This window comes from Ctenocephalides felis, unplaced genomic scaffold (assembly GCF_003426905.1).
Source record: "Ctenocephalides felis isolate EL2017-DRISC unplaced genomic scaffold, ASM342690v1 CF-g0.4_SCAFFOLD_03571, whole genome shotgun sequence".
NCBI lineage: Eukaryota > Metazoa > Arthropoda > Insecta > Siphonaptera > Pulicidae > Ctenocephalides > Ctenocephalides felis.
In genome coordinates this window covers 58,219,017-58,291,105 of record NW_020539725.1, presented here as the reverse complement: position 1 = coordinate 58,291,105, position 72,089 = coordinate 58,219,017, and the positions used below count along the sequence as shown (strand labels likewise).

At 30.1% G+C, this 72,089-nt stretch overlaps 1 protein-coding gene across 1 annotated transcript; it reads left to right on the top strand.

Moving 5' to 3' along the window:
• The first annotated feature begins 39,461 nt into the window (after positions 1-39,461).
• Positions 39,462-56,281, top strand: LOC113386379. Its single transcript, XM_026624162.1, has 6 exons — positions 39,462-39,602; positions 39,668-39,734; positions 55,333-55,584; positions 55,706-55,924; positions 56,025-56,070; positions 56,179-56,281. Exons 1-6 carry the CDS (start codon positions 39,462-39,464, stop codon positions 56,279-56,281), a joined length of 828 nt encoding a protein of 275 aa, XP_026479947.1.
• The last annotated feature ends 15,808 nt before the right edge of the window (positions 56,282-72,089 follow it).

Here is a 72,089-nt window from a genome sequence, read left to right as displayed (position 1 = left end):
AGTTCGATCAGTATGTAAGACGAGTGAATCAATATCTTCACCAACAATGATAGTACTATTTGTCACATTAAATTGCTCTATCGATGTTTCAATAATTACTATATCAGCGTGATTATTTGCTTGTTTAACTATATATTTTCAGCAGTAAATTAAGTTTTTATCATTGAAATGAACAGTGATTTGTTATGACTATTTGCGAGGAACTCAAACAAATTATGTATTTTCATAAACCAGGAAAAGCTTACACTTAAAGTGAAGAAGAAGAAGAATAAAAAGAAGAAGTCTATATTTATGATAACTTCAATTTATAAGTCTTAATAATATCTACAAAGTATACCGACTAGTCATTTACCCCACACTCTAAATTGTCAGTTCGAACAGATTACAACATATTTCCCCCGTCCTGAGTAATTCTCACTTTGCAAATAGCCCAGTAGCATGATCATGTGTCTCTTAGACATGGCGTAGGAAATTCACGAAGCTTTCAGCGTTTACGTCGAAGTCTTTGGTAATATGATAGCTAACTAATGCACTTTGAGGCTTCTACTCGCCTCGAACGGCGAACGGCGAACGGCGAACGGCGAACGCATCCTTCAACGATGCATTTGGCGATCACCGGTGCATCCCACTTCTGCGAATGCATCCAATAGTTTCGGCATCATCTTACGATGAAATTTTTCTATCAGAATGTAGGATGGAAAATGGAGAATTATGTTTGAAAATATTAAAAGAAATGCTCGTTTATAATAATAGATTTGGCGACTGACGCACATTAATTCAAAATATCAGGTGTAGACTCACATGGATGCTGTGGATTTTTTTTGTAAATTTCCATAAATTTGTTCCCAAATTCATTAACAAAAAATTATATTACTTACTTCTCGCGATCGACATAGAAAAATGATGACAAAGATCCAAATTGAATTAGAAAGTCGATAGAATTCAATAAAAAATATGTTTTGTGAATCCACAACGAGAAGTGTGACGTACCCTTACGTAGAAATGAAAATGCACTGACCTTTGTTTGAAATCACCGATTACCAATTTGTTATCTGAAACATAAAGAAAAAAATGATAATTTTTAATTATAATATGGAATAATAACTTGTGCTTAAATAAAATATGAATTACTTCAAATATTTCATAAAGATTTTATGATGAGTATATTTTTAAGACACGGCGCTTATGCTTTTCGTTATTTTCTTCTCTGAAACAGACACAGGGCACGATTGCTTTGAAAAAAGTTCAAAATTTTCAGAAAAAATCAAAGTATGAAAAATATTTCAAAACATAAAAAAAACAATTTTTTCAGAAAAGTCAATTTTTTCAAAAATTCTCAAAAATCTTTTTTTTTTTCGAAGTTTTTAAAAAATTTTGAAGATTTTTTCAAAATTCTAATGTTTGGTACGGAAAGTTCCAGCATTTGCCTTAAGGCAAGATGTCGTGCGCACTACTAGTTTTACCCAATTTTCTAACATTAACTTTCAATTTATATCATTTCACAACCTGAATAAGTCCTTCTCCTGCATCCATATGGGAATAGAGAAGACTCGACAAAGCTTCTACTTATCCTAGAGTAGTGGTGAACGATGAGAGGTTCCCGTTACCTTTCTCGACGACTATCTACGTCATCCTACCCTCCTATAACACGATGCACTAATGACTGGGAATTATTTACACCTGCGTACGTATGCGACGTAGTGTCGTGTCGGCAGCGCTGCATTTCGGTTAAGAGCTAATTACTTATCGAGGCGCACACAAGGGACTAGACCAGGTTCATTATGGAGAAACTGCTCCTGGATGAATCTGATTCATCAAGATTTTGCCATGGGGTTGATTTTATTTGAAAAAGTAGCGGGGCACATGGCATCGTGCTTTAAGGCAAATTGCTGGAACTTCCCGTACCGTAATTGAAAACCTCGGTACGGAATCCAAAAAAAATTACACAAAATGTGTACACATTATTAAAGTCTCTATAAAATATCTGATAATTTGATGTTCAAATGTCCAATAAACATTTTTGACCGCCAAATAGATTTTTTTAACTTATTTTCATTGAGAGTCTAAAATCGCTTCCCAAAATTTAATCAGTTCTTCATCTTGTCAATACAAGTAAAATGTTTTTTGAATTATTAAAATCGCTCCGTTCTCTTAAAAACTGAGTCACCGTTTTTGGCACCTTTGTCCCGTATCTTCAGAATGGCTATCCTGGCTTCTCCAGAAACTAATCAGCACATCTCCATATCAATAGGAATCGATTGCTTTTAGAATATTTCAAATCATCCATAGGCCCAAAATCGTCGACAATAAATTCCTCCACACATACACATACACATTCATTTTTTCTAAAGTGTGCCAAAGTTTCTATAATTTACTCTACGAGAAAAAATAACAATTGTTTCTATAATTGTAAAATGATTTTTTTAAATGCTGTATTTTTAGGTATTTGTTTTTATAGACAAATATAAAGGTTAATAAATAAGACGACTTTTGCAAGAAAAGAAAAACCCAATCAAGCCTAGTTAGAATGAAAAGCCTTATTTCATATTTCATTATGCATTAAAAAGCCTTATCTAATATTTCTAAGAATTATAAAAACTGAATTAAAATCTAAATTTTTTTCGATGTTAAAAAGAGATTGGCAAATTCTAAATTAACAAAAAAATTGACTTGAAAATTTTGCAATCACTGGGTCTGCCTCACCTAAAATCTAATCATTTCTTCACATAGTCAACACAAGTAAAATGTTTATATATATATATATATATATATATATATATATATATATAACAAATAACATGTGTAACTTTTCACAACCGACATATAATACGTTGCTTTTAAAAATGAGGCTATGAAGCCATTACTTTTAGCGCCATTTCATCTTGATTGATTTCAATTACACTTGTATTTAATTACATATGGTATCATTTTCCGATATCAATTCAGCATCAGAAACTGATATATTTTGTAATTGCGTGCTTTTACTTTTAGCAAATGTTTTATGTTCCCAAGACTGAGAAAATATAAAGCATTCAATTGATGTGAGAAATTCTACTAGAGTAAATGAGATATAAATGTGAGAACTAAGAACAAGAGGTCTATACTGTTGTATATAAAATTAACAAAGTATTATTTGCAATAAATATGTCACAAAAGGACAAAGAGACATATCCACAATGCAAATTATTATTTTACTCAATTTATGTTTTTACGATTAAACAATTTGCATATTCACTTTTACAAATGATTTATTACCATATAAAATAAATAAAATGAATACGAACGACAATAGTTTTCATATTAAACCAACTCTAGTCCAGCTCAAAACGTGCACATACGAGTGCATATGTCAAAACTAAATTAATAATTACATAAATGTTTTCTCTGCGACATTTGTTGCGAAAACGTGATTGTAGCAAATAATTTCACATTTTCATTTTCAGTTGCACAGTAATTAAATTCAGTTCATTTGCGTTTGCTCTTTATTTTACATGTAATTGCCGGAATGGCCTGGCATCTGCATGCTAATAAATAACATTTTCCAATGACTTTGGCAATTACATTTTGTATTATTAGTTATAATGGGTTTTGTTTGTTGTAATTGCTCAAAAGTGAAAAATGTGATTTTGAAACGTGACTTTTGATAGATAGATTGGGAATAAAAAATCATTTTTGTTGCATTCAAATAATTGTTCATGCAGACAATAATGGGTAATTTTTGTTTCATTCAAATAATATTTCACAATAATTGGATATATAAACCACACTCCTACTTTTATTTTTGACTATTTTTATGAAACTTTTTTTGACGATAGAAATCATGATCTTATAAATCATACTAATATTTTGCAACTCCACGCCAAGTAGTTAAATTTAAAAAAAATCAACGTTTGAAAAAATATGCTGAGTCAAAATTTGAGCAAGGATTCGATTTTGTGATGTGACTAGTCAAAATTTTAATTTCGTTAACGTTTTCTCAAAAACGGTTGAACCGATTTCCCAAATTTAAAAATCATTGGATTAAACACAGAGATAAACTAAATAAATGTAGCTAAGTCATTTTTTGAAATTAGAAAAGGGCAAATAATGTTAAGTCGATTTTGAAAATTCGATTTCAACACGAATCAAACTTGATTCTACCTTAAAACTATCTCGGTATGATTTGATTGCGATTTGAAACTGACTTGATCCTGTCTTCATTCTAACTAGATTCTTACTAATAGATTTTGAGTCGATTCTACTTACTGGATTCCCACTAAATTCTTACTAGAAAAATATTTTTAAAATCAAACTCCGCTAAAAGGAAAAATTCGCAATGATTTCATAAATAGCTATTTGTAAACGCTAATATTAATATTATTATTATTATTATATTATTATTATTATCTTATTATTTCTAATAATTTTGTTATATTTATTATTATCTGTAACTTATTGTTTTTGATCCACTTTATTATTATTCTAATATTATTTTTGTTATTTACAAATTTTATTTATTCTATTCATTAAGTTTATTATTATTATTAGCATTTATTTTATATTAAGTCATAATACTAAGGATATTATTTTAATAAAAATACTATCCTACATTTTGTATTCCTTTTTTATTTAAATTTATGTTATTGTTCATTATTGTTACTAGATGCGAAAATATTTAGAAGTTCCTACAAATATTGTAATTAAAAAAAAATAGGAAAAAAATCTAACTCCTATAGTAACTAGATTATAACTAACTTCCAACTTAATTCCAATTAAATTATAATTTACTAAAATAATACTTACAGCTTTTTTACTAACAAAAAAAAAGTTATTTGGTGGAGTTATTAGATTTGCTCAGCCTGATAATTTTACAATGATTTAATTTTTTTCAGAATCTAATTTTATCAAAAGATATTATTATATATTTCCTTAAATTATATTTTTCATGCCCCTTATCAAGTGCTACTATATCCAACTATTATAATCAAAGTTTCGAATAATTAATTCACACCTCGTATATTACAACAAAATATTTGAAATGCTTTCAACTTTATTTGCACTCGGCTTTAACTCGGAACGTGTTTGTTATGTCCTAGTTTTTCGTGTGTTATTTTCATTTATGTTTGCTCGTATGCGAGTGAACGTGTGTACAATTAAAATACGCCCTCGTTTAATTGCTCGATTGATTAGCAATTAAATTAATCATAAACGAACTTCAAAGGGCGACCGAATAAACCGAATAAACCAACTGTTCGATGTTCATTCCCTAATGCCTTGTGGAGCAACTCGCTGTTAGGCTTGTACTTCGTAAATGAAATATGAAAATTTATAAAAAAGTTAATTTAATTGAATTTTTTTTCTAAGTACTGAGTGTGCAAAACTAATCGATGCAAAACCCTATCGATTTTCGTCAAAAGTTTTTTTTACACCACTTTGCATAGGGTGATTCTTAGTAATCGCAAAAAAATCGAACGTAATTTTTTTGACTATCTTTACGTTTCAACACATTCTGAACATTTTGGTATACCTTAGAAAAAGCTGATTTATGGTATATGTATGTGTGTATATGTGTATGATGGATGTGTTTATGTGTGGATATAATTTTTAGTCTACGGTTTCAGGTGCTCAGACTAACCGATTTAAATTATTCAAAAAACATTCGATTACTATTGATGCGAAGACGTGATTATTAATTTTAGGCAAAGACAGGTCCACCCATTTCGTAGATATAGAGCAAAAAGTACTTAAAATGACACTTTTTGAGAATGCGAAGCATCCGATTTGAATGATTCGAAAAATCAGTTTACTTATATGTTGACAAAAGAGTGATTTACATTTTTGTGAAGGCAGGTCCAGCGGTTCTGGTGATGTAAAAAATATGTAAAAATTGACTTTTGCTGATCAAATATGTTTTTTATAAATCTTTATTATTGAAACATTGAATAAAACATTCATATAGATATACATTTATGCAGGTACACAGGTGAACAGGTAAAGAGGTAAATAGTAGAAAGGAAGAAAGGATGAAAAGAAGAAAAGAAGAAAAGAGGAAAAGAAGAAAAGAAAAGAAGTAAAGAAGAAAAGAAGAAAAGAGGAAAAGAGAAAAAGAGGAAAAGAGAAAAAGAAGAAAAGAGAAAAAGAAGAAAAGAGGAAAAGAGGACAAGAAGAAAAGAAGAAAAGAGGAAAAGAAAAAAAGAGGAAAAGAAGAAGAGAAAAAGGAGAAAAGAAGAAAAGAAGAAAAAAAGAAAAGAAGAAAAATGAAAAAAAAAGAAAGAAGAAAGTAACAAAAAGAAGAAAAAAACTAACAAAAGAAGAAAAGAGGATAAGTAGGTATGTTGGCAGTTACAACTGGTAGACATATAGGCAGGTAGACAGCTAGACAGTTATACAGGTGAAACAGGTAAACTGGTAAACATGCAAACAGGTTTATAGGTAGACAGGTAAATAGGCACTCCAGTAAACAAATACATTTAAATACAGAAAAAAAGTTTACATGCAATCAGGTAGACGGGAACAAATGTGGAAAGGTAGATAAGTGGACAGATCATATATAAATTTAAAACAATGTTGAAGATGTTGAAGTGCAACTTGCCACAAAGCTAAATGCCACTTAAAACTAGTCTAATTGAGTTTTATGTAATAATCTAATTTCTTAAACAATTTAATCTGCAATTAACTCAGAACGAATTTTCAGATTCCCAAAATTTAATCACAATTTTTCTATTATCAGCTAAGAACCTTAATAAAATTTCCAACGATTCCAATGTGCACTACCCCTAATTGTGTTGTTATTTAGTGTAGTTATTTTGTTTGCGTGTTCGTTGTAGCGGGTAAAACTCATAGAATTGGTGTTCATGTCGACCCATTCGGAATATATAGGTCGTAATCGCGAACCGATGCGAACGTATGTACCTACGAGAGGAAACATGCGTTTTGCAAATATGAAATTACCGATATTCATTCGGCGGCGGTTATGATTGATTTGCCGCAAATATTTCACCCCGCGCCGTAAAACGATTCCGACGATCAGATAGTAATATTTCAACGCGATGGATGAGAACAAATGTGGAGCACGGGGATTATTTTCAATATCGATTCGTTCGAGTTCGAATCCCATATTGGGTATTTTGCAATACAAACATATTACACGATTGCATGTACGCGCAAAGATGAGCAAACATCGTAGTTATCTTAATATCCGCACTATGATGATCTCTCGTGATCTTACTATTGAAATTCTCTTGCAAAAGGTACTCAATGACAATCAAAATCAATGGAATTGATAAATAATTAGAAAATTTATAGAGAACTAGGAAAAAGTGGTACTTAATTTTAAGTCAAATTGCAAGAACATATCCAATAAAAATTAGATAAGAATTAAATTAAGCAAATTTCAAAATTGTGACCGTAAAATAAACTTTTTATTAACTTACAGCAGGGTAAGTTATAGTAATCGTAAAAAAATTAAAATGAAAATTTTATATATCTATGTTTCAAAACCTTCTGAACATTTTGGCATATTTTAGATAATATTGGATGTATGTGTGTGTGCACCGATTTAAATTATTTGTATGACCAATAACTTTCCAAAAGGAAGCTGAATCGATGTACATATTTCATAATTGGCTCCGTGAATACGTAGCACTTGAAACCATAGTATATTAGTCCATAATGAGCATTAATATGGTAATCGTGTGATCCACAGTAACTTTATCAAATAAATTAGTTTATAATTATACACCTAGTCATTGCAATTTTTCATTCATTATGGATCTGCCCTATTTAATTATAATAATAATACAGTATTCCAGTCCAGCTTCAACTAATGACCATAATTCGTTATACATTGAATCGGTGTCACAATACATTTCCAGTGTAAAATTATGCATTTTGTAATAATGATTCAAATTACGGAATTATGAAACCGCATTTATGGGTGCTCCGTGAGTGCGTTTGACATCTGTAATGAATGAAAATTGTATAGCCGAAACGTAATTTCACTGCCTCATTTCATTGGAATAATAAAATATTACAATTTGGAGAAAGGGACTTGACCATAGTATTCGTGACGTGAGCTTTGTGTCATTGCCAATATGAATTTTATTGCAATCGTTGATATAATTGAATATTTAATTAACTGCTCAATTCGTTCGCGCGCAAAATGAGGTGTGACAAATTTACAGTTCTAGCTAAATGATAAAAAATAATATAATAAAATAATAGATGATATATTAAAAATTTTATAGTTCTACAATTTTAGGTGCAACCTTGCATATGTTTATATAACGTACTCAAAGATATAATGAACTTCTCGTTTTTACCTGAAAATCCAATTTGCTAATTCAATGTATTCTCGACAATAAAAGTTATTTTGTATTGCGTTAAACCAAAATTTCAAATAGTGGTGTATGGCATCGTGTCTTAAAGGGCGTCTTTTAAGCATGTGATTGCTTCTCAATGATTTTTTGACCCCTACCCCTACCCCCCCAAACATCACGTGCATTTTTAGTACCTGGAAAAGATCGTATCTTTTTTAATATTTTTATTTTTTTTTATAGATTTTTTCAAGTACAGTTAAAAATAAATACACGTGATATCTTACTAGACCCTCCCTTCTATTTTAAGCCTCACGTAATAAATGGACGCCTCCTAAGAGAAATTGCTGGAACTTTCCGTACCGATTAGATTCTAATTTTATTCTTCTTATCAGATACTACTTAATTCAGACTGAAATATTACAAAACACTCCTAATTTGAACTAGATTCCAAACAGATCCTAATTTGCAGCTTACTGGATTCCAATCAGATAATGACTAGATTCTTATTAGGTCCTCACTAGATTCTTGTATAATTCTGACAGATTATTACTAACATCTTATTGGATTACTATCAAATTCTGGCTAGGTTATTGTTTATATTTTAACTTAGCTTTAACCTGATTATAACTGAAATCTAAAATATTAAAAAATAATACTAGAATCTTCTAATTCCGAGTTAAATTACAACTAAAATTACTTTATTCTAAATCGATTCTAATAAAATATTACCCTCAAATTTAGCTAATCAAATATTGCTAAAGTTTTCTTAAAGTAAAACCGAGTGCTAGAAATTATATAAATTCATTAACATTTATAACAATGGGCTGAGTTTTTGAGAAATACAAGCACTATAATCAATGTGATTACAGAAATAAATATTTATTAGAGCTATCAATTGGAAATTGCGTTGATTAGTTTTTAGACAGAGCAAAAACTTTATTTTTAAAACAAACAGGTAAAAATTGATCAAAATATTTAAATGTCAATCTTGGTTGAACAAGTCAAATATCACACATATCGGTAACGCCATGCTACTTGCTTTAAGGCAAAATGCCACTTACACTTAGTTGTAGATAATGATTTGTCCAATATGAAAAGCACAACTATTGGTAAAAATGCGTAATATTATAAAGCTACTGCCTTAACTGTCCTATGACAAAACGTTTGACTAAAATATTCACATACCATTACTTCCACCTGAAACCAAGGCAAACTTGGTCACTTCTTTATTCAATATACCCCATATCAACAATATGAATATTCATGCTAAAATCTATTAGGAACGACATGTGTACCGCACTTATTATTCCGCCAAATTCATACAAATCATTTCCGTCACTTTAAGAAAACAATTTATTGCTCAAACACCGGAAAACGCCTGAAACTGGTCGTTACAAATACGAACGTATCGGAAATATTATAAATAATGCTTCCTAGACATATACACGTGGATTGGACAGAAAGTCCGAGATGGATATACAATAGAACAAGTCTGCCCCATACCAAAGTCTTCGTCCAGTCTTATAGATACAAATCGTTGATAAATAATTCAGTGCAAGTCACTGTGTTTGCGAATACGGGGAGGGCCAGTGACCGCCAAAAGGAAATGATCGATAAAAAAGGTTTTAGTAGGAAAGAAATATGTAGATGCAGATATTTTAATAACTTATAACATTGGTCAGTGGTACAATACTGCATTACTAAACTACTTCGTACAATACGACATCTAATAATACAAGAATTGGAAATTAAGCAAAAACTAGTGGGGTGCATAGTATCGTGCCTCAAGGCAAATTGCTACACACACATACATATACACACACAAACTTCCTTTTTTTCCATGGTATGCCAAAATATTCGGAAACCTTTGAAACGTAAATATATAAATAAACGATATATAATTTTTTTTTGTGATTACTATAACTTACTTTACGGTTAACTAGTGAAAGTGACATTCTGCAAATCAAGTTACATGAACTTTCAAAAATGTGAAATAGTTGACTTTGTCAACCGAATTTAGATAACATTTAGAAAAAAAGAGGAATTTTTAGACAGTAATCTTTCATATTATTTAATTTATTGAATTAATGTATTAAAGTTTGTAGAGTAGTAAGAGAGCAGCTCTTTCTTTTTTGCTAATTGTATTTTTTTTGTAAACCTAATCGTGGCTTTCCAACGAGTTTATTCCAGGGGCTTTTAAATTTTTAAAATTAAAATTTTGACTATCATATTTTATCAAACTTTGATAAATTTTGAAAATTGAACGTCGTAGGGCCGTAATATTTTAGTATGTTCTTAAGTTCTATCAACACAAAAAAATACATCAAAATTTTTTTTTCAATTACAAAGAAACAGTCTGACCGATCAAAGGTCAGTACTAATCTGCACGATTCCTAAATAACATCTTTCAATTAGATTTTGATTTTTAAAATGGATTCAGAGTTTTTAGCTAAAATATGGACGAAAGTTTTTCAATTTTCTGCAAATTAAAGAAACGTTTCAGCCGATCGTATAAAAGAACTAACCAATGCGAATGCTTATCAAGTTTTATCAAATGATAATTTTTATGATAATGACAGTTTTTCAGATAATGTCTATGGCAAGTCTAATTTTAACATCATAAGTCTCTAAATGTTGTTTCAAACTTTGAATTTTTAAAATTGAACTACTTGTCATAAGGCCGTAATATTTTAGTAAGTTCTATAAGACCATGATATATATCGCCAAAAAAAAATCCATAAAAATCGCCTTGGTAGATTTTCTCCTAAAACTGATCAGTATCATCCTCAACTAATATCTTTCGAACAGTTTTTGATTTTTTTAAATGTGAACGAAAAGTTTAACACTTTTTATCAAATTACAAAGAAATGGCTCGGCAGATCATCTCACAAAAGTGACAAACGATAGTCCTCATTGAGATACATCAAATGGCTTTAAAGTTCTGCAATCGGTTCAGGCGTTTTTCAGAAAACGTCGATCAAAGGTTTAATTTTAACAAATGCCAAAAAACGAAACTAATTTTTACAACTTTGATGAATTTTTAAAGTTAAACGAATTGTCATAAGGCCGTAATATTATAGTATGATCTATAAGACTGTGATATCTACCGTAAAATAAATCATAAAAAACGTAAAAAAAAAATTTGACACTAGGCCGATTTAATCAGGTTGATTCCCAACCAATATCTTTCGAACGGTTTTTGAATTTTTAAAATCTATTCAGAATTGCGGGCTAAATCGTAGACAAATTTTTTTTCGCTTTTCTGCTATTTATAAAGAAACATCTGGGCCGATCGTCGCACAAAACTGACTAAAGATAGTACTCATCGAGATACATCGAATGGCTTTTAAATTTTTGAAATCAGTCCAGCCATTTTTAAGAAAACGTCGATTTACTGCAAAAAATCTGTTCACATACATACACACACATACACTTTTTCCAAATCTGGTCTCATTCGATTCTGAATGGCTTGAAACTTCGAGAAAACATAAAATTAGCAAATCGGATTTTTTGATAAAAACATAAACTTGTCCTTCAGGAAGTTAATTATTTGGTGAAGTATTGAAAAATTTGAAATGTGACGCAGGCCCATAGAGGGTTAATTTCCAGTTATAGAATAAACTACCAAACAACTATTTGAATTTATTTTGTCGTTGGCTCCATAAAACCCACTACCCGGTAGTATTCGGCAATCTCCACCTCGTCCTTATTCTCTCTCAACCCATTCCAAAGTGAACGAAAAGAAAGAGCGTAGTGGCAAAACGGACATAAATACATTATGTTTATCTGGACACGGCCGGAATCCCGCTATAAGAAAACAATTGGAAGACGAATACTGGAGAGATGAGAGCCAGCAGGAGGATGAGCTGGTAGATGGTAGTTGGTACAGGACGAGGAATCGGCGAGTGGAACAGAACGTATTACCGAGACTTGAATACACAACAGACATTGGGAGAAAGAGAGCTGAGTAGAATGGAAATACTTGGAATAAAATCCTAAAAATGTAGGTATTGACTTGTTACAATTTCAACAAAATTCAAAAAGTAAAAAAAAATAGAGATGAACAAAACAAATATTGTTAATTTGCCGTACATTAAGTTATAGTAATCATCTAAAAATAGAAAATGACCATTTTGCAGAATTTCACGTTTCAAAGATTTCTAAACATTCTCGAATTAAATTCGAAGTAAGATTTGGTTAAAATCTATAGTTAGCATCAATTTAGAATATAATTAGAATGTACTCTGATTCCATATAAATTCAAATCAGATATCAGAATTCCATATAGATTCCATATAGATCTGAGATTCCATATAGATTCAAATCAGGTGTATGTTAGGATCTAGTTAGAATCTAGATATAATAGATTTAGAATCTAAGTAAAATCTACTTGGAATCTGGGTATGGGCAAACATCTTAGTTAAAATGTAAAATAGTTTGTAAAATTATAAAAATATAGATCTTTCGGTACATAAAAATTGCTGAAACTATCTGTACCATAACTTACAATTTTTAAAAACTTATAGAAGACAAATTAGATTTTTTCCAATTAACATTTTTGAAAATTTTGTAAACATTTGAAAAATTCGAGTATTGATAAAATTGAAAAAATGGCTTTTTTATAAATTGACTGTTTGAAAATTTTAAAAACATTTGAAATATTTGATATTGAGAAAATTTAAAAAAATACTTTTTTAAAAAATGACTTTTTTTAAAAAAAATTGAAATATTTTGAAAATTTGGAAATATTTTGAAATGTTGGAAATCGATTGAAAACTAAAGTTTACTGTTTTTTTTAACTTTTAATTTGTTTAAAAGTTTTTGATACCCATTTATGTCAGTTGATCCGTACTGTTAAAATATCTAAAATACCAAATTGTTTTTTTTTACTTTGATTCTAGATCTCCCAAACCTTCTGACCTATATTTGCTAAAATTTAATCAATTTTTCATTACGTCAATACAAGTTAAATGTTTTTTGAATCATTTAAATAGTTAGATTCTACTTCCATTCTATTTATATTCTTACTAGATCCCAACAAATACCTGATTTGAATCTTTCTTGAATCTAACTAGATACAGAGTGAATTCAAATTAGATTCAAAATCGATGCTAACTAAATTCTAACTAGATCATTGAATTTAACTCGAGATAATTTAAATAATCATATCTATAGAAAAAAATTAGCTTGCTCAAAATTTAAGCACCTGGTAACGTTTTGATTAGCAAAACAAATTTTCTTAGATAAATTTTTTTGAAAAACCAAACTTTGTCTAAATAAATATAAGATAAATCAATTAAGATAAATGCTTATGTATGATTTTAATTACCGAATTCTTTATAAATATTTTCATATGCTTAATGAAAATTGAAATTTTGTATTTACTACTAGCCATGTGTCTAATCTCATACATATACAGTATCGGCGATAAAGCAACACGTCGATATAACCTCCTTCTGGATAAAACGAGAATTGTTGAAATTTTTTCCAGATCGGTCCACGCCTTTTCTACTAAATTGAATTTAACCCAATGCGTGGATAGTAAACTTCATTTGAGTCGTCGCTTCGAAATAGTTACACAAATAAATATATACGATAATTTGTTAGAAAAAAACTTTACTCTTAAAAATAATTTTACAAGGAATGCTGAGAAATTTCCACGAAATATTTTCATCGACTGATTTGATATAAGAATTTGCATTACGAAAATATCTTATGAGTTATCTATAAGGAAAGAAACAATTTTCATCTAACATTAAACCCCAAAATTATATATGTCTATATCAATAGTATATCAGGAAAGTAAATAAATGACTGACTATTAGCTTCGTGCGTAGTTTTCGACTATAGTTTATATTGGAGCATAATTTATTCAAATCGATATTCGCCCCTGAAATCGATTCTCATTTCTAACACACGCATTGAACTTGTGGAAATAGAGCTGATAGGGTTAAAATTTATAAAAATATTAAAAACATTAACATTGAGATTAATAATATAATAATTAAAATTTTAACTTCCCGAAAAAAATCTGTTTTCGCCAAAAAAATATATTTGTTAATTTTAACTTTTCTCGGCGAGATAGGCCATTTTGCAAGTATGTGATTAGTTTTTGGAAAAAATTGATTATAAAAATATATGTAAAGTAGTTTTATGATCAAGTCACTGATGAGTATGATAGTACCATTTACTAGGTACACATTTTAAATATAACTCATAACACAATTTTTGAAATTCAAAAAATAATTCTATGTCAGCATCGTTGCAACAAGATTACGTAAGTAAGAACATATAGGGAACAAGTTTTCATTGATGTATAATTTGTTCCTTATTTTAATATAATTATTGTATGTATATGTATTGTATGTATATTTTTTACTGGATCTATGTCTATAAGTTTCGTTAATATTTTGGAAACGAATTGACGAACAAACTTTTGCATTATTAAATTGTAATCACTTCATTGCTTACCTCATATAATGTCGTACACGCAAATGTGAAAAGCAATCTATTCTTTTATTTCAATTTATAAAGGAAAACATGAAAATGAAAATCATGCATGTCTTTTGTATAAGATGATAAACTATACTAATATATATTTTTGTTCGACGTCGAAACAAATTCTTATATATAAATATCTTATATATCATAGTAAGTTTATTTTGACTATTAAAATTAGGAATTTAGAATTTGAGATAAAATTATCAGCAGCATTTGAATTTTCAATCATTAAATTTATAATTAAAATGTTATTAATTGTTGGCGATTTCACATTAAAATTACGTTTTCTTGATATATTATAATATCACTTCTTTAATACTATTTTTATAATTATATTTCATTAAGTTATTTAAACTTCCCGTAGTATAAGTTATTGTAATCGTCCAAAAATCGAAATTGAAAATTTTTGCATATCTTTACGTTTTAGCGGTTTCTGAACATTTTGACATACTTTATTACTTTTTTTTGTTTGACTTACTTATATAAAAATGGATGTGTGTGTGTATATGTTGTTACAATTTTTTGTCCACGTTTTCGGGCGCATGGATCAACCGATTTGAATGGTTCAAAAAACATTTGGTTCCATTTGATAGGGAGATGTCCTGATCAGTTCTTGGCAAAGGAAGGTCCAGCCGTTTCGGAGATATAGAGCTAAATGTACAAAAAATGGCAGTTTCTAAGAAAACTAAGCATCTGATTTGAATGATTCAAATAACTTTCTGCTTGTTTGGTCAAAACGATTGCTTTTGGGAAAAGATTTTTTTTGTAAATTTCCAAAAAATATTTTTTTTTACAAAATTTTTTATTTTGTTATGGTACGGAAAGTTCAAGAAATTTGCCTTAAGGCTTGATGCCATACACAACTAATTATAATTATATTTCATGAAGTTATATTTCACTATAAAATTGTAATAAGTTAGGAGAATCAAAATTATTAAAAAAATATTCATATTTATTTTACAAAAATTACAAAAATATTACTCCACCCCTATAAAGTTTTAGTATAGAATAGTTTTGAATTACTACAGCAAACATTATTCTTTGTCTTCATGAACTTCTAAATAAAAATGATTCCATAATAACAAACAAAGTAAAATCTTTATCCAATCTACACACAATGTCTTTATTAGCTGTGTCACGAAATTGAAGTAAAACGTTATTATGCATGTAAATTCGGTAATAACAACTTTTGCTTAGTGAGTACACATAATAAAGTCATAACTTTGGAACTATAATTTGTGTTCCTTTTATTTTGTTCCCCACGGTGAGATTGCGACAAGCTTTTATTGACAAATTATACACAAAACTCGTAAATATAATTGCTTCGAAGTTTTGGCCCCGCCGTCGTGTGTATTAGCCGAAAGTTTTGTTCTGTAATACGTTTTACATGCAGATGGGCTATTTAGAAAACTATATGGGAATTGTATATTAACAATACAAAGACACAAAAGATCTTCACTGTATTCGTATAAGATTCTTATTAGATCCATAACAGATTCTCAATATATTCTGGTTTAGATTAGATTTTATTAGATTTGATCTTATGTCCTTAATAAATTCGGATTAGATACCTTCTTGGTTTTGGCAAAAATCTCGAAAAAATCTAAACTTAAATCACTGAATTGCAGTTATTAAATTTTTATTCCAAAAATTAAACACCATTGCTTGAATTTAACTATCTCTATACGAAAGCCATTTATTACCACTTTATGACTAAAATTTTATAACTGCAAAAGTGTACTTAAATAAGACATAAAACGAACAATTTCTATTGTAATTATATATGGTCAAAAAATTATGTTCGTGAGAGAATTTATTGTTTATTGGATCATTTGCTATAAAAAATATCACATAAACAGAAAAGGGGATCGTAAATATTTCTTCATTTACGTTTAGCCTATATCAATAACATTCACTAATACCTAGCAGAGGAAAAACTAGCTACACAGTAGTAAGAGGGCTGAAAGTATTTTCTTTTTGTTTTTATAAATCTTATAAATTTCCCGAAAGAGAAGTTTATGTTTTTGCCAAAAAATCCGATTTGCTAATTATGTGTTTTTGAGGTTTCAAAGCATTCTATAACGATTGGGACTAGTATGTAAGTGACTGCACAGATTTTGAATATATACAATAACTAGTTGTGTATGGCATCGTGCCTTAGGGCAAATTGCTGGAATTTCCCGCACCTTAAATAGATTATTTATAAGAGTTATATAGACTGAATTACAAAGTTAAAATTATTTATATAAAGTATATAAGTGAGCTTTAGAACTTTAACCAGAATTAAAATTAAAATTTTTTCGATATACAAAAAAAAATTAAAAAAAAAAAAATATATATATATATTTTTTTCCCAAAAGCAATGATTTTGTCTAAACAAGCAAAGTTTTTTGAATTATTCAAATGCTTAGTTCCCTCAAAAACTGCTATTTTAGCACACTTAGCTCGGTATATCCGAAACGGCTGGACCTGCCGTTGCCAAAATCTAATCACCACTTCTCCCCATCATAACGAATAGAACGCTTTTTACATCATTCAAATAGGATGGTCCGTTCTCTCAAAAAGTCAAAAATTTCTATTTTCTGCACTATTTGCTTTTTATCTCCGTAACTGCTGGACCTGCATTTGCCAAAAACTAATCAGCACATCTCCCTATCAATAGTAATCGAATGTTTTTCTAACCATATAAATCGGTTAATCCGTGCGCCCGAAAACGTGGGCGAAAAAATGCGGACACACAAAACACACACACATGCATACACACATCCTTTTTTCTGAATGAGGTATGCCAAAATTTTCAGAAACCTTCAAAATGTGGAGAAACGTGTTTGAGATAGATCAATTCCATTCATTCTAATCCATCCTAATCGGTACAGTTTCTAGTGAAAGTGAACTTTATTTTTTAAATTGTGTGCTAATAGCTAAATCTCAATTTTGGTTCCAAACTATTCAGAATGACTTCAAACGTTGGAGAAAATAATATCAGATTGTTTGTGGAAAACATATACTTCCACTTCTGGATATTGATTGGATCCTCATCAGATCTTACTGGGTTCTAATTAGGTTTGTTGGACATCATCAGAATTTTATTGGTTTCATAATGTATTACTATTGCTTCTTGCTAGGTTTTAAGCAGAAACTAACTAGATTCTAAGAAGGTTCTAACTAGCTTCTTACAACAGATTCTTGAAAGCCCCTTAACAGATCCTTCGTTTTGATTCTGACTGGCTTCTTATAAAATTTTCATAAGATTCTTTACGGATTCAAACCAGATTTTTGTTATGTTCTTACTTGGTTCTAACTAGATTCGAACTTGTTGATAACTAAAATCTAAAAAATTAAAAAATAATAGAACAATATTATAAAACTTTAATTCTAAGTGAATTCCGGTGTGAGTGAGATAGATTAGTTGACAATTCATCCTAATCGGTGCAGTCTCTTCTAAAAGTGAACTTTATTTTTTAAATTGTATTCTAATAGATAATCAATCATCTAATCAATTTTGGATCCAAATGATTCAGAAAGACTTGACACGTCGTAAAAACATAATATTAGCAAATCTGATCATTTGTTGCAAACATATACTTCTGCTTCTGGAATTCACTAAATATTACCCCAAGCTCTCTTTTTTCGGTGTACATACAGAAAGTCGTTTGGACCGCATTTCGTTATTTTTTTATCTTTATAGTGCATAAAAATATATAGGTATTACCGACAGTGAATTCAGTCCCTTAGGCGAGGTACGCGGGCCCGATTCTATCATTACTGTGTATTTCATATGCATAAAAATGAACGGTTTGTTATTTTCCAGACTTTGCAAAATTGGAAACTAAAGATATTTGGGTCATATGAAATATTTAGTGACTTATTAAAATAATTAGATATGAAAATTTAAGGAAAAAATTGCAAAAATAAAATAATATACTTGTAAAACACAAGCCAAAATAAATTTAATATAGTATTACTAAGTAGTATGTATCAAATAAAGTATAGGTACTCGATCCAATCATAACAAATGTTACCAAAATATTTTTATAAAAACATGTCATGTAATTATATGGTAATAAATGCTCAGAGCTTTTCCATTATCCAAACATCTTATATTGTAAACATTGAAGTTTTCGAACACCCACCTCATAGAAAAACAACACATGAGGCTTAAACCCAAAACAGTGGTCCAGGGACCAGAGAATCATTTGAATTTTTTATAACATTGAGAAAGATAAAAATAGACTAGATAGAAAAGGATACATTATATAGTAAGAGAGTAAGTATGATATTTAAAAAAATCTCAGTTTTTTGTAAGATTTTTTAAAACATTGTCCTGCGCGCTTGTTCAAACAGCTTAATTGCATAATTAGGTTGAGGAAATTTTTTAATATCAGTCATTGATTTTGTTTCCTTCTAATAATATAGAAACCATTTATAAACAATATAAGATAAAATTTAAGTGTGAGAAATGTGAAAAATTTAAGAACCTAACTAACAAAATTTGTAATTTCAAATAAAACAAATTAATCAGATGAACATGTTCATATATTGTTTAATTAGAATATCAATATAAATGAGATTCTTTGTAGAAATTACTTTAGAAAAAACGTAAGAGTTAATTAAAATTACCCTGGAGCTCATTTGCAAATAAATTGTTAATTGATAATTCATATTGAATTACTCTATAAAAATTAATGAAAAACTTGAACAATTTATAACTGTAGGGTACAATTTACAATACACCAAATATATGTTTCTGTTCCTTTATAGAAATTTTATATACTAAGCAAAAATGTGTATTTTCTTGGTTTTCCAATATTTATTCAAAATATAAACAATATGCAAAAGTTATTCTGGCTATAGATTATTAATTATATATGCAATATGAAACTCTGTATCAACTATTTAAAATTGTTGTGCAAAAATTGAAAATTAATCTAGTTTCATGGAAAGGCTTGAGCAATCCATATATTTTAAGAAATTTTAAAGAATGTTTAGATAAGAATAATTTCACTAATTTTGAATAAACACCAAACTAGGTCTACATTTAACTCTATAACAACTCCCCATGCTGTAAAAGGTATTCGAATGGTTCTAGGATTATAGAATTTTATTCACAATTTATTGGGCAATACAAAAGCAAAATATTCGTCCAGAAAGCACTCAGAATATTTAGAATATTACGGAAATTTCCCAATACATTACGATGGGCGATATAAAGTAATATATTTTGAACAGTAACCACCGAAAATTAGTTAAGAATTTAGATAATAGATAACGAAATATGAAACAACTAAAGACTAAATAGGAAAAAATATCTCTCAAACCATTTTGTTCTTATTTACAATATTATTTGCAGATGAAAGCATCTTTTCGAATCTTCATATCTATTATTGTTTTCTTGATTTTTAAAAATGTCGATAGTAGAAAATGGATCGAGGCCATGTATATATTTCATTCCATTGAACTATAGATATATTAGACAGTTTTGATATAAAATATATTCTAAAGTAAGCTCTGTACTCCATAGTATAGAGTAGTATTGAATTATGCACAAGAGAACACTTTGATCCATCGGCCACTTTCTACCATCCAACGTGGCGAACTGAAAATGCAGATGCAAACTTTGTTAGAAATAGTTTAAATCTTTAGAATCAACTCTAAGAATTTTTAGAGTTAAGGTTTAGTCCATAATTCTTAATCGAATTTGAAAATTGAGAAAATGCTCAAAAGATATTGGATGGGAATCGCTTTGATTAGGTTTTGGTAAAGATCTGTTGGTTCGTTTCATCCTAATTAAATGTTGAATTTTTTTGGACGATTTTGATGAAGCTTTGTATAAAGAGAGATTTTGCAGTCTAAAATAATATAATAAAATATTATAAATGTATGATGAAGCAATTACAAAAAAAATATCAAAATTTGGAATTGCAATGTGCGCTTTTATGATTCTAATCAGGATCAATTCCAAATCATATGCACGTTCCATCTTTTGTAAGTATCTACTGATTACAGTTGACGTCTACACTTATTTTTAGAACACAAAATAGATTAAATAAAATGTGTTAATCGAATTAATTTAATTTATACAATTACAGATAATATAAGTATGTAGGAAAGACATAAATTGGATATCGCATTGATTATTAACTTCCCGTAGGGTAAGTTAAAGTAATAGCAAAAAAATTGAAATTGAAAATTTTTATATATCTTAACGTTTCAAAGGTTTCCAAACATTTTGGCATACCTTAGAACAAAATGGATGCATATGTATGTGTGTGTGTAGGTGCGTGTTTGTGTGCGGATACAAAATTTCGTCGCCAATTTCGTGAACACGGTTCAGTCGATTTCAATTAATCAAAAACATACGATTCCTATTGATAAGGAGACGTGCTGATTAGTTTTTGGCAAAGGCAGGTCTAGCCGTTTCGAAGACAGAGGGCAAAGTGCCAAAAACGATAACTTCGTTTTTCAGAGAACAAAGCGTCCGATTTTAATAATTCAAAAAAACGTTTTACTTGTATTGAAAGATGAAGAACTGATTAAATTTTTAGGAAGGTAGGTCTAGCGGTTTCAGAGATCTAATGAAAAAAATGTATTTTGGTGTTTTTTTTTAAAAAAGCCGTTTGGAGGTCAATAATGATTATTAGACATATGCACATCAAATTATCAGATATTTTATGGAGATTTTAATAACATGTATAAATTTTGTTTATATTTTTATGGCTTTCGTAAAGTTTAAAAAAAAATTTAATATTTTTTTAAAAAAATAATTGTTGGTACGGGTAGTTCCTTAAATTTGTATTAAAGCTTTGGAAAATTTTATTTTATTTTATTTTTGAAATACACAGTTGAACATTCTACCTAACTAGCCGATCTGCACTTCTTATTGATTAAGAATGATTATTAATACGCATCAGGACGTCAATGTAAATTGCTTTAAAGCGAAATGCTACTCACAACTAGTTTTGATTCCTAGTCCGGCACTGTATTTTAAATGCGTTGTCGTTGCAAAGTCCATGTCCATGCGCCAGTGCATAATGCACACAGTTTGCAACGTAGACGACTAACCCGCCAACCCGCCAACCCGCCAACAGTTTGACTTCGAAACCCCGAGGGCGACTCCGCAGGACTAAAGGACAAACTTATACCCCCAAACAGGATTATATGTTAAGTGAAATAGATCATTCTGTACTAAAATTCTATGGGTTAATTTGGGTTAGAAGTATTATGAAGCGAATAAAATGAGTTTCAAAACAATGTAATTTATAAACTTTTTTATGATGAGATGTGGATTTACTTTACTAAATAAAGCCAATCCACTATGACATGTGGATTTACTTTACATTTTTTGCTTAACGACAAGTAATCTTCATGGTCGTATACTTAGAAAGAATTCAACAATTTTGAGGATATATGTAAATTATTAAGATATATCTACTAAAAGCTGAGTAGATTCTGATTAGATTCTAAATGAATGCTAACACGATTCTAAATAGATTCTAACATAAATTTGATTTTCAGGATTGAAATTGCAAACAACTGTAAGGACTAGCGTTGCTAAATCGGCCAAGTCGTTTTTTGTACTTAGTATCCTAACTAGATTCTGACTAGACATGTAATAAAGTAAGTATTACTAAAATACTATTCTAATATTCTAAGTAAATTCTAACTTTAATCATACCAGGTTCTAACTAGATTTGAACTAAATCGTTACTACAGTCTCCTAATTCAAAAACCACTACATTCTAACTTGATACAGACTGAAATACTACAAATTTGAAGTGCATTCTGATTAGATCAGAACGAGATCTTTACTAGATTCTGACTAGACCCTGATTAGAATCTGACTATGCATTTTTTTTTTTTTTTTTTTTTTTTTTTTTTTATTGTTTGAACAGCAATCAGAACTCCTATATGTTCTATAAGCTGTTGGTTAACGACTTAATACTACTTTTATTTCATGAGAGGCAATCCATCGATTAACCATTCTCTTATGTGTGGGATATTTTTGATATTAGCTCTTACGTCTAATAGTTGCATATGATTGGATGTTGCAGCTATGTCCACGAAGGACGATTTCCACTTGGAATTATATTGTGATCTATAATCCCAAGTGGAAATTTGACATCAAAGCTGCCTGATGTCGGGCTACGGCGGTAGCGGGAATCGATCCAGCGAGCCTGGAACTAGTGGCTGCTAGTCCACGCTCTAACCGATATCGCCACCGCCGGCCCATGTCATTATTGCAATTAAAATATTATTAACATGTTTTCAAAATCTTGTTCAAATATTTCTGAAATCTTACTAACGTAAAATTTAGTGCTAGTGCTGGTAATTGTAGTAATTCATTAAAATTTAAAATAATTGGCTGCTCTTTTTAGGACATTCATGAATGTGTTTGCACACTGAAATTAATATAATTTTAGAAGATAAAATAAATATATTTGATAGATATCAATTGGAAATTGCTAGAAATGATTAGTTTTAAGTGCAAGTGAAAACTTATCTAAATAAGTAATTGAAAATTTTACCTAAATAGCCAGATCTCAATTGCACATATCGAGAAGATTTATGCAAGTTGCCTTGGCAAAATGCTACTTACACCAAGTTCGATTAAGAATCATTAATATTATCATTAAAAGTCAAATTAGGCGTTCAATAATCACGTGAGGTTTTTAGGGGAGGAGGGGTTTGACAAAAAATTGCGAAATATCACGTGGGGGAGCGGTGTATTAAGATATCACGTGTATTTATTTTTCACTGATTTTAAAAAAAAATTACAATTTTATCACGTAATTCAAAATACACGTGATGTGTGGGGGGAGGGGGAGGGAGGTTTATTTAGGAATATAACCATGTATCACCAAGGGGAAGAAGGGGTCCAAAAATCCTTAAAAACTTGTTCACGAGATTAATGGACGCCTCCTGATGAAAAACGCTCATGTAGGTACGTAGGTATACCAAGCAAAATTATACCATTATTATCTAATAACTTGTTGAATAATTTCTATTATAATTAAATGTGGTACTGATATTTCTAAAATAAACATCCATATCCACTATTCAAAATATAATTTTTTAGTGTTTCGAATAAAACACAATAACTTTTCACATGCCTCGTCGTATGGGGTGCATTAATGTGTATCTCCATTGGGGCTTGGCTGATATTAATCTGCGCTTGTTATTGTTTTATCAGTATTTCACCACAGAATTGTGGTATGATTTAATAACGCATTCACGACCCACATAAAATATTCAGAATGTTTCTAACTCGCCCGAAACAAAGCATCGCGAGCAACAAGTATTAATTATAACATTCTGCCAAAGGACCGACCGACAGTCCACGATTCATGAACAACGTGTGGGGAATATTAAAATTTGCAAATTTCTATGACGAAATTGCCACTGAATATTTTTGCTGGCAGACTACTTTATTAATATATAAACTAGAATTTTTTTCTTAAATCTATACATCATGGTAAGAAATTAGATTCATAGTAAACTTACCAGAGATCCAGACATTTTTTGCACATTCATTTTGTACACCGCCATGATAATTCGTGCTCCCTGTTTCTGAAAAAAAAAATAATATTTTATTATATATATATACGAGTATATATATATCTAGTTATGTATATGGATTATGAATTCGGCCAATCTTTATCCCATAACAGTAACGAGGAGCGTGGAAAAGCTCGCATAAAAAGCTCGACTCATATTCTGTAAAAAGGTGGCTTCAATCTATACATGGTCGACCTTTGGACCTTTGGACTTTTGATACAGAGCAAAGTGTGTGCCGTGACGACGATGATCATGAATTTTGCGGTCGACCTGACCGTTATTCAAGCGGCGATGACCCGTTTACCATTCTTACTCATGAAGGCTTAGGTGTCGCATATGCTTTTAATAAAATATTAGACAGGGATAGTCAATCGAATATTCAACTATGGACATATACTGTTTTATCGTTATGGTCCTAAAAGAACTGTGCAAAACTTTTTCCAAAAACTGATTTCTATATTTCTTATATTTACAGACAAATATGGACAATTGATATACTTTTATAATTATACGATTCACAATAATGACCAAATGTCAATTGGTTCAGGTAACTAAAAATAATATAAAATCTCTTGATTGTGAGATTCACAGTAATGACCAAATATTAATTTGTTCTTGTAACTAAAAATACTATAAAAACAGTTGATTAAGAGTTCTATTCAGTTATATTGCATTCACTTAGTATCTGGTCAAAGATATTACCTAGAAATTTGAGTATTGTAACTTGTGAGTGCTCGAGCAGATAGTAAAGAACAAAACATTTTGTCTTGAATATTTTTCATCGGTAAAATTTATTTTATCGATATCATCCTATTTTATACCTGTTTCTTCTCATGAAAGTGATGGACACCATAATTTAACAAATAAAAAGTTTCAAGTAAGGATAATTTTTATTTTACTACTTTTAACCAAAATAGAACTAGTGGTGGATGACATCATGCCTAGAATCAAATTGCTGGTACTTTCCGTACCGAATTAAATTTTTGAAACTCTGAATTATTTTCGATCTTCGAAAAAAATTTTTTTTTTTTTTTTTGAAATAAAAAAATGTTTTTTTCTCACAAAAACAATCGTTTCGTCAACACAAGCAAAAGTTCTTTAAATAATTCAAATAGAATGCTTATTTTTTCTAAAAACTGTAATTTTTTGTACATTTAGCTCCGTATCTCCGAAACAGCTGAACCTACCTTTGCCAAAAGCTAACCATCATTTCTCCTCATCATTACAAATTGACAGTTTTTTTCTTTTGGATTATTCAAATCGGATGCGCCGTTCTCTCAGATACTCGATTTATATTTTCTGCACTCTGCTCCGTATTTCCGTAACTGCTCGACCTGCCTTTTCCAAAAACCAATTAGCACATCTCCCTATCAATAGGAATCGAATGTTTTTTGAACCATTCAAATCGTTTGATTCGTTTGCACGAAAACCTGGACGAAAAAATGCTGACATACAAAACACACACACATGCATTTTTCTAAGGTATGCCAAAATGTTCAGAAACCTTCAAAACGTGAAGAAATGCAAAAATTTTTAATTTCGATTTTTTTGCGATTACTATAACTTACCCTACGGGAAGTTAAATATCAAAATCTTATAATACTACTGCTTGATATCAAGCAGACCTATGTAAATTTCGAACCCGTGATTTCTTGATAGCATATTTTGGATTTCAAAATAATTGTATTTAAAAGATTTCATATAACTTTTATACTCTAAAAATGAATATAAGAAACACTAATATATTCTCATTGTTTTGGATGTACAAATATTAACGAATTATTTTACTTTTTTACTTTTTGTTTATGGAACCAATTTAGATCATATTATAACACAATCTAAATAATCTTATAAACTTTTAATAAATTTTAACATATTTTTTATGAAAATAATCATCAATAAAGTATGGCGAGTGAAGAAATTCTTAATAACGAATAAAATTTCTTAAATGGAGATGGTCCTGATTTTACTACTATTAAGCAAACTAAACTAAAAGTTGATAATCAATTTTGATTATACTAATAATACTAAATATTTCTAATTCAAATAGGATTTCAACTAAATTGTTACTCGATTCTAACCAGATTCCAATTATTATTTAAATTATTACTTTATTTTAAATAATATATATATATATATATATATTTATATATATATATATATATATATATATATATATACATACATGATCCAAAATCATGTTGATGGTGATCTCCACTGCTAAAATATTTTCATGGCTTCATATTTGCATTTATTAAGGTCCAAAAGATTATATCCGTGTCGGAGCACAATATGTCTGGATCTCACATATCAAATATTATAGGAAAATGTGTCTATGAAATCTATGCCACTAACTAAATAATAACGAAAGAGGTATAACATAATCTTATACATTTGAATAATAAATTAATTAATTTATTCCCAAATAATTTTAATAAAGCATTTACCAGCCATAACTCTATCCTTTACCGAGTACCAAAAAAGAAGAAAAACGTCAGCGCAATAAGCCAAGAAGAAAATCTCTGAAAAATCCTATTATCAGAACGGGTTTTCTTATTCTGCCCGATGAAAAAAACGGAAATGTGTTTTCGTAGAAGTTTCTATGAATTTTCATGCAGATATCGTTTCCACGAATAAGCTCTACTTATATTATACGTATGATAACACGCAATTATGAATTTTCTGAGTATCTCCGAGTTTATAATCCCATCGAAATCGGAAAGAGGATTTTATCGGATAATAAAATTCTCTAAGTCGTATGAGTAGATATAGTATGTATATCGATAATATGGGAATAATAGCATGGCTTATAATAAAATATTACAAATTGGTGTACTTTCGACCAACTAGTAGTGTATGGCATCGTGCCTTAAGACAATTTGCTGGAACTTCCCGTACCAGAATTATATATTCGAGGGCAAAAAATCAGTAACCAATAAAAATTGATCAATTATTTACAATGATTCTTATACACATTTTCAAATAGATAATTATAATCACTACATATTTTATCGTTCATAAAATATACAGTGAGAATCTTATCGCTCAACGCACTTGAGAAAGTTTACATTAGCCGAAGGTGAATGAATGAATCCATCTGAGGATAAATTTCTTACGATTAGAATAACGCACTTGAAATATGTACATTTTAAAAATGAAATTGTAAATTAAAACTTCATATTTGAAGTATAAAACTTTGTATTTTTGAAAATTTTGAAATTCTTTTTTCGAAAAATTTTGAAATTAGCTTGAATCGTATAAGTAAACTTTAAAAATTAAAAATCTTCATACGGAACCCAACAAAATTGTAACAAAAAAGTTAGTACTCATTTTTAAAGACTTCATCAAATATCTGATAATTTGATGTGCATACGTCTAGTTCATTTTTGACCACCAAATACCATTTTTTTTTCACTTTTTCCTCTGTATCTCCGAAACCGCTTACCAAAAATTTCACAAATTATTCACTTCGTCGCTACAAGTAAAAAGTTTTTTGAATCATTCAAATCAAGTATTCCGTTCTCTCAAAAACTCAATTGCCATTTTTTATTTCTCAACGGTCATTTATGGAGACGCCTAAATCGCGATTGATACCTCCTACTGGTGTCTGTGAACCACGACCGTCGTTCCAGTATTGATGACCAGTTTATACTGAAATATTAACAAGAAACATGGACCAAGTCTACTGGTAAAACGGTGTAGTCTTGGGGCTGATAGAGAAAAAAAACTACAGTCAACCAATAAAATCAATAGTTCAGATCATCAAACCATTTGAATGATGCAAAAACTTTCGATTCACATTGATAAGATTTTGGTAGAAATTAGTCCAACCAAATATTTTTACAATTATACTAATTTATACACGTCTCATCTTACTTAAAATAATATTTTCCCTAATTCAGTCTATTTTGGCGACCTCATCTCCGTCTTTAATATATGCACCACGCAGCATACCTCCACGAGCATTACTAAGAAATCAACCTGTCACAAGTCTCAGCTCGCTTTTTATTTAGATTTATAAAACATCTTTCTATCCCCATCATGGAGTTTGTGTTTATGAAAGTTTAAACATAGTCGGCATTTCAAATCCAGGCACGTTTTTTCTTCTTTGTATTTTGTTTTCGTCTGTTCCTGTCCTAAGTTCTGGCAATTTTTTGAGGAGCAGGAAAACCTGTGTGAATCATTTATCTGGTGTAAAACACACAAAGTGCCGCATGATAATGCAAGCCGGAATTGATCGCCGGCAAATCGTAAATGGAGAGTTGATAGAATATAAAAACTAGTTGGTATTGGTATTTTGCCTTGAAGCGAATTACAAGAACTTCCCGATATGTGTAAATAATCAAATTTATGAATGATTAAAGTATGAAAACGAACGAACACGTTAATTTAAGACTTAAGACTTTAATGAAAAGTTTAATGATTTAGTATGTTCATTAAGACCAAGTACTTTATCGTTATACCAAGTAAATCGTCTAATTTTAATTACTCATTTTCTCAAACTTTGACGAATTTTAAAAAATTAGACTGCTTGTCGTAGGGCCGTAAATTTTCAGTAAGTTCTATAAGACCATGATATATATTGCAAAAAAAAGTTCCATAAAAATCGGCTTAATTTTTTTTTGAGCAGTTAATTACAAGAAAACGGCTCGGTAGATTTTCACGTGAAACTAATCAGTATAATTCCCAACTAATATCTTACAAACAGTTTTTGATTTTTTAAAATAGATTCAATAGTATTGGCTTAAATGTGGACGAAAAGTTCAACACTTTTTTTCAAATTACAAAGAAACGGTTCGGCTGATTGTCGCACAAAACTGAGGAACGATAGTCCATCAAATGGCTTTTAAATTTCTGAAATCGGTTCAGGCGTTTTTGGAAAACGTCGATGAAAGGTCTAATTTTGACAAATGCCAAAATACTATACCAATTTTTGCAATCTTTGACGAATTTTGTAATTTAAACCAATTGTCGGAGGGCCGTAATATTTTAGTATGATCTAGAAGACTATGGTATCAATCGTCAAAGAAATAATAATGAAAATCGTCGAAAAACTTTTTTTAACAAGAAAACGGCCTGGCCGATCTTTACCAAAAACTAATCAGCACGATTCCCATCCAATATCTTTCAAACGGTTTTTGAATTTTCATAATCGATTCAGAATTTCGAGATAAAACGTGGACGAAAAAATTTTCACTTTTCTGTTATTTGTAAAGAAACGTCTCTGCCGATCGTCGCACAAAACTAACAAACAGTAGTCCTTATCGAGATACATCGAATGGCTTTTAAATTTTTGAAATCGGTCCAGCCGTTTTCGAGAAAACATCGATTTACGGCAAAAAATCTGTTCACATACACACACACATACTTTTTTCATATTTGGTCTCGATCAATTCAGAATGGCTTGGAACGTCGAGAAAACGTAAAATTATCGACTTTTTTTATGAAAACATAAACTTCTTCTTTGGGAAGTTCACTAGTGGTGCATGGCATCGTTTCTTAAGGCAAATTGCTGGAACATTCCGTACCGAAAACTAAATTATTAAAAAAAACCTTGCAAAACAATCGTCATTGAATTTTTATTAAATTCTTCTTGTATTATTAAAAATGTGTTTTTCATTAGACTTATGGGGTTCTTCCTATTCCTATGAAATTCTTACTACATTCGAACTGGATTTTAGATTCAAAATGATTCATAATTCAACTAAATGCTCAGAAAAACTGAATTTACTAAATAATTCCATCTCTCTGATTTTCTTACCGCATTCGTAATATCAAGGTGAACAAACAGACCAGACCTGGAATCGCTTTTGTCCTCGCGTTATAACGTATTGCATGCAAGATATCTTGATTTATGAACAAGGGAAAATGTGACATTTTTATAATACGTAGACTAGCAGTCTTTGGCCCTTCTCACCCCTCAGAAAATACCTCGACTTGGTGACATTGTCGGTAATGTAGTTATTAAGCTGGAAAGTTTGTTTGCTTTAAGTAAATACACGGTTGGTTCTACGTTCTACGATTATTAAATTACTTTCAAATTAAACATGGAAAATGTGAAAATGTCAGATATGGTACATGTTCATTTTGTGTATGAGTTTTAGTCTGGAAATATTTAAACATGACATAATTAAACTTTTTTTTTTTTCTAAATTAATACGTATTTAATATATGTATTAGCGTACTTCCAGAAACTTAAATGCTTCCAAATCGATAAAAAAAATCTCTAAGAGTTTTAGCTCTTAATATTAACTTAAATCTAGCGCAAATCAACCAAAGCTTTGTATGAAAGTAGCATGGAAAAATTTCGAAAATTTTAAAAATGTTTTTTAGGTATAACTTAACGACAAATGAATTAAAAGTGAAAATTCGTGTTATCTTTTATTGAACATTCCACGCCCTGCAAAATATGTTTTTTATAATTTGTTGTGTAGAGCGTCGAATTTTAAATAAAACTAATTTATTTGTTCGCTAAGTTATATCTAGAAACATTGTTTAAATTTTTGTAAATTTTTCCATACTATTTTCATACAAAACTTTGATTGAATTGCGGACTATCTAAAAGACAATATTAAGAATTAAAAGTTTTAGAGGATTTTTTTTTATTAATTTGGAAGCATTTGATCCCTTGGGAGCAAAAAATTCGAAAATATCCTTATTAAGGACCACCCTAAACAAGTGAAATATAGTAATAGTATATATTTTGGGCACGATATAGACGTCACAAACAAATCAGATTTTCTGGCAAAATCTATTTTTTGCTTTGGGAACTTTAAAATTGATAAATACATTTAAGGGGGGAGCCTACTTTAGAGGCTTAAAAAATCGTTTTTTTGCAAAAATGTCTTTCAAATCTAGTCAAGAATATATTCCTAAAATTTCCCAAACAAATTCAAATTATTTTCAAGAAACATGATTTTTTTTCAAGTTGCGAAAAATTGGTGAATTTCTCATTTTTCTGGAATTTGTAGGTTCAACTAGAATCTATACTATGGAAAATATTTATAAGGTTGTTCAAATATCTCCCTTCCGCCTTTTGTATTAAAACCCAAGAGCAAAAAAGCGGAAGGGAGATATTTGACAACCTAATATTTGTTTGATTTTTTGTTTCGGATGGAAATTGTGATCAGCATCTTTCCCGCCAAATGACACCTGCACGCTGATGGCGCATCGGCAAAATGCTTGCACCCGATATATGACATATATTTTACTGAAAAAATGAAATGATGAGATATATAACACAAAAACAGAAAGCTTGTTTCAATGAAATATTTATTTCTTTCTCTAAAAATTCCTCAAAAAAAGCAATTTTTGAAGCCTCTAAGCAGGCTCCTCCTTAAGTAAGCACGATCAGGTTTCATACAATAAACAAAGTATGTTAATCCGGTTGATTGAATTGCGGACTATCTAAAAGACAATATTAAGAATTAAAAGTTTTAGAGGATTTTTTTTTATTAATTTGGAAGCATTTGATCCCTTGGGAGCAAAAAATTCGAAAATATCCTTATTAAGGACCACCCTAAACAAGTGAAATATAGTAATAGTATATATTTTGGGCACGATATAGACGTCACAAACAAATCAGATTTTCTGGCAAAATCTATTTTTTGCTTTGGGAACTTTAAAATTGATAAATACATTTAAGGGGGGAGCCTACTTTAGAGGCTTTAAAAAATCGTTTTTTTGCAAAAATGTCTTTCAAATCTAGTCAAGAATATATTCCTAAAATTTCCCAAACAAATTCAAATTATTTTCAAGAAACATGATTTTTTTTCAAGTTGCGATAAATTGGTGAATTTCTCATTTTTTCTGGAATTTGTAGGTTCAACTAGAATCTATACTATGGAAAATATTTATAAGGTTGTCAAATATCTCCCTTCCGCCTTTTTGTATTATAAACCAAGAGCAAAAAAGCGGAAGGGAGATATTTGACAACCTAATATTTGTTTTGATTTTTTTGTTTCGGATGGAAATTGTGATCAGCATCTTTCCCGCCAAATGACACCTGCACGCTGATGGCGCATCGGCAAAATGCTTGCACCCGATATATGACATATATTTTACTGAAAAAAATTAAGAAGAATGATGAGATATATAACACAAAAACATGAAAGCTTTGTTTCAATGAAATATTTATTTCTTTCTCTAAAAATTCCTCAAAAAAAGCAATTTTTTGAAGCCTCTAAAGCAGGCTCCTCCCTTAAGTAAGCACGATCAGGTTTCATACAATAAACAAAGTATGTTAATCCGGTTCCCAATTTAATTGGCTTACGACCAATTAAAATTCTCAAAATTAATTTGCTAATATTCTAACGTAAATTAATTGTGATTATTGCGAATGCTTATCGAGTAGGTATTGCATATATTTGGTCTCTAGTACACTCAGAATTGTTCAACATAACATATTGATGGTGCAACTCTTAATACTGCAATTAGCAGCACATACGCGAATGCAGCTTATTGGCAAACTGCACTGCACGGTCGAAATGCACTGCGAACAATAGAATGGGCGTCGGTAAATTTTAAATAATTGGGAGCACCAGGTGGCTCATTAGGAAAATAATTTATTTAATTTTATTTAATTTGGAAAGTTAACTAGTGGTGCATGGCAACGTGCCTTAAGGCAAATTGGTGGAATTTTCGCACCAAAAATTTAATTTTTTAAAAAATCTTTGAAATTTTTTGAAAACTGAAAAAAATGAGATTTTCAAAAATTATGGAATTCTTGAGAAAAAGAAAATTTTTTTGGAAAATTTTTAATTTTTTTTATATTTCGATTTTTTTACTTTATTTTTTTTTAACAATCGTGGTACATGGTTGTTTTAGAGAAGAAATAGCAAAGCGCGTAAGCGCCGCATCGCAGTCTAACAGATAAACAGTAGTACGAAACCCATAGAAAAAAACATATTTCATGCTTATTATTAAAATCTCTATAAAACATCTGATAATTTGATGTGCATATGTTTAATGATCATTTTTGATAGCCAAGTGGCATTTTTTTATATTTTATTCGATCACTCACTTGACCTGCCTTGATAAAAATGTAAGGAGTACTTCATTTTGCCAATACAAATAATTTTTTTTTTTTTGAATTATTCAAATCGGTTGATCCGTGTTCACAAAATCATCGAAAAAAAAATTGTATCCTTTGCAACAAACAAGATATATAAAAACATTTATTTTAAGAAGGTAAAAAAAATAATTTCAGCTTATTGGCAACATTGTTAATGTTTACTAAGCATATCAATTTTATTAGCACTTCCAGAATAGGTTGACTAAAATATGTTTTCGCTATCACTAAAAATAAATCAATTCGATCAAATTTGAATCTAGCAAAAATCTAATAAGAGTTCAGCTAAAATTTAATAAAAATCCAGCCCGAATATAATAAGAATCCAGCCCGAATTCATTAAAAATTTTCTGAATCAGGATCTGGTTGGAATGTATAAAGATTCAAGTTTCGACCTAATTAGTATCTACTTCAAAATCTTAACTTTTCTAAAGTCAAGTGGATTTCAACTAAATTGATTCCCAATTATAACAAGGAATCTAGTCTAACAAAAATCTGACAAGGATCCAACACGAATCTATTAAAGATCCAGCCCGAAAATAATAAGAATCCAGCCCGAATCCAATAAGAATCTTCTGAGTTAGGATCTGGTTGAAAAGTATTAAGATTCAAGTTTAAGCCTGATCAGAATCTAGTTAAAAATATTAACTTTTCTAAATACAAGTGTATTTCTACTAAATTGCTATCTGATTGTAACATTTTTTTTGCATAGTTTTATTGTCAATCAAAATAATATACATTTTTTAAGACAATATGATGTTGGTGTTAATGCATTTGATTGTAACATATGGTTACAACGAGTCTCTAAAATGAAGGTAACATGATACTAGCATGGTTCTAACATAATTCTAACAAGATTCTGACACGTTTTAACAAGATTCTAACACGTTCCAACACGTTTCTAACAAAGTTCTAAAAAAATTCTAATAAAATTCCAAGATGATTCTAACAAAATTCAAATACAATTCTAAAATGATTTTAACAAAATTCTAAGATGATTCTAACAAAATTCCAACTAAATTATAAGACGATTCTAACGCAATTCTGAGATGATTCTAACACGATTCTAGCATTTTTCTGACATGATTCTAACTCATAACTTGCTATTGCTTGGGTGGAGTGACTAGGGCGGATGCAGAGCACGCCATTATGGAGTGCAAAAAATGGAAAAAAGGTAGGAGGGAGGAGTAAGACAAAAAATCCTTTTCCAACTAATTTTATAACATTGTTGCGCGTTGTGGTGCGCTATATTTATATAATTATATACAATCTAATAAAATAAAATTGTGAAGTTAACTTATGAAATGTATATGATCAATGTACTTGTATATAAAATAAAAAAAACTCGTAACTTCATTCCGACTTTATTACCATTTTTCTATCATTTTTCACCTGGCTCCCAATCTACAATTACTGGACTCGCCCTCGCCCTGTGCAATATTGCAAACTATGTTCATACGCGGCCCTTTGCGTTTATATAAACCAACGGTATCAGCAACTCATAAACCATTGTGAAATTATGTGCGAAATTAATTATATTGCATACATATACATGGATTCACTGGTCTATACTTAGTAAGGGATAATAACTGATGCTTTTGATATATTGAAAATTATATTGCACATAATATCAAAAAGGATTTTGACTTTGAAATTGTAGCTGCCAAAAAATACTCTTTATAGAATGATAATAGAACTAAGTGAAAGTAACATTTGGCCCGAAGACTAGTAAGAATGTTTTAAGAATCTAGTAAAATTAGAGTTGAATTCGATTAGTAACTAGTTAGAAATCTAATGAGCATTTCACTTGAAATTTGAAGAGTTTTGTATTATTTCAGTCCGAATTAAGATAGAATCTAGTAACTTACCAGCTAGGAATTACAGGATTTTGGCAATATTGCAATTAGTATGCAGCCAAAATCAAGTTAGTGAGTTAGTCACAATCTAATCAGGGACTAGCCAAAATCTAGTCAGAGTCTAGCGAAATTCTAGTTAGAATCTAGCCAAAATTTACTCAGAGTCTATCCAAAATCTGCTGAGAGTCTAGTCGAATTGTATTCAGAATCTAGCCAAAATTTAATCAGAGTCTAGCCAAAATCTGCTCAGAGTCTAGCCAAAATCTAATCCGAGTTTAGACGTATGATTATAGTTGGAATCCAGTCAAAATCTAGTTTCAATTTAGTCACAATTTAGTAACAATGTACTCAATATTGAGCCATATTCTACTCAGAATCTACCCAAATTCTAGTCAAAATCTAGCCAAAATCAAGAGAAAGTCTAGCCAAAATCTAATCAAAATCTAGTCAGACTTTAGTATGATTGTAGTAGGAATGCAGTCACAATCTAGTAGAATCCAGTTACAATTTTGTAACAATTTAGCCAGAGTCAAACTCAAGCCAAAATCTAGTCAGAGTTTAGTCGTATGATTATAATTGGAATCCAGTGAAAATCTAGTTTGAATTCAGTCACAATCTAGTAACTGAGAATCTAGCCAAATTCTAGTCAGAATCTAGCCAAAATCTAGTCAGATTCTAGACAAAATCTAGTCAGATTCTAGACAAAATCTAGTCAGAGACTAGCCAAAATCTAGTCAAAATCTAGTCAGGATTTACTGTGACAGGAATAATCAAAATCTAGTTAGAATCCAGTCACAATGTAGTAATAATTTAGCCAGAGCCTAGTCAAAATTTAGTCAGAATCTAGCCAAGATCTAGTCAGAATTTAGCCAAGATCTAGTCAGAATCTAGCCAAGATCTTGTCAAAGTCTAGCCAAAATCTAGTCAAAATCTAGTCAGAGTCTAGCTAAATTCTATTCAAAATTTAGTTAAAATCCAGTCAGAGTCTAGCTAAATTCTAGTCAAACTTTAGATGATTATAGTTGGAATCCAATCAATTTCCAGTTAGAATTCAGTCACAATTTAGTAACAATCTAGTTAGAGTCTAGTCAAAATCTAATCAGAGTCTAGCCAAGATCTAGTCAGAGTCTAGCCAAAATCTAGTCAGAGTCTAGCCAAAATCTAGTCAGAGTCTAGCCAAAATCTAGTCAGAGTCTAGCCAAAATCTAGTCAGAGTCTAGCCAAAATCTAGTCAGAGTCTAGCCAAGATCTAGTCAAAATGTAGCCAAAAATATTATAGTTAAAAATCTACAGAATAGAAATTACTATTTTTAAAAAATATTTATTATTTTGTGAAACTGACTATCCCTTCCCATAAGAGCGTCGACTGCATGCTAAATGCATACATGCGACAAGTTATTACTGTCACTTTAAACTAATCTATCATTGTCGCAATGTACATACCGATATGAATTATTCTACTTGCATATACGTATATTATATGTATGATGAATACAAAACGCTATGTACATATCAAATCGTTAAAGATGTCCAACGTAAATGTGGCTGGCTTCGTGTTCCGAAGTAATTAGTAGGTTCTTTATATATTTTTGAGATCTTGAGAACACGAAACTTTTAACTTATACATTATTAAAAATGCAACCTAATTTTATTTGCATTTTATTGTTTTATATTCTATTGCAATTGCACTGTAAGTGAAGTTTTGTATGCAACTTATTTATTTATATTTGTCTATTAATTTAGCGTTATTTTGCTATTTTCAGTCGCAGCAATAACGCGAAACAATATGAAAGGCAATCTTGTAAAAAGCATTTGTAACGAAATATAGAAAAAAGAAAATTGCCGCCGTCGGCTTTATATTTTTTTATTAAGTAAGGAAAACAATTACAATTATCGCCCTTCCTTGCCGCGAACACCCAACGCGGCATAAAATCGCAACGACCGCGGCTCGTAAAAGCCGCAAATTATAAATTCATAAACCGCCGGTATAGTAAAATACATTTGTACCTACTGTAAGGCAAGTTTCACACTTCTTGGACGATCATTTTTTTGCTCTTGAATAACAATCAATATATTGTTTCATAAATGTTTCATGAAACATTTTGTAAGGCGAACAAACAATTCTAGTGGTACATTGCATCGTCTTTTGCATCACTTATCAAGTTATTGAATAAAGCTACTAATAATTTTTTGTCTCACAAAATACTTTTGTTACATCAATTCATGCCTATATCTCTTTTTATGGACAAATCTAGAAATTCGAAACTAAAAAACAAACCCACTAGAGAAAAAATAGCGATCATAAATAACCAAGTTTGAAGTAACCTCGAAGAGCTAAGGGAACGAGTAGGTACGATATTAGGAAATGATTTGACAGTAATTTGTGCTGAAACATCTTGTACCAAAATTTAAAATTTTCAAAAGTTTTCAATTGCAATTGAGCACGTCTCGCCATCAATAGAAATCGAATGATTTCTGAATTACTCATATCGGTTGATCCGTGCTTTCAAAAATATGGACAAAAAATTGTGTCCAAACATACATATATACACATACGTACATTATTTCTAAAGCCAAAATTTCAGAAACCTCTGAAACGCAAATTTATGCAAATAGAAATATTTTCGAAAAATTTAAAAATTAGTTCAGTTTTTTATCAGAAGATTTAACAAGTGTGAATTGTCTACCTTTTGCTCAGTGAAAACTGCCAAGCAATTTTTACATCAGTTTAATTACCCGAAATGGGGTGAACAAAAAATACAAAGAAACAGTAATGCAATTTTAAATATTCTGCTTCTTTCAAATGTTCTTTACAATTGTATTCAATCATAAAAAATACGGAGAGCTAGAAACAATCAAAATTTAAACCGTATAAATCATTTGAAGTTATAATGCCATATAAATTATCTGTTGATATCAATAAAGAACAAGGACAAAATTAAGTTTCATTCTAAATTATTATTATTAAAAAAATTTAAATGCAATTGATAGTTTTTCCAAGTACGAAACAACGCGATTTTTTCGAAATTTTGAAATTATTTACTATTTACTCAAGTTATTTTAAATATAGCCATCGTAAATTGGTGCTGCCAAACAAATTAATACAGAAAAGTTCTGGGTAATATTTTTTTTTATTTCATCACATGAAGAAAAATATGGTCAGTTCAAATATGGTATATTATTATTAAATATGGTCAGTTCCACCATGAAAACTCATTTTATTATTCAAAACATAATAACTAAAATCATATAAAATTATTTCTGAAAATAACTGGTATAACGAAGTGAATTATTAATATGATTTATGCGCTTTCATGAAAGTGAATGCAGAATTTAAAGTAGATTATTAAAACACGACATAAAAATCCTGCATGTACAATTCGTTGTACTATTTATCGTCGTAAAATGGAAACATTAAAAAGCTGTTTTGTAATAAAAAACATTTACATGTAAGCAAATGAACGTCAAATCTTGACGCATGACGCAAATATAATATAATAATGGGGTTTATAGTTTAGGAATAAAAAAGTTGATGTATAAATATGCGGATTTGTGGAAAATAGCATTATTTGAATTAATCATAAATAATCATCAAATAATCACAACTGTGCATTTTAAGTTCAAAAATAATTTGAAATTTTCAAGATTCGCGGGCAGTGTAAATCAATTTTCATACTAAATATATTGGAACTCATTTTTAACTTCCCAGCAATGTATGTATTTTATCAAAATAGAACAATTTTTTAAGACAATATGTTGGGTGTAAATGCATTTAAAAAAATTATCTCCTGTGAGATATCTCTAGAGTGCGTGAGTTATTTTTCACATTTTATCCAACTTTTCTTAAAAACGGCTGAACGGATTCATAACAAAATCATAGTCTGAACACAGTAAAATATTATAAGCCTAGGATAAGCTGTTGTATTAAAAAAATTTATCAAGTTTAGAATTTGACATTCGTTTTCACTTGAAAATATGAATAGTATGTTTTCTAACGGAAGTACACCTTCTCTGGTGTACCACTAGTCCTCGAGAAAATACTACCCCAAAAATTACCTTTGTTAGAAGTAACTAACAATATGTTTATGCAAAAATCTAGAACTCCACAACCACAAAACAAATCAAGTAGGAAAAAACATTTGTCATAGGTAATCTAGTCTTTTCCTTCGGTGTATCGTTACTATGTCGGTTAGTTTTGCTCTAAAGTTGCACATGAGCATAAATTTACCATACAAAGTGCGCCCGAGGGAAGCTCTAAGGAAGCCAGTACCTTCAATATTAGGCAATGAAGGGATTGCTGGTTATCCACATGCCAATGCTGTCGTAAACCCTCCTCTGACCGATATGAACTAGTTGTAGTTATAGTTTATATTCAATATTATATCCAGAAATATGATGAGCAAGAGGTAGATGAGTCAAATTTCGATTATGACGGTGCTTGGGAAGTTTTGGCAGGTAGATTGAAGGTCAATAATCGATAGCAGAGTTCATCAATTGTTGAGGTAATAGTCTCATTAGTAGTGCCCAAGGTGGGTATTGAACCTAAAACTTCTTATTGAAAGCCTTTATCTAAATACGAGAGTTTATCTACATATACTCGTATATATAAAAATAAGTCGGTTTTTCCTTCCTGACGATATAACTGCAGTACGCACGAACCGATTTTGACAATTTTGCATTCGGTGGAAAAGTCTCGGGCTCCGCAAGGTTTATAGCTAAGAAAATTGGTGGTGCATGGCATCGTGCCTTAATGCACATTGCTGGAACTTCACGCTCCGTAATTAAAAATCCGAGTAATGACATTAGTGAGAATTATCAGAATTATGCTTGGTTAGGTCAACGGGCAATTCTCGCCGCAAACAATAATGATGTACGAGCACTGAATTTCACCATTCAATCAAACATTGCTGGCGATTTAGTGACATACCAATGATTCCGACTGGTCTTCCGTTTGGGTTCAAACGATTGAAATTTCCAGTTCGCATTGCGTTCGCAATGACAATTAACATGTCGCAAGGTCAATCGCTTAGTGTTTGCGGGATAAATTTCAAATAGATTATTTAGAAAATCATTGTTTTTCACCTGGGCAGTTATACGTTGCCTGTTCAAGAGTTGGAAAAGCATCCGCTTTGTTTGTGTTAACGTCAGGCCAAAAAACAAAAAATGTGGTTTACCAAAGAGCAGTTCAATGCAACGGATAATTTGCGGATTCATTTTCATTTACCTAGAAAAGTTCAACTAAAAAACACTTCATTTTTGTAATCGAAATAAATTCATTACTGTTGTGTTATGAAATCAAATTTTTCTTTTTCAAATATAAAACAAACAAAAAATTCTTCATCTTTCTGACGAAACCATCTGGTGGCGAAACGGAGTTCATCGGGTTTGCTAGTTCAGTATAAATATTTCCATCTTAGTACCATTTATTTAAGTTAATAAATACAAATATGTATGAAATGGATACAAAACACTCAGAAATCTAGCAATATTATCACATCTCTTTCAAAATTTAATTCAAAGCCAGTAAAGCGTGCTCGAGATGAATTTCATATCTGCTTCATCGTACTCAGTCATTTACAAGTAAACTGAATATTTATCTACGAATAGGAGTAAAGCGATCGGGCTAGGGTTTTGCCTTTTATGCGGGTATATCATATCGTGATATATTTCCAATAACCGTAAAATATATAGACTCTATTCGCAGACTTGTAAGATAGGGCATGGAATCGGTATTTCAATATTTCATAGAGATATTCCCACCACCAAGGGAAGGAAACAGATAGAGGAAGTAGCCGCAGGTCGAACAAGTTTTATTTGAAGAGATACTTGCTGTAAAAGTGTGATCTTTGATTATTTTAGCTACATTCGCTAATGCTATGCTACAAATCTATTTTCGTATGAATTGGTAGTAACAAATTGTCAAAATCTATGTTGTTGCTATGGGATTAGGCGTTTAGCTCATAAAACTACCAATTAATACGAAGATAAACTGTATTCAGCGTCAATAAACACTAATTTCTCCAACAATAGATTATTCAAATTTAGTTCGTTCCGTCGGTGTATTAAAAATCAGTTAATTTTTTCCCCGATTGTCACCGTTAAAACGAAGCGGAAGATAAACGCGTGCAATTATTTCGCCTTCGTTATATATTTCTGGTTACGTAATTATCTTTGCATAAATTTATTTGAATTATTCATGTTTTGTAATGACTGAATATTAATCTAACCTTTTTGCTTTAAACGCCGCGAACTCATTTTGTACGACTTGTACGCATCGCTCGTTCGTCTAATAAATTAAGAGGAACGAGAAAAACGTTCATTTTCAATTAGGTATCTTGTAAGGTAGAAACAAATAATGTTAAACCATGAAAGAATAATAATCAATATTAGACACAGAAAATTTAATCCATGCAATTTCTAATTGATATCATTCAAACAATATCACAGTATCACAATATCTAATGGTATTAACTAACTTTAAATTATTTAACAATTTCATTATATTTTTAAATAAATTATATTTTATTATTTAATTACATACATTATAGAACCAGCCGTTTTTGAGACTATAACCTAAGTAGACTATACGTGGACCCAAGTTTTGTTCAAATAATATGCAAGTTAGAATCTAGTTGGAATCTAGTAAGGGTCCAACTTAAATCTATTTTTCTATTTAGATAAAATTTCTAAGATGAATATAATCTGTGGAATTCTCAATGAAATAACCTATATATTTACTTGATTCTTACTAAGTTCTCATTATATTCAAACTGGGTTTTTGCAGGATTATTACTAAACTTTTATTATATTCGAATTTGATTTTTACTGAAATGTTAATAATACCAAACAAATTAATACCAAGAAGATTCTAACTTAATTGTTACTCAATTAAAGCATTATTCCAACAAGATTATAACTTGCTCCTAAATTCACTCTGACTTTACTATTTACTATAACTAAAATATTGCTGACATTTTTCTAAAATCTTGTTCAAACATCGCTATAATTTTACAAAAGTAAGAGGTGTAATTTTAGGACATACAAGAACTTGGTTGTGCTCTATGAAAAATATAATGACAAATAATATAAATGTGTTTGAAAAATATCAATTGAAAATTGCATTATTAGTTTTCAGAAAAAACTAGAACTGTGTTCTAAAAAAAAAACAGGTAAGCATTTTAATTTTATATTCAATTTTATAGCTAAATCTCAAGTTTGATTTTTTAAGACAATTAACACACATATCAGAAAGTTCTGTTTTTTATTTTACTTTTACATAGTTTTGATTTTATTCGTTTCAAAAAAAATTGTCAGTTATTATAGTAAAGTACCATCGATAGATTTTGAGAAAAGAATAAACTTGTTCTAAATCTACGTCCATAATTTAATATTTACATTGATTATGACTTCTACCATTTGTCAAAAAACTTATAGGCATCAGTAAAGTATAATCTTTAATTTATGCTTAGGGAGAATCGTCAATCCAATTGAATAGAATAGTATCATAATGGTAAAATTTTTTTTTCCTAAATCAATTACTTTGTTAAAACAAGCAGAAAGTTCTTTGAATCATTTAAATCGGACGCTTAGTTCCCTCAAAAACTGCCATTTTTTGCACAATAAGCTCTGTATCTTCGAAATGGCTGGGCCTGCCTTTATCAAAAACCAATAACCACTTCTCCCAATCATTACTAATTAAATGCTTTTTAGATCATTCAAATCGGATGCTCCGTTCTCTCAAAAACTGGATTTTTATTTTCTGCACTCTTTGCTCTTTATCTCCGTAACTGCTAGACCTGCCTTTGCCAAAAACTAATCAGCACATCTCCCTATCGATAGGAATCGAATCTTTTTTGAACCATTCAAATCGGTTGTTTCGTGCGCTCGAAAACGTGGACGAAAAATTGTATCTATGCATACATAAACACACACACCCATCCATTTTTCTGAAGTATGCCAAAATGTTCAGAAACTTTCAAAACGTCGAGAAATGCAAAAATTTTTGATTTCGATTTTTAGACAATTACAAGATAACTTACCCTGCGGGAAGTTAATAATGTAAACTTGTTAGAACCAACATACTTTATATTTGGGACAACAACTGTCACTACCCTACCCTGGCACAACCGTACCCAGTCTCCTAGAAAAATTATAGACAACTTGATCAAATCAACCTGTTTCAATTACCTAAATCGAATACCCATGAATCCATTTAGACAGAATTCGATTCAAACTCCAACTATCAATCAAGAATCAAAGAGCTACTAGTACCTACTATACTATACTTCTAAGATTCGCTGGTTACTCCGATTCTAGTGAACTATTTGCATATTTATCATCAATTAACCCCGGGGCAAGGGACTCGACTCGACTCAACTGTTGTGTTTTGTATCGCATTCGAGTATTCCCCGTATTGCGCCGACGCCGAAGATAATGCTAAAACTAAAGCTGAAGCTGAAGTTAAAGCTAGAACTAATTCTCTTTCGACATTTAAAGCGCCGCGGGACACGCATGTCTCGTGCCATTTTGATCATGAGACGATGGAAACTTTATATCAGGGGACAGGGGTGAGATAATTGTAAATGAAATTTATATTTAGGGTAAATTTGAGGTTTTTAAAAATCCAATTTATATTGCAGTTGATGTATAACTAATATCATCATATCTGGATTAGTCAATAGATTGGCATTTTGTTTAGACATTTTTCTAGTATGTTCAAATATTTGATGTTCAGTATGAAATAGGACAAATGACAAATGATTGTAAGTGTAAAACCAGTTAGTAAACTTAGTGTAATACACATCATAATAATATCGTTACAAAATATTTGTAATTTATGGTGCTTTTTAATTAAATAATGTTGTATTAAAAATGAAAAAAAAACCTTAAATTTTTTGAGAAATTTAAATTTAAAAAAAAAAATTACTTTTGAAAAAAAAATTTTTTTTCGCCTGATTGTGCTGATATTTACATAGTTTACTTTTATTGATATGAGAAAGTATAGTTTAACTTATGAGCAGACTACATAATGTTAGTTAACTAGCTAATTATGACGCAATATGTTTGGTTTTATGAATTTTTACAGCGTATTTAATTGTCAAAATCTATTACCCACATCTGAAATAGCTTCACTTTGGATAACCTAATATTAAGCAGTAGTGTTTTTACTTAAAAATACAGAAAGCAACATTTTTAAAAACATCATTATTAGAAAATTTTAATAATAAAATTTATCAAATATTTATGGGTAAACCTTTGGGTTACTTTGTGAAAAAGCATGTCTTTGAGGTTTGAACTCATCTCCATAGCTTCTAAAACACGTAAGAAAAAAAAACAGCTTCTAAAACAAAAATATAAAAATTGAGATAGCAACAATTCGAAAGTAAATGCATCAGATGTCCGAAGTATGTTGAAGAATTACAATAAAATTTTATTCATTCTACTATTTAGTATAGTCACAACTTTTTATTTAAATATGAGAAAAATGTTATATCAACACGCTATTCAGATCCTTCAATTATTTTTTTATTTTAAGATATTCTCTCCCTGTTTTATCTTCGATACATGCTTCGGACAGCCTGATGTCAAGCAGTAGTGACATCTATCTACTTGGAAACAATACGAAAAAGATATGTGACTGGCTGTTAGTAGTATTTAGCTTTAAGCAAAGCTACAAAAACTCATTAACGTATATAAAATCGACCTAAATCCAACAAACATTGTTTTTAGCAACTATTATAATTGTGACGATAAAATTTACAACTGTTATGATCGTATAGTTGTTAAAAACTAGTCTTAGTGAGAATTTTAACTGTATGAAAATGCTCAGTGTATGGTCTAAAAGGTGCTATTAATACGAATTTTACTGAATTTATATAATACACCACTTTTCAGAGGCTTATATTATTTCAGACTGCTTATATCGTCAAAAAAAATTAATTATTACAAAGAAAAGGCCAGTCCAATATTTACCAACAACTAATCAAAGCGATTCTTAACCAATATCTTTAGAAGAGTTTTTAAATTTTAAAAATCAATCAGAAATTGTGGGATAAAACGAGAATGAACACTTTTCTGCTTGTTATAAAGAAACGGCTTGGCTGATCATCGTAGAAAAGTGACCAATGCTAGTCCTTACCGAGTTACATCAAATGGCTTTTAAATTTTTGAAATAGGTTCAACAGTTTTTGACAAACGAATGATCAAAAATCTACCAAAAACACATATTTTTTCTTCAAATTTGGTCTCATACGATTCAGAGTGAATTGAAACGTCGAGACAGCATGAAATTATCAATTCGGATTTTTTGCATAAACAAACTTCTTTGGGGACGTCCATTAATGATGTGAGGTTTTTAGGAGGATTTGACAAAAAATCACGAAAAATCACGTGGGGTAGAATTTACTAAAATTTTCAAAATCAAAACAAAAATGTTACGTTATTTCGTAAATTCGAGAAAATTCGCTCAAAAAGTTTTACGTAACTAAATTTACACGTGATGTTTGGTGGAGGAGGGAGAGTAATTCTAAATATCACTAGTTTCGCCAATGGCGAGCAGGAGTCCAAAACTCCAAAAAATCGATCGCGTGATTAATAGATTGCCCCCCTTTGGAAATATTATTATAAAAGTGCATTTTCATCCCCATCCCTGTCCCCGTGACATATGTGTCGTGCGTGACTCCGGCCGCACTACTGAGAAGACCGACGGCATATTTCTTAGGCTTATGTTGTATAATCTGAAGAATTATTACAGTTTTACAGTGCTTTACTGGCGTTTATTTTTACGAACTTTTTCATTTATGCCGAGTTACATTGTAAAAACGTGTGGCTTTTATTGTTATGATAAACTTTGCTCTTTGATACTAGCTTGCTTTTTACGCTTTACGACTTCGTACCTGTGGAATAAATGAATGAATAAATTAAAAATAGCACTAAATATTGTAGAAGCTATTAAATAAAATGTAGTCATGTCATCAACTATCATATTTATTAATGTCTCCAATCTAGAAGTACAGAAAATTTAAAGACATCACTTGAAACTTTGTCCTAACAATCATTGCTTTCACCTCTGGAACTATTCCTAGATGGAATTACAATACTAATCACGTATTTTGCATTCTGCGCTATCAATACATAATTACCATACACAGTTCCGGCAAGTCGAAGATCTGGGTTCGATACCAGTCGAAAACTTAAAGGAAACTTTAACTTAGTCTTGAATGCAGAGGTAGGTAGGTACGTGCGGTATATATATCTCGAACATTATATTCCGAGTTCGTATACTGAATTATTAAACAAGACTTCTATGCCAGACTCGACGACTATAAGCCTGTGTATTGTTACATGCAGATTCGCGACCATACGATATATGTACTTATATAAGTTGAGGACATAGTTCATGTACCTACTGTAAATTAAACCTACTGTAAATTATCAATTTTGACAAAAAGTTAAACTATTTATTCCGCACATAGTTTTTGCCCTTTATTAAAAATCACTATTCGATGCTTGGGACAATTGGGATGCTTCATAGCTTGGGCAGCTTGATATCAAGCAGTAGTAATACCAAAATTTCATTTAAAATTATATATTTCAAATATGATAGTCCCAGAATATTGTTGCGAGTTAGTAATTATATAAAAGTAACTACAACGTAATCTTAAAATCTAATGACATTATGCGAACAATATGCTTCATGCTTTTGGTGACGTACGATCCAAAGATCTCTCGCACGTAACACGACAACCAATCACGATCGACTTGTATAGAAATGATTTCATCGAAGCGAATGACAAACAGTTTGGGCGTAATACGACTTCCAATGCATTTTTACAGATTAAGTAAATCTGTAAAGTGTCTAATATAGCCTAAAGAAGTTTTACTTAAAAAATCAGCAAATCTTACCAATATACAATCAAGTATATTAATTATATCTTATAATCGACTTGTAGAATATTTTAAATTCTTGTCTTCCATAAGACCTTAATGAATTTTGAAACTTAAAGTAAACATTCCGTTGTGCAAATACAGTACGAGATTTACGTCCTTATGTATTTGCGTCATTAGTCGAAAAGTGTGGATTATATTTCAGTCGAAATAAGTACGATCATCATCTAAATATATACTTCGAAAGTAAATAAACGTAAACTGCGCAAAGTAAATTGATAAAGGATCTAAAAACCCTCCAATTCCAAATATATTATGTGCGATTTGCCGATGCCAGTTAGACAAATAAGAGTCGGCGTGGCCGTTCGGCAAGTAAGTAATAATATCGTCAGCATATTAAATGTAGAGGAAATTGTAGAAAAGTGACACTGTTTTTAAATTCGCATACAGTTACTAAACCAGTTGGCTGTGCTGCTCACATCGAACAGTGAGCACAGTTTTGTGTGGTTTGAATTGAGCTCATGACGAGTATTAATTAAGATGAGCTGATTAGTTTTTGGTAAAGACAGGTCCCGCCGTTTCGGAGATACAGATCTAAATGTACAGAAAATGGCAGTTTTTGAAAGAACTAAGTATCCGATTTAAATGATTCAAAAAACTTTCTGCTTGTTTTGACAAAGTAACTGCTCAAAATAATTCAGATTTTAATATTAATTCTGGCTAAAGCTCTAAAGCTCACTTAAATAATTTAAATGAATAATTTTAACTTTGTAATTCAGTTCATATAATTCTTATAAATAAAATTCTTATAAAAATATTAGACAATATTACAGTACTTATAATAATTTATTTGAAAACATTTAATATTCCTCGAACATTTCATTACCCTGGGAGTAGTTCCAGCAACTTGCCTTAAGACACGAAGCCATACTCGACTAATTATTACTTCATCTTACTTAGTGAATGTAAATATATATTACATACGTATTAAACTAAAAACGAATTATTTACAATAAAATATTATACATAAAAATGCAAAAGGTAAGAACAGTTTTTGGTGAGAAGGAAAAACAATTTTCAAAATAAACAGTAGAAAAATGTACAGCTCGATATTAATTTTTCATAATTAAGTATTTTATTTTCACATTTTGGGAAGTTCATGCGTGTGTATGCATGCAGGTATGTATGTGTGTATGTGTGTGTACATTTTGTGTTTCGTACCATTGTTTACACAAAAATTTCTAAATTTCTCTAAAATTTATTTTTAGCAAAGTGTTTTTCATAAATTTAGTTTTTGGTACGGAAAGTTCCAGCAATTTGCTTCAAGGCACGATGCCGTGCACCACAAGTTTTTAAATTGGTTTTGGTTGTGATATCCAAAAATTGATTTGACCGTTTATCGGGGTAGTTAAATTATCATATTTTCATTGTTATGTACTATGAATGCTATAGCATCCACGTCCTGTAAGACGCATCTATTTTACGCAACTTGATTGTCCAAATTAATTATTGACTACTAGAAAACATAAGATTATACAAAAATTCCTAAAGAATTAGTTAGTCACTATCTTAACAGGTTACAAAAGGTCAGGTCGTATAGATTTTATTTTTCATATTATATAACAATCAGAGTTGTTTACACACCCTATGAGTAATATGGCTAAATTACACAATAATCACAAATAAATAATAATAATAAGAAATAATACTAATAATAATAATCACAAAAAGAACAAAAAGTAAATAAATGAGTAAAAAACAAATTGTAGTAATTGTTCCAATGAGCAACTGACTATGAAATACATTTTGGTTGTATAGAATTAAATACAAAAAAATCTGTTAATGCACACGCACTCACACACACACATACTTTTTCCAAATTTGGTTTCAGAATGGCTTGAAACGTCGAAAAAACAAAATTAGATCAGATTTTTTTATGACAACATAAACTTCTCCCTCGGGAAGTTAATAATTGACTGTAAAATTTGAATGATATAGAATTTATGACAATGAATGCAATGGCATTCACGTCAGAAAACGTCTTAATGAAATTTATTACAACGACGCAGGAAATCACCAGAAAGTGGTGAAAACTCTCAATGTACGTAGAATATTTTTTTATTATTTTCCCCCGGTGTCCCCTACGATATATCTGTAAGTTCCATCATCCGTTTATGTGTACATTCTACTACTGGCGCTTTCAATGTTGTTTTTGCTTCTCTTCACATATAATTTATTTACCTCGGGAGTTGGCTTTTGGGACTAAAGCGCGGTGAATAAGTAAATATGTTTATGTATATTTATCCAAAGAGGGTTTTGTACGTTCTATATAAGGAGGATATATCTGCGAAATTGTGAATAAGTCTTCTCTAATAGTCCCATATGGGTTTTCGCTAGGCAACCTGTGGCGGCGACGCTGGTCCCATTGCAAAATTCAAACCTCTTTGTTTATTTATTGCTTCAAAAGGTACAAAATCGGAAATTAATGACCGACGATGGAGAATTTTAGTTGAAAGTGGATTAAGAGATCGTCGGAATTGGTTGGAAATTATTTATGTTTTGCTATGTAGTTGCTATGATTTTATAATGCAAGATTTGTTAGGCGTTTTCAGTATTTTATGGTTTTTACCTCAAGATAAGTTGCATGAACCACCCAATTTGATCGATAAGAAATCAATATATTGATTTATAAGCAAGGTGTTTATAAATAAATTTAATAAGATAAACTGATACTGCAAATATTAGAAAAAAGCATCCAACTGACGTCGATAATATGTTGATGGCAGTGCAGGCAAATTTGTTCGCTTGGAGTTATTTTAAAAGAAACATTTAATTTTAAGGCACGATGCCATACACCGTTAGTTTTTATAACAATTTATATAAAGGTGCAAAATACATTGTTAGATACATATAGACATACATTCATGTTGTGGACAAAATTTTATGCCTTATTTGAAATGAGGTTTACTCTCATCAAATATATTCAAGTGGATACATTTCTCTTTAATTAAAACCTAAAGGTATTGTAAATAAGAATCGACCACATTTGAACCATCCAGATTGGATAAAAGATATTTAAACAAGCCTTACACAACCGAATGTATACATGCATACACATCATTTTGGATACGTCACAATATCAAAAACTTGCAGTACATGAACTTGCAATACCAAAAGCCAATGCCATAGGAATGAATCTTAATTTCAAATCCAATTTCTTCTCATGTTGTACCGGAATAAACACATTGTGGTATACTATACTGATTTTGAGGTAAAGTACAAGGGAGACATAGTTCAAATTACCATTTCGTTTACTTTTCTCTTAGCTAACTAGTAAATTAGACGCACAAATGTATCCAGTCTCTCCTACTATGCCGAATGCACGCATCTATATACGATCTACAAGTTTTCGCAAGCTGATTATGAATGGAATGGAACACAAATGTAAGTAAAGTAAATTCCTAAACACAAGGCTATGCTTTCGGTTCTGCTAGTGCTTCTAGTTATGCTTCTAACCGCTTCTAATATTTAATGATTAAACGCTAGGAGAGTTCTCTTCGTCTGGGAGAAAACCATAGCCATGCTTTGCTAAGCAGCTAAGATTAAGGATATTGTTTAATGTCAAAATAGATTTAAATGAAAATTCAAATCAAATTAACGAACGACAGGATGTAATCAAGATACTGGACACAAAAATCTACACTTTCTCATTTTATACAAAATTGCAAATAACTATAAAAAATGTATAGCACTTACCCCTCATAATGTTTGGATGTATCTAAGTCATCCATGGGTCAACACAATCTTTGATGTGTTTACAAGAAATCACAACCTGAAAAAATAAAAAAAGGCAATTATTAAATGATTACTTCGACACCTGAAACATGCGACAACGGCCCGGTTACTTTGGCACCCGGGTCGTGATTTCAAAACACAGAAACTTTTTGGCAACTGTGCTGACAATATTTTGTAAGCAAGTAACAAGGGGACGCAACTGATCGGTCAAGGTTTTTATAAATGTATATTATTTAAATGTTATAAAATTATCATTGACTAGAAGTGCCTTCTGAATTTGGTTCGATTCGCTTCCGGCAAAAACATAAACTTATTCTCCGGATAAAAATGCATTTCCTAATATTATCTTATCTTAAAAAAAAGCAAGTCTTTTTATTTTAATTAAAATATGAACATTACTCGAATTTGTCCTTTCTTTAATGAACGATGTATGAAATATAAAGCAAGTCGGCCTAGTTTTCTCTCAGACTGTAAACTTTGGAATGAAGAAGAAGGGTTGGTTGATGGAAATAATAATGAATTCAGCACTGGATCTATTAAATTAACCGTAATAAACTGCGTGCACTAGCTGAGAATATTTAACGCAACTTTATGAGGTAATATAATGGACGAAGGTACCTGCGTGGTAACAGGTATTCACAGGTATTCATATTAAAGATTTCTATTAAAATATTTAATGATGATAAACTTACATTTGTGTGTAACTCTAGACATTTATAAATGTACTACTACTAGTTTCTTTTATCATATTGTAAAAATGACCAATCAAGGAAAAATTAGAAATACCATCACTAAAATAATTGAGCCTGGTTTCGATGTTTCAGCTTTCAAATTCGAATTTTATTTTTTTTAAATCTTTTTCCATTGTTATATAAAAAAATGAAAACAAACGATGACGGTTGTCAAATCGTTTCTCCTTGTTTCATAACACATGAAGATTATTTTAATTGAATAATTCCATTGAACCGTCGACTGTCATTGACAACGGTATTAAACAATTTTGATTAAATAATAAATACGCATAATAAACAAACGGCTCGAATCAATAATCAAAATGGAAAAAAATCTGTTTGTATGGAAATAAATACTAATACAAATTTAATACTATGTACCCCTGTTCTTCTATTGTATTGTAGGTAGATTGCGTATGTAAAATAGCAATCAATATTCGAGCGGCGTATGGCCTACCGCGATAAAAAACGGACATATAATACACAAATGTATATATATATATATATATATATATATACGTGTATATAAATGAATTTATATTTTAGGGTACAACAGAATAATATGATCGCCCAGTAAATGTGACCAGTGACGTGTAGTACCTTTGGTTTAATTAGTTATTGCAACATCATAAAGTATGTAACTATTGATTATCTTATATAAAACTTATTTATGTAAAATTCAATACGAAAAAAATATATTGACGTAAAATACAACAATTTTTTTCAACCTGCAAGTTGATATGAATATATTATTTGCTAATCCTATTTTTTACAATTTTCACTTTGAGCTTATCGAAAAATAAATTTATGATAGTCTGCTTTTTTAATATTTGAAACAAAATACACGTAAATATAAACACCAACTTTTAATAATAATTATAATATTACTTGTAATTTTTATCGAAAATTTTGTAGAACAATATGTGTTTTATGCACAATGGAAAATATATAATTAAAACATTAGCAAATCAGCAATTATTTTAAAAAATGCTAGTATTTTTGTTGTTCCAATTCCTAACTGATTTAATGCAAGAACAATTAGGTTAGGATATAAAATGTTTACTATATAAAAGAAAAAATCTGCTTTTCTATATATAGGAAATAGTTTGTATAATTTTATGCGTTAATAAATCATATCTGGTTTCGATTTGATATTTGAAAGTCCAATAATTAAAAAAAAATCATGTCTGAATTTCGATATATTATATGTGAAAACTGATGTAAATACTGCTTGATATCGGGCTAACCGAAACTCAAATTTAGAAGGAGACGAAGGGAAGGGAGTAGAAGGGACTGGGTGCAGTTGTTCCAGGGTACAGATTTTGAGATTGGATCCAAATAAGAAAGATAAAGTATGTTTGTTCGAACAAGTTTCCATTAAAACATTGAGCCAGCATCCTACATTAACGTGATCTGTAGACCGCATTTCTTTTAAAGAATGAAAACTGATGTCACTACTGCTTGATATCAAAGGCAAAGTAAAACATATGTAAACTCAGGATGTTCTGATTAAAAACCGCATAAATAGGAGAGACTGGGAATAAAAAATGAAGTACGAGTACGTATGTTTGTACAAACAAGTTTCCATCATTGCATTGAGTCAGCGTCCTACATTAACACGATCTGTAGACCGCATTACTTTTAAAGAGCTACAAATAAGTTTTATAGATTTTGATTTCTTCTAATAATTTACTTAAAGTTACTTGTATAAGTTGTTTGTTATTTTGCTGTGAGTTAAACATTAGTAGTTAATTACCAGCAATTAGTTTTATTTTATGCAACATGTATTTTTCGTCCTTTTTGGGTGAAATTTAAACAGATAAAAAAGTCTATCTTAACTATGACAAAATTCAATACAAGAAAACAAAATATTTCACTATCACTCTAGTTTCCCCTATTTAATTTCTATTTGTATGAGTGAGTAGCGACCAAAGCGAATAATTATTAAATAAATAAAATTGATTAATCTCGAGCGTTCATTCGAACAACGGAATGTAATTAGTCCAAGAGCTAACGACCGATAATATTCCAATTCAATATTTTAATTCGATATAGCCGGGTAAATTGAAAAATTACGAACGATTTCACGTTTTTATAATGGAATTAAAATAGTTGTGAAAATAAATGAAATATTTTTTTTAATATTTTTATAGGCAAAATAATAAAATTTAATCCACACGTTGGAGGACAGACTATTTTTTGATAAGTTTAATTTTTATTATAATTATTTATCCTAAATAATTATCATTTTTTGTTTTAAACTATTATGTTATATTATAAAAAATATAATGAACTTAAGTGCCAATTCCTAAATTAAATGGAAATGTAATGATAATGCGATAAAGCGGGTCTATGTTCGTATGAGTTGGTGGTAACAAACTGTCAAAACGTTTTGCATTTGCGGAGCTTTTAGGCATTTCACACTAAAACTTAACATACAAAACGCATAAACGTAAATAACAATTTTATCATAAGTGCAACTTTCTGATGCCTCTTTGATAACACATACGTGAAGTTAGGTTCTATGTGTTAAACGCCTGATCGCACAGCAAATAAACAGCGTTTTGATAGTTTTTACTGTCAACTAATACAAATATAGAACCGTTAGCGTTACCACAATATTATATTATCGTAGAATTGACCCCTGGATAAGGTATATATATTAGACAAGTGTCTTTTAAAATTTCATACAATTTTTTTAAAAAAATTTCCCCGTGACAGGCTCTTTGACAAAAAAGCATCGCATGGTTCGAGGCTTAATTAAATTTAATGAAAACTATGAGCATGGCGATTTATTGCGACAGCAATTGTTGCGTGCGATGATCATATTTTATCATCGGCACAGGGCGTTTATAGAAAAAAACATACAATTTGAGGAAATTGAATGAAAATTATACATCACTTGCAATTCTTTCATGACGTTATAATTTTCATAGCTAGTCGGTTTGCCAGACAATTATGATGGCAATCGACATTTATATCAGACAATTCATTGGAGAACTATTTTTATGTTGTGATAAAATTTCAATAAAAAAATATTTTAAAATTAATTTAATTTCAAGTACTAGAGTAACATATATTACTCATAGTAACACGCAGGAGTGGACTCTTAATAAATAGTTTTAAAAATTATCTAGAAATATGTAAAAGTTACTTGAAGAATACAAGAGTGAACAAAGCTTAAAGAGTCTAAAAGTATGGTTTTGTAATTTTGGATAACGACTAGAATAATTACATTCATATTATAAATAAATAATTGTTATCTTCGGTAATAATCTGACTTATACAGTGGATTTCCTTTTAAACAGTGAATTACGTTTAAATTCTAGAAAATTTATATACATCATTTACCTGATATTTTGTACCACCCTATAACTATATAAGCAATCATAGACCAATATTGTATTATGAGCTTTTTGTAACATTATCGTTGTTAATATCCACGAGTTAATTAAAATTGGACATATGCGGATTAATCATATATTTATTCAATTACAATTGATAAAAATCCAAACCGTGCCGGGGTTCACTATATAAATATCAGATTTCCAACCATTGTCAAACAGATTCGAATATAATTCAGAATTGAACGTAAATTCAGCTTTTGAAAATGATGAAAACAATATTGTTGTTACTGGCAGTGTCATCGATAGTTTTGCAAGTTTCTACAAAACCTACTAGAAGTCCATCTGATGATGTGGAAGTAATTGATGCAAAAAATGCGGAAATTGCTGCTAGATTTCGGCTTTTGGAAGAAGACATCATTGGATCAGGAAATGATAATGACTTCCTGACAGAAGGACATAATCCTGGTAAAAGATCTATTGGGATGGATGAGAGATGTTTGAATTTGGGAGGTGATAGTTGTTCCACTGGAGATTTACCAGGATCAGGTAGAAGATCAATTTATTTATTATAATAATTCACTTCACTTTCAAAGACCGACCATATTATTTTTATTAAATAAATTGTTGTCTAAAAATTAATTTTTACTCTCCATATTTCATTCCTTAGGTATCGATGACGATTACCTGAATGGTGGATCAAATCCTGGAAAAAGATCTTGGAATTTTAGACCAACTTTTCACAGAAATAACCCATACCAATATCTTATGGGTTCTGGTTTGGACTTTAATTATCTAACACAAGGCCCAAATCCAGGAAAACGAACGTCCAGGAGATGTCTTAATATTGGAGACGACAATTGTTCCAATGGATCTTTACCAGGATCAGGTAAAAATTAATTTTTGTCATTAGTTAAAAATAATATTGGAGACAACAATTTTCCATATTTTTTATCATCTACATCTATTATTTTTACTATCTACTCTAGGATTAGATGACGACTACCTAAATCAAGGCAACAATCCAGGAAAACGTTCATTCCATAACAAAATATCACAATTCAGAGCCAGGCAAAAATTCCTAAATCAACAGCAATTTTTGGCATTAAATCCATACCAATATGCACTTTTTAGAAAAAGGAATTGTCTAAATTTAGGAGGAGATGCCTGTGCCAACGGAGAACTAGTTGGATCAGGATACGACGATGATTATTTAAATCAAGGAGGATTCAATCCTGGAAAGTGAAGGAAACTTGTGGACTATATCTCTAATTAAATTGGCTGGAACTGAATGTAACAATTATTTCATATTTTTTGCAAATACTAATGGTATGTGATTTTAAACATTTGAATAAATATAATAAAAGCATCAATGAATAAAGTAAATTTTATTGCATTATAACACTGTCATACTTAAATATGAAATTATGATGATCGATCAACTTGTCAAGTATTGTTCTAGTTTATTATTTTGAATTTATCAGAATCAGAAGATTTGAACTTTGAATAGAAAATTTATTTCATATTCAGTTATTTGAATGTATTAATTTTACAATAAATATACTTGAATTAAATTTTGGTCAAAATCTTCTTTACGCAATTCAAAAAAAAAAAAAAAATTGTCACGTTATTTGCGAAAGAGTCAAAGATGCAACTAATGTATTTGTGTGTATAAAGCATAATTATCAAGTTTCAAAATATAACTTTAATCTGATGTATTATTTAATAAGCATAATTAGGCAGTAAATGTGTATTAGGTAAAATTGCTTTAAAATTTCATGAACTACGATTTGAGAAAACTACATTTTTGATAGAAATAGTAAAAAAGTGCAAAAGCATACCATTATTTATTATATAAAAAAAATTATTTTTTAGTTTTTATATAAAGTTTATATTGAAATTTTATTGAATCTTGAAAATACAGTGCAGCAATTTTCAGAAGACTATGTTGAAATTTTAGGAAAGTAATAAATGAATATGTGACTAGTTGTAAGTGTCATTTTGCCTTAAGACAAGTTGTATAGACTTCATACAATTTTGTGGCAAAAACATTAACTTTTTCATTCGGGAACTTGAAAAATTAAAATGTATATTAAGATCGTTTGAGCAATTTACTCGAATTCATTATAAAATGTAAAAAAATTCTGATATAAAATTTAAAATAAATATTTTTTACGGAAATTCGATCTAAACATATTTAACTTCCCGCAGGGTAGGTTACAGTAATCGCAATAAAATCAAAAATAAAAATTTTTATACATCCTTACGATTCGTATTGATGTGGAGACGTACTGATCAGTTTTTCGTATAGGCAGGTCCACTCGTTTTCAAGATACAAAGCAAAAAGTGTAGAAATTCCGATTAAATCATAACGTTGTGCGTGAGCATGTGGTTATAGCTGAGTTGGTTGGCACGTCACTGCAATTTTCGTTTGCGTTACTAGAGAAGAAAGTCAAGACTGATCGGGTTTGAATCCCATGTCTGTAGTATTTTTTAAATAAAATTTTAATACTTTTTGTATTTGTATAGCTGATAAACTAAAAATTTAAAATGATTAACTCAGTGCATATATTTCGCGAACGAGAAATTGATGCATTTGAAATAAAATATGTTCATTTTAACAATAAGTCCGTTTAATTAAATTTTGTTTATATATATTTTATTCAAACATATATAAACAACGTCGTCTAATCTCATAAGCTTTCACATTTTGTCCACAAGGAACAAATAATGCAAATTCTAGTTTTTATAATATTTGTTCATAGACATTTTTGTTGACCGATTATTTTTATTTTTTGAATGTTTAATTACGGTACAGAAAATTCCAGCAATTTGCCTCAAGGCACGATGATATGCGCCCCACTGGTTTTTATGTGTAATGAACTAAATAACTCTCCCACATCTTATAGATATTTCGATTACCATGTCTGATATATCGATACCGGGGCTTGCCTAAATGAATCAAAACTACTTCCCACTTCCCTCGCCTGTTCTATTCAATAAAGAAAAGGAATGCACAGTCATAAGAATGGATCGATTTCTAAATAACCGTATATAACAATTTCTGCTCCAAGTCCGCGCACATTCGAGTGTGTCCCTTGGCAGTAAATAATAGTCGCATGTTGTACCGCCGGTATCACCATAGAGACTGCCGCTGCCGCTGCCGCACTCGGGCGACGGCAAAATGTACTGGGATAGATATATATGGATATATATATATATATATATATATATATATATATTGGTGATCTACAATGGTACTAATATTGATTTAGATTAATTTTCAGCGGAACAAATTTTTATTCTGTTGGTAAAGCTATTACATATAGCTCCTAAAGTCCCATTTGGAATATGCTGTTTTATACGCCCTTCACACACGTAAGCAGTTATAGAGGTTATTTTAAAAAAAACTGTTGATTCTAACATAGAATTAACAATACATCTCATAAAATGTCAAACTAGTTGGTATTGGTATTTATTCTTGAGGCAAGTTACATGAACTTCCAGATATGTGTAAATAATCGACTTAATCAATAATAAACAAATTAATTTATGAGTGATTAGAAGTATTCCGAGAGGATTTATTACACATAATTGAACACGAACGATCACGTTAACTCGGAGTATTTTCTAAAAGCAAATTTTCAAAAATCATCAATTTTTGTAGTTGAACCAGTTTCCGTAGGACTTTATTGGTTTAGTATGTTCATTAAGATCAAGTACTCTGTTGTTATACCAAGTAAATCGTCTAATTTTAATTTTAACAAACGTCAACAAAACTATTAATTTTCTCAAACTTTGATGAATTTTTAAGATTGAACTACTTGTCGTAAGGCCGTAAAATTTCAGTAAGTTCTATAAGCCCATGATATACATCGCCTAAAAATGTTTCATAAAAATCGGCTTAAATTTCTTTTTTCAACAGTTAATTATAAGAAAACGGCTCGGTAGATTTTCACCTAAAACTAACTAACTAAATCTTTCGAACAGTTTTCGATTTTTTTAAAATCGATTCGGTAGAATGAGCTTAAAAGTGGACGAAAAGTTTAACACTTTTTTGCAAATTACAAAAAAACAGCTCGGCAGATCGTCTCACAAAACTGAAAAACTATAGTGCTCATAGAGATACATCGAATGGCTTTTAAATTTCTGAAATCGGTTCAGGCGTATTTGAGCAAACGTCGATAAAAAGTCTAATTTTGACAAATGCCAAAAAACGATACCAATTTTTGCAAACTTTGACAAATTTTTTAAGCTAGAGTTGTCGCAGGGCGGTAATATTTTAGTATGATCTAGAAGACTATGATATCTAACGTTAAAAAAAATCATAAAAATCGTCAATTGTTTTTTTTTAAAACTTTATTGCAAGAAAACGGCCCCGCCGAGCTCTATAAAAACTATTCAGCACGATTCCCAACCAATATCTATCGAACGGTTTTTGAATTTTCAGAATCGAATCAGAATTGCGGGCTAAAACGTGGACGAAAAATTATTCACTTAATGCTATTCATAAAGAAACGGCTTGGACGATCGTCGCACAAAACTCAGAAACGCTAGCTCTCATCGAGATACATCAAATAGCTTTTAAAATTTTCAAATCGGTCGAACCGTTTTTGAGAAAACGTCGATTTACGGCAAAAAATCTGTTTACATACACACACACATACTTTTTCCAAATTTGGGCTCATTCGATTCAGAATGGCTTGAAACGTCGAGAAAACATAAAATTAGCAAATCGGATTGTTTGATGAAAACATAAACTTCTCCTTCGGGAAGTTAATTATATAGAAGTTAACTAAACAACAGTGCTCACAACTAGAACACTAACAACGTTGAAAAATACTTTTTATTTTGTTTATCTCCCGACAATGATGTCGTAAAAATCAAGGTGATTTATGGTTATGCTGGTTATACATATTTTCCCCTCTACTTTTAAATATCGTTGTTAGAAAATACTTAACTTTACTTGTTTACCACCTGTTGTCTTTAAGCCCCGCCTTACCCTCTATAAAAATATAAATATGCATTTATCTGCAATATGAAAAATATTTTCATTTGAAAACATTTAAATGCAACTTTTCACCAACTTTGTTTCCTTCCTCCGACTACACAGTCATCGCGAATCTGAATTTATCATACTGTTTATAAGTTTGCGTTAGCATATTTTTCAATAGACACCTCCTTATGAAGTTGCGATAGGATCTAATAAATCACAGAGTCATTTTAAAATATTCAGAAGTCCGTTCAGAACTATAGGGATATTTATTATTATTATTATAACCATTTTTCATCGTTTATCTTCGCCCATGTGATGGCGCGCAGCAACGTTGTGTTTCCCAAAGGCTCCATGAGCCTTCGGTCGGAGTAAACCTATGGCATACTTTAGCACAGGGTTGGGGAAAAAACTCAGTGTAATGAAAAATTTGAACGTATATCACAGAAAAACAAAAAACAATACCACAATAAAAAAAATTCAAAATCTGCTCAGAAGTTTTAGCAAAAGGAAATGCATATTTCTTCTTATTTCATGGAACGTATTGTTTGATCTTCAAACAAAACTACTCTACCCAAGTTATTGTGTTTTATAGAATGATTTTAAATTGTTGAAATGAAAGCTGTTGTTCTTAAGATAAATTCAAATATTCTTTTATACACAAACATTTTCCAATTTTGTCACAAATTACATGGGATGTTTTTTTTTCAACTTAAGTGGAGTCATCTATTTCAGGGCCAAAAGTCAAAAATCTCTTCACATACAACACACACTCATACTTTCCCAAATTTGGTCTCATTCGATTCAGAATGGCTCGAAACGTCGAGAAAACATAAAATTAGGGAACCTGATTTTTTGACGAAAACATAAACTTATCCTTCAGGATGTAAAAAAAAATGAAAGAATAAAAAAATAAAAAAACAAAATATCGAAAACCAAAATATCGAAAAGAAAACAAAAAAACGAAAAAATATAATAAATCCAAGAAACCAAATTAACCAAAAAACGAAATTAACCGAAATAAGCAAAAAACCAAAAAATCCAATAAGTCAAAATAATCGAAAAACCCAAAACCCAAAAACCATAATAACCAAAATAACCGAAGAACTAAAAACCAAAAAAAACAAAATATCCAAAGTATTTAAAACACTAATTCAACCGAAATAACCAAAACCCAGATTATCAAAAAACCAAAATAACCAAAAAAAACAAAAAACCAAAAAAACTAATAACCAAATCGGTTCGGTTGATCAAAACGGTTAATTTGATTTTTTGGTTACTTTGGTTATTTTAGTAATTTTGGTTATTTCTGTTTTTTGATTATTTCGATTTTTTGGTTATTTTGGTTTTGTGGTTGTTTCGGTTTTTTGGTTGTTTCGGTTAATTCAGTTTTTTGGTTATTTTGGTTAATTGGGTTTTTTGGTTATTTCTGTTTTTTGGTTATTTGGGTTTTTGGGTTATTTGGGTTTCTCGGTTATTTTGGTTGTAGTTCGGTTTATTTTGGTTGCAAATTAGTATATTGGTTTTTAATCAATATTAAGTTTATACGTGATCTAACTGTCTATCTGCCTATATTTTTGCCTGTTTGCCTGATTACCTACATTGGTACCATGGTTTATCTTTCTACCTCTCTGACTTTTGTCTTTACTTTGATTACCTAGCACCATCGACATCTACCTGTCTGACATTTAAATTCTCAACCTATCTGTATCTTTTCTATATGTTCACCTGAAATACTTATCTACCTGTATTTCTGTCAACCTGCTTATCATTTTGTCTACTAATCACTCTTTCTATATTTCTATCTGTGTACCTAATTTCCTGTCTACCTGTCTAGTAGTGTACCTCCATATGCCCACAGAAATGAAAATAGGAAGGTTTAAATCACAAACTGTTTGTGTCTAATTTTAAGTGAATTTTGCAAACCTAATTTTGGTAAAGTAGGTTAATTTCATTAAACATAATATCTTATAATGCAAAATATTTTCAATTTGAATTTCCTTCGCCTGTGCGCACATCATAGTTTTGCATCATTGCTCCTTTGCGAGTAATGAACGCGAAAGTGCAGCATCTGCTGCATGCGCCGCTCTAAACGAACGAATTAATATTGCTCGCATGAAATATTTTGAAGGCATTACGAATTAATTTTTGAATAAAGTATTCGATATATTCAGAAATAATTATAATAAGCTCCTTTAGTTAGGGATAAATAAGAACGAAACACACTTCCTAGCAAAATTTTACACTCCGAGTAACCATAATGGGAAATGAGAACGTGTGCTGATGTATAATATTTTTAATGTAATAGTATAAATAAATTTTAATTAGAATTTGTTTATATATGCGGAAATTATTGCACTAAGTTTCTATACATGCAAATAGTCCTAAAATTAACAACGCTCTCAAAATAAGGATGATACAAAAAATTTTTTTTTCTAATCCTGTAATTGGAGGTCCAAGTATGATAGTATATTATATTTTGTCCGATGATATTTTTATATAAATATAATACAATTTCAGGTTAATATTTTGGTATATTAACCCCGGAAATATTTTTGTTGCGTCCTTTCTTTAAAGACTGATTGATGATATAAAAACGATGTCAGAATAATATATGTCTGAGCAAATCGATAAATGAATAGGAAAGTAATTTGTAGGACGTTTATTATATATATATATATATATATATATATATATATATACATATAAAAATTCCTATAATGTTCTACGATACAGAAACTAATATAAAATTTAACGCTTATAAATAAATTACTACTGTACACATGTTATGATGATTTGATTTGATAATTTATAGTTTCCGGGAACTTTATAAAAATATTTGGTAATAGAATAATAGAGCATTTGTATAGAAGATAATAAATAGAATTTAACTCATTTTTCAAATAACCTTTTAAAACGCTACCGTTAGAAATCTAATAAATACAACATTGAATTTTTTTCCCCAATTTTTTTTTATAAACTGAGAAATCGTTCCAACTCAGATTTTTATGCAAAATAACTGTCCAAAAAGATTTATAATATTAGCTAACAGTATCTTGTAGTATGAACGAGAAGGAATTTCTAGTTCCTGGTACGATCCCAAAATCCGCCAACTTGATGTCAAGCAATATAATAATATAGAAATTTGCTTGCGATTATAGCTATCTAATAGCAACTATTATATAATTGAACATAATAAAATTTTATTAAATCATAGTATATATTCGAGACACTGAGGGGTCAATTCTCGGATAAAATAAAAATGTTATGGTATTGCTATTTTACGGATCTATTTTCATATTTATTAGTATATTGTAGTATAAACAAGAAGGAATTTCTATTTCTTGGTACGATCCCAAAATCTGCTGACTTCATATCAAGCAGTCAAGATTTTGTATGTGATCATAGATTTCCAATAGCAACTATTATATAATTGAATCCAATTTCATTAAACCATAGTATATATTGGAGACAACTAGGAGCCAATTCTAGGAAAAACCATCGTATTAGTTGGTAGTAACAAACTGTTAAAAGGCTATGTATTTGATGCAATAAGCTTTATAAATTTAAAACCCAACCTGCAAAACGCACAGAAGTAAAAAAACAATTTTATCATGAGTGCATCTTTCTGATGTCTCTTTGACAACGCATACGTGAACTTAGGTTTTATGTATAAAACCCCTGATCGCACAAGCAAATACATAGCCTTTTGACAATATACTACTACAAACTCATACGAAGATAGACCTTTAACATAGCATTGTACTGTACACAATAACATTTCTGTTTTATCCGAGAAGAGGCCCCAGATTTTTTTTCTTTACCGTCGACTTTACTGATTAAAGTGCAGCACTATTCTTCGAAATTATCAAGAGAGAGCATAGAGCATTTTATCCGCGGGCATTAGCTTAGTACATAATAATACGTGCAGTACTTTATACATTGCATTACGTCATAAATTATGCATGGGGTACATTAACAAGATATGGATATGGATAACATAATTCACTAGTTCGGTTCATTAGCGTTCATAACCGCACTCTACCCACCGTTTGCGGTTCAGCTCAGAATTAGCGTCTCGCCCGCACGCGATACCTCGATATCTCGATACCGATCGAGTCAATGTTAATAAAATATCGATTTTATTGGATATCGACTTTTTTAAATGAATGAGGAAGGAAAAGGATTGAATTTGTTTGCTTTATTTAAATATAGGTAAATAACTGTGGTGCTCACATCGAACAGTGCAAACAGTTTTGTGTCATCCTTTTGTGTAGGTTCGTTCTGCAAAACTTAAAAATTATATTACCACATTGCACTTGTTTTTTACATAAGCATATATTACATACATATTATGCTAAACATGTATTTAATTATAATTAATTAACAATTTTATAAGTGTTAATACTAATAAGTTTAAAGAAAAATAAATTCCTACTCTTCAGAACGCCATAAATTCGGAAGTTTTTTTAATCGTTATAATACATTTAAAATACATTCAAATATAAGAAATTAAAAACAGTTTTTGATGAAGAGCAAATCTTACAGATTAAGTTTATTATTTCCATATTTCAAAAAGTTAATGCAACATACAACTACTTATTTTATACAATCATATCCTCAGAATTATTATTATTATTAGTTACTATTCTTATGTTATTATCTTTATTTATTTTTATTTAGTTTATTCTTTTTAGTTTATATATAAGCAATGCAGCTCATAGAATATAAGTACTGTTCTGATTGCTGTAAAATAATAAATAAATAAAAAAAATATCCTCAGAATATATTTTGTTTTGCGAAAATTAAGTTTGAATAGCTAATAGTCACTTTTGCTCCTTACAGAATTTAGAAAACTTAAAATATTATGGCCTGTTAACAGGGTCTTCTACCTTTCGACCTCGTTTTTGATACTGTTTTTTGGGAATGAATCATAGAAGTACCAATAATGCAATCAAGGAGCGTTTTTGCATTCAACTCGATTATTTCTATATTTTTAACATAAATTTTACTGAAATTTTACTGTCTCTCATTTGATCGTAGTTTGATCGTGAAAACAAAAAAATTGGATGATTTAGTTTTTTTATGACTTTGGCTATCAGCTAAATATTAAGAAATATCACGCAATGGTGAGCTGTTTCGGCTTTCCGTTGAGTGCTGGGACACTTTGTATATAAAATTTTAGTGCCATGGTGTTAGTTGTTGACTTTATATTCAATCTTAGGTGATAAGGTTTGGCTAGCTCTAACACTTTTTCAATGTTTGTACTAATTACTTTTGTTTAATTTATAATGCGGAATTTAAGAAAATCATACAACCTTAAATTTACACATTGCTGTCATCAACGCTGAACTGATCAATTATAGTATTTTTATACAAGTTTTTATTATATTTATAACCATTAAAAATTTTCCGAATTAATTGCAAATTTACGACATTACGACATTAAGACATTTGTTTCTGTTATAATTAATAGTAACAATTTATTTTTCATACTTATTAGTATTACCAGAAAAAGCTTTTAAAGCTTCATATTTTTCAGGCATTTGAAATCCGAATTTTTGGCATCATGAGCGAATTTCAGTAATATCCATAAAGGACATTTTATGCAAGCAACACTAAAACTGTCCATGATTGTTAAATTTTAATACTTCAAGAAAAAAACAAGTAATGATCACTGAGTGAAACTATTCTTTATTTTAATATAAGGAAATTACATAAATATATAAATACAACAACTGGATGGATTTCCAATCACGTTCGAACTATAAAGGCTATAATATTATTCGATTAAAGATATTAAATTTTTAATCAATAAAAATCTCTAGACTGCTAAAATATACGATTTTCTGTAAATACCGATCCTAGATTAAAACCCTTAGTTAGTTTATTGCATAATAAAAAAACTAAAGTAATAAAGTCCAAATATGTTTATAGTATCGCATTAAAACTTTGCGATATATCAAATAGCATATTTACTTTTGGATATGCAATACACAATGATTGCTTAATTATGTAGAAATATAAATTTCATGAAATATAATTGCATGTTATTGTAATAATTTATTGTGGATACAACGCGCTTGAATATTCCACAATGGTCATAAAATATTACCGCAAAACATAAAATTGTTTTAGGGGAATAACCATACTCAGGGAAACTAGTATGCACATGATATAAATTTATATAAAATTTTTAATATACTTTTTAAAACATATATTAAAAGTTTATTAAAGTAGTATGGTATTTAATTGGTTTTTCAAACAAATTTGTTAAATGTCTTATTTTTTGGTGTTTGGCAATTTATTTCTGGCCAGGGAGTCAAATTATTGAATATGCAGCTTCAAAAGAAACTAATTATAATTATAAGTTTTGAATTGATTTTTAATAGTAATTTTTTGTTAGCAACATATGAGAATTCCATTGTATTTTTTTAATATAATTGAAAAACCCTGTGCAGACATCGATAACAATTCACTCCAGTTAATGTCTAAGACATCTAAAAGTCACGCCAGACACCTTAATCAAAGAAAGCTACAGTCACGAACGAGCTTATTTAAATATCACGTTTCGAGAACAATAAAAATATCACAATCAAATGAAAATAAAAAAAGATCTAAAGAATATTTGGATTCAATCAGATCGGGTGTATGCAAATACTGTGTTGTATATTATAAGAAAAATGTGGAATTGTATTAATAATAATAAATAAAATATGTAATTTTTTTTTTCATTATAGGAAAAGCGATTACATCCTATAAGTTGTGGTGATGATTTGACTGAACTAACTTTATCGGTTTTTTAGAAGCAAAAGAGTTGTCTCATCTCTATGTGAAAGCATTTTATTTCAGATACCTTATTAGAAGAAAAATTAATATCTATAATACCTAATGAAAACCGATGTTACTACTGATTGGCATCAGTCTACCTGATGATAAAATTTCTTAGTAACTCGTTCTGCTTTATAATAATTTTTTCAATGAATTTAGTTAGAGATATTGTGAATCAAGCTAAGGTTTTCCTCACAAAGTATATAAAATTAAAATAAAAATACACATAAATATGTCTACGAATCGAATCGCACCCATGAGGCGATCTCCCACGCTTATTTTTGGGGCTAATTCAATACGAATGCCACGCAATATCATAATCACACACAACTAATTTGCATTTATATTACACGGAATTGTTGGCGTCCTTTGTACTAGTAATGAGAGAGCGGGAAAATCATTTTTAGCTCTGGAATCAAGTCATATAAAAATATTGCTTCGATCACATCAAAGTAAACCAAAGTTTTTACTAATATTACTAATGCATTTTATTTTGTTTGATACACCTAATTATTAGTTTGTATACATAAGAGGAAAAAAAATTAACATAATACACTTTAACTAAAAATAATCAGTACGTTTTTCAATTGATGTTTTCCGAACGTACTTTTAATATATACATGTATTTATTTTATGTTATTATTTTTAGTTAAAGTTGATTATGTATTGTAAATTGTAATAAAATTGTAAATTTGTTAAAGTTGTAGTAAAGTTGTAAATTGTATAAATTAAATTTTGTTGATTGAAACATTTTATTTCATCTGTTTCGTGCTGAATGAATTTTATTTAAGTGTATACGTCAACTATAATCAGTAGCTACCTACGATCACAGCACATACATACATATTCGAAACAGATTCGGATTAGAATCGGTCAAACGCGCTGCAAAATTCTAAACTTTGATCAATTTTTATAATTCAACCGCTTATCATAACTAAGACGTGGTCGAAAAATTTTAGATATTCAGCTGTAAGTCTGTAAATACTTGTATATTGGCACCTAAAAGTTGTCTCAAAACTATATATGATAAGGTGTACATACCATATTTACAACTTTAGGGCGTCAATATACAAGTATGTATTTACAGACTTACAGCTGGGTATCTCGAATTCCAAGATTCTTACCTAATTTAAGCTTAAAAAACTGAACTATTATAAAAAAACTGCTCGACCGGCCATGAATTTTTTGCGATCACTATATTTTACTCTACGGGAAGTTAATAAATCTTATGATCATATTATGAAAATTCAATTTTGGCGATCAATTAATATTTCGTCATTATGCTCTAGCTCTCTGTTTAAAGGGCAGAGTTCAAGCTGTTTTTCGGCAAATGCAAACAGATCATTTCGCGTGGTACGTCGTGCGATAATGAAGTGCCTACGTGTCGCTGCACTCCAATAAACGCGCCGTAAAGCGCGGGAGGAGGTTAAGCGCGGCTAAGCCCGAACTTTACTCCCGTTTCGGTCCCGTTATCGGGTTCCAGTTTTTGTTCATTCCCGACACAGATGTGGTGATGTTTTTTAATTGAATCCATCAAGCGAAGAAATTAAAAAAATGGACTTGAATTTTGTAATACGTTTGGGATACAAAGGAGTAAGTTTATTACAACTGGTTTTGAATTTGACTCATAATTGCTAACAATAGCTTTATTTGTCGATAATTGGCCACAAGTATTGGCAAATGCAATAATAAAGCATACCATTTGAATTTTTATTAAATCTAGCACTGCATGTTCGTAGTATGTATGTATGTTTTGAAACAATATTTCGTGGGGGAGATGTGCTGATTAGATTTGCAGGTCCGGCCGTTTTAGAGATACGGAGCAAAAAGTGCAAAAAATAACAGTTTTCATAAGATTGGATCATCAAATTATCAGATATTGTATAGAGATTTTAATAATGTGTACACATTTTGTGTAAATTTTTTTGGTTTTCGTACCTAGATTTTCAATTACGGCGCGGAGAGTTCCAGCAATTTAAGGCACGATGCCATGCACCCCACCAGTACTGATTTTACTCATAGAATTTCCAAATTTCCATTCATATCTTCACATCACCTATGTAAATATTCCTGATAATAACAAATATCGATTCATTCCACTAAAAAAATATATTCAAAAATTCACACGAGAATATAAGCAATATAATAGCGTTGACATAGAGCCGTCACATCATCGTAGTTTTTTCCACAAGGCGAACACGTGTGTCACACGGATCTCGTGCGAGTCGGAATGAAAAACCGCCAAAGAAATGATATATGCGTCGCTCTGGATACAGACACTGATGTATTATATCTCTATCACTTCATATGTTTATTTTTTACGAGGATCTACTACGACTAGCAGCTACAAGAAAGTCTGTTGAGATAAAAACTTACGGGAATAGATAATGATGCTGTTGTTGTAATAGAAGATACATGAGCTTTAAGCTTCTGCGACTATATCATATGTGTAAATATAAATACTGCACCCATAATTTTAAAAGTATAATCAGTATAAAAGTGTAATGCTAATTTTATGGAAGTATATTTTTTAGTTTTCATTACCAAAATATATTTTTATTTATGGTAAAATGGGTCTTAAAGATCCACCACTGATATCTCAAAAGTAAAGTTAGGAATTTAGGAACAAAAATATTTAAAAGTAGTGAGACAGAGATGTATAACCAGTCATTACCTTGATTCTTACATTTTCGATATCAGAAAATAATCAGCAATGTTTGAAAATCCATAACAAATGTATTTTCTCTCGTTAGTTTTTCTGGTTGTGAGCACTGTTGTTTAGTTTACGAAACTTCTATATAATTTTTATGTGCACATTATTTAATTGTATTATAAGTTGTACTGTTATTTTCAAATTAGATACAACTTTTTTTATATAACCTCGATAAAAGCTTACATGTGGATGGGGTAGAAGAGACCAACTGAACCTTCATCCTGGCAAAGATGTAAACAATTAAAAAAGTAAATAGAAAATTTAATTTAGTAATTTTACAAGAGATAAGTTATATAAATAGTGATTCCAACTAAGCTGATGAATATTTTGAAATACTAGATCAAGTTTATATACAGTGTTATCTCTAAAAATAAACCCATGAAATTTATATTTTGTATTCGTTAAATAGTGTAGCTATTATTTCATAATATTTTTTTAAAATTAAAAATAAGACATTAAATCTACTTGTTCGATTGCTGTACATTTTTACTCAGCTTTTTGAGTAAAAAAGAATAGATGACGAATTTTGAAAAAATAGCTAAAAAACATACTTTCGGAAATTAATTGGGAATTTTACTGAACATAGTGCGATAGCTGTTTAACAGTATGATTGCATAAAATCAAATTGGACCTATGGGAACCGTCCTATCCTAAGTTTAATATAAAATCTTTGTAACCATAAAAATGCGAGAAAATAAACTATTAATTGTATTCAAATAAGTACCATTTTCCTATCTCCAATATGTCATGTAAGCCTACGGCGTAGAACTAACCATCGCATTTTCAAAATCCCTCAGGCGGTCCAGAGGCAATTCCAATCTGACAGCCAGTCACGCAGCGGGAAACACGAAAATCAAAGCTAACAAGTGACAATGGTCTTAGCGAGAAAACAAACATATTTTAGAAAAATCCATCTTGAAAGTTATATATCTAGGCTACAACAGTTTCTTTAAAAAATCGAAGAACCAGCATAAAAAATCATAATAATTATTAAACCTTTCTACTCCCCATTGCAGAAATAATACCGAGTGGCAAGGGTATACATTTGATTAATTATCAAAATTATTAACTACTTGTTATTATAGTAAATCATTTGCGCAAATTAAATTTCATTCCAATCATTCTTCTATCTTCTATACTGTATCTATTATTATTCCTGAAGGATATTGTCATCGTTCTAAAAAAGTTCGACAAAAAATGCAAATCCGCTATCGCTTCGCTACAATCAATTCGATCAAGCAAAAAACTATCGTGTTTAGTGCACTTGAGTTTTTCCAGCTCATTATTTTTCCGAAAGAGTGAAAAATAATAAATAACGTTTTCGACTCTCATTGCCGACATTTATACTGTGAAAATAATAATGCCTCGCGCCAACGGATTATTTTTATTCGACTTTACCACCGCCTTCCATTTTTAGCAAAAGAGCTAATGAGAGGTAAAAATGAATATTGAACCTTCACGTTTAAAAAAAAATTATGATGATTGATTTCAATTATTTTAGGAAAGGCTGATTTTTTAAAATTTATTATTTTTTGAAGTAATTATGTATAGAAGTGCAATATTTTAGTCAGATGTTCAACTAGTGGTTCATGGCATCGCGCCTTAAGGTAAATTGCTGGAACTTTTCCATACCGTAATTTATGAATATTAAAAGCTCAGAAAAAATTAGTATTTTTGAAAATTGTTACTTTTTTGATTATATTAAGAACATTTAAAAAATTTGAATGTTGAAAAATTGTTTTCTTTGAAGATACTGATATTTTTTGAAAATTTAGAAATTTTTTGTAAATTGATATCATTGAATTTTTTTTGTCAACTTTGAAACTTTAAAAATTTTTTGAAAGTTTTTGATGCCCATTAATATCAGTTGATTCAAATTACAAAATATCTGATTTTCGACCGCCAAAAGGCTTTTTAGCTTTTTTCTGGATCTCCGAATTTGTTGGACTTGCCTTTCACCAAATCTTCATTATGTTAGTACAAGTAGAGGCTTCATTTTTGCTTTTTTCCTGGATCTCCGAATTTGCTGGACTTGCCTTTCATCAAATCTTCATTACGTTAGTACAAGTGGAGGCTTTATTTTAGCTTTTTTCCTGGATCACCGAATTTGCTGGACTTGCCTTTCATCAAATCTTACTTTAATACAAGTGTAATGTTTCTTAATTCATCAAAATCGGATACTCCATTGTATAAATTACTTAATTACCATTTTTTGCAAAATTTGCCCCGTATCGCCAAAACGGCTGGACCAACTTTTGCCAAAATCTATTTGATCAATTCACTTCATCAATAGGAATCGAATACTTTATGGAACCATTCAAATCGGTTGATTCCTGCGCCCGAAAACGCGAAAGAAAATTTCAATGTATGCCAAAATGTTCAGAAATCTCTGAAACGTGGAGATATGCAAAATTTTTCAAGTTAAATATTTGGACGATTACTTTCACTTACTCTAAGGGAAGTCAATGCATAAAGAAGTAAGTTTATTTGGATCCGTGGGATTAAAAACTTCAAAAA

Bases quoted from the DNA above. Each gene is read 5' to 3' on its own strand.
- LOC113386379 (XM_026624162.1), top strand. From the start codon at position 39,462: ATGTCGGTTAGTTTTGCTCTAAAGTTGCACATGAGCATAAATTTACCA. The intron at 55,925-56,024 runs GTAAAAATTAAT...TATCTACTCTAG, and splicing joins TGGATCTTTACCAGGATCAG to GATTAGATGACGACTACCTA. The intron at 56,071-56,178 runs TTCATTCCATAA...TAGAAAAAGGAA, and splicing joins GGCAACAATCCAGGAAAACG to TTGTCTAAATTTAGGAGGAG.